The sequence below is a fragment of the Nicotiana sylvestris genome, chromosome 7 (assembly GCF_000393655.2).
Source record: "Nicotiana sylvestris chromosome 7, ASM39365v2, whole genome shotgun sequence".
Taxonomy (NCBI): Eukaryota; Viridiplantae; Streptophyta; class Magnoliopsida; order Solanales; family Solanaceae; genus Nicotiana; species Nicotiana sylvestris.
In genome coordinates this window covers 28,497,331-28,549,057 of record NC_091063.1, presented here as the reverse complement: position 1 = coordinate 28,549,057, position 51,727 = coordinate 28,497,331, and the positions used below count along the sequence as shown (strand labels likewise).

The following is a 51,727-nucleotide window of genomic DNA, read 5'->3' as shown; positions in this document are numbered from 1 at the left end:
GATGGATGTAAATTTTTGTCGCTAATCCATCTCTATATTTGATACTAAATTTTTTGTAGCTTATTTGGCGACAAACAATAAAATTCCTCGCTAATCCGTCGTCATTTAGCTACGGAATATGGCTTGTCGCTAAAATCCGTCGCTAAACGCTGTTTTTTTGTAGTGGATTTTGTATTGAATAAGGACTCAACTTCGATGGAAGATCAACAATTGAGTCTCAATAAAACTCTGATTACTAACTCATTAAATAACAGTGATTGTTCTCTTTTACTGGTGTTGCACATACCAGAAGTTAAACATGAATAGGGAGCAAAATAGCAATGCTTTTTGCAAGCAGTTCGTGTGTGAATCAAGTGTGCAAACCTGAAGCTACTTGAACGAGATAGAAGAACCCGTTCCATTGTGTTTATTCTTATTCTAGTTCAATTGTAGTAGGTGGTTTAAATTTGTACCTTTTCAGCTTTCATAGAAGCATTTGTAATAGGTACTTTGAGTGTTCAAGTTATAGGCTAACTTGAAGGTGTCACAACAGTTGAGGTTGTGTGCTACATAGGGATTAGAGTTAATTCTTAGGTTTACAAAGAGTTTTGTAAATGCTATTTTGGCTCAGTGATTTTAGTGGATGTTTGGGAAAATCCTACTGAGTAGTAGGTCGTGGTTTTTTCACCTTTTGAGCCAGGTATTTTCCACGTAAAAATCTCTGTGTTCTTTATTTTCTACACTTTTAATTCTGCAATAGTAGCAATTAGAACACCTATAAGAACCAGATTTTTCTAGATCAAAAAATTGGGTACCACACAAATCACCCCCCTTCTTGTGTGGTATTGACTTTTAGAACATTAGCTTCGATGTTATATTGGTCATGGATTAGCTATCTCTTGTCGTGCTATCTTAGACTATCATGCTAAGACAATGGCGTTGGCTATGTCGGGTGTGCCACAGATTGAGAGGCGAGGTTCTACTAATTTTGTCCCCAATAGGGTGATTTCGTTTCTAAAGGCCCAGCGTATGGTTGGGAAGGGTTGTCTTTCGTACTTAGACTTTGTAAGGGATGTCGGTACAAAGACTCCTGGTATTGATTCTACTCCAATTGTGAGGGATCTTCTTGATGTGTTTCCTGCAGACCTATCGGGTATGCGACCAGACCGGGATATTGATTTTGGTATTGATCTGGTGCCGGGAATAGAACCCATTTCTATTCCACCGTATCATATGGCACTAGCGGAGTTGAAAGAGTTAAAGGAGTAGCTTTAGGAACTCCTTGATATGGGGTTCATTTGGCCTAGTGTGTCGCCTTGGGGTGCGCTGGTTCTATTTTTTAGGAAGAAATATGGCACTCTGAGGATGTGCATTGACTATCTGCAGTTGAACAAGGTTACAATTAAGAACAAGTATCCCCTACCTCGCATTGATGATTTGTTTGACCAGCTTCAGGGAGCGAGAGTGTTCTCCAAGATCGATCTCTGTTCAGGTTATCACTAGCTGAAGATTAGTTTTCATTGATGATATTCTAGTGTATTTGCGTAGTCAGGAGGAGCACGCGGAACATTTAAGAGTTGTGTTGTAGAGATTGAAGGAGGAGAAGCTTTATGCAAAGTTTTCCAAGTGTGAGTTTTGGCTTAGTTCAGTGGCTTTCTTGGGATACGTGGTGTCCAGTGAGGGTATTCAGGTTGATCCAAAGAAGATAAAGGCGGTCCAGAGTTGGTCTAGACCATCCTCAACTACAGAGATTCATAGATATTTTGGTTTGGCGGGCTATTATCACCGGTTTGTTCAGGGATTCTCATCTATCGCATCACTCTTTACCAAGTTGACTTAGAAAGGTGCTTTATTCAGGTGGTCGAATGAATACGAGGAGAGCTTTCAGAAGCTCAAGACTGCCTTGACCACAACTCCAGTGTTAGTGTTGTCATCAACTTCAGGTTCATATACCGTGTATTATGATGCTTTGAGAGCTGGTATTGGGTGTGTGTTGATGTAAGAGGGTAGAGTTATTGCTTATGCTTCTCGTTAGTTGAAGCCCCATGAGAAGAACTACCATGTTCATGATTTGGAGTTGGCTGCCATTGTTCACACGTTGAAGATTTGGAGGCATTATTTGTATGGTGTGTCTTGTGAGGTGTTTACTGATCATCGTAGCCTCCAACACTTGTTCAAGCAGAAGGATCTTAATTTGAGGCAGCGGAGGTGGTTGGAGTTGCTAAAGGATTATGATATTACTATTTTGTACCATCCGAGAAAGGCCAATGTGGTGGCCGATGCTTTGAGCTGGAAGGTAGTGAGCATGGGGAGTTTGGTATATATTCTAGTTGGGGAGAGACCTCTTGCAGTTGATGTTCAGGCTTTGGCAAATCGATTCGTGAGGTTAGATATTTTAGAGCCCAGTCGGGTATTGGTTTGTGTGATTTCTTGGTCTTCCTTATTTGATCGCATCAGAGAGCGCCAGTACTGATGATCCTCATTTTCTTGTCCTTAAGGACAAAATTCAGCACGATGATGGAAGAGATGTGACTATTAGTGATGATGTGGGTGTTGAGGATGCAGGGCCAGATATATGTGACCAATATAAATGGGCTTCGAGAGTTGATTTTAGAGGAGGACCATAGCTCGCGGTAGTCCATTCATCCGGGGTGCTGCGAAGATGTATCAGGAACTGAGACAACATTGTTGGTGGAGGAGAATGAAGAAAGATACTGTGGGATTTGTGGTTCGGTGTCTCAACTGTCAGTAGGTGAATCATGAGCATTAGAGAACGGGTGGTTTACTCTAGCAGATGGATATTCAAGAGTGAAAGTGGGAGCGGATCACCATGGACTTTGTAGTTGGGCTCCCATGGACTTTAAAGAAGTTCGATGCTATTTGGGTGATTGTGGATCGGCTGACCAAATCCGTGCACTTTATTCCTATATGTAGTGCCTATTCTTCAGAGCGGTTGGCAGAGATCTATATCTGGGAGATTGTTCGTTTGCATGGTGTCCCAGACTCCATCATTTCAGATAGGGGAACTCAGTTTACTTCACAGTTTTGGAGGTTTGTGCATCGAGGGTTGGGTAATCTGGTTGAGTTAAGCACAACTTTTCACCCTTAGACGAACGGACAGTTCGAGCGCACTATTCAGATATTGGAGGACATGTTGCGCGCTTGTGTCATTGATTTCAGAGGGTCATGGGAACAATTTCTAGCACTCGCAGAGTTTGCTTATAACAACAGTTACTAGTCGAGTATTCAGATGGCTCCATATGAGGTTTTGTATGAGAGGTGATATAGATCTCCAGTCGGTTGGTTTGAGCCGGGTGAGGCTAGGCTATTGGGTATAGACTTGGTACATGATGCTTTAGACAAGGTTAAGGTGATTCAGGAGATACTTCGTATAGTGCAATCGAGGCAAAAGAGTTATGCTGACAAGAAGGTTCGGGATGTATCCTACATGGTTGGTGAGAAGGTTTTGTTGAAGGTTTCACCAATGAAGGGTGTTATGAGATTTGGGAATAAGGGTAAACTGAGTCCTCGGTTCATTTGGCCTTTTGAGGAGCTTCGGAGGTTTGGGGAGGTGGCTTATAAGCTTGCTTTGGCACCCAGTTTATCGAGTGTACATCCGGTATTTCATGTTTCTATGCTCCGAAAGTATATTGGTGAGTTATCTCATCTTTTGGATTTCAGCACGGTTCAGTTGAATGATGATTTGACTTATGATGTGGAGCCAGTAGCTATTTTGGAGCGTCAAGTTCGAAAGTTGATATCAAAGGATATAGCTTCAGTGAAAGTACAGTGGAGAAGTCGGCCCGTGGTGGAGGTTACCTGGGAGACCGAGCGAGAGATGCGGAGCAGATATCCTCACCTATTTGAGGCTTCAGGTATGTTTCTTGACTCGTTCGAGGATGAACGTTTATTTAAGAGGGAGAGGATATAACGACTCGGCCGGTCGTTTCATGAATTACCACTCCGTTTTCCCCATTTCTGCTTCTTATTGCTTTGTACAGTTGTATTATATGTTATCGGGTTGATTGGTTCAGGTTTGGAGAGGTTTTGGTAAGGTTTGAGACACTTAGTCTTTTTTGAGTAAGCTTAAGTTGGAAAAGTCAACCGGATGTTAACTTATGTGAAAAAGGGCTCGGGTGTAAATTCCGATAGTTTGGATAGCTTCGAGAGGTGATTTGGGACTTAGGAGCATGATCAGAATGCGTTTTTGAGGTTCAGAGTAGATTTAGGCTTGAATTGGCGAAATTGGAATTTTGGTGTTTTTCGGTTAATAGGCGAGATTTTGATATATGGGTCAGAAAGAAATTCCAGGAGTTGCAGTAGGTCTGTTGTGTCATTTGGGATGTGTGTGCAAAATTTCAGGTCATTCAGACGTGGTTTGATATACTTTTTGATCAAAAGCGGAATTTGGAAATTTTTGGAATTCTTAGGCTTGAATCCGGTGTGATTTTGGTGTTTTGACATTGTTTTGGGCGTTCCGAAGGTTGGAACAAGTTTGAATGAGGTTATGGGATATTTTGGCATGTTTGTTGAGGTCCTGAGGGCCTCAGGTAAGTTTCGGATGGTTGAACGAATCATTTCCAGTAAAAAAAGATTGCAGAAAATCTGTTGTAGTGTTGCAGACAAATTGTTCTTCGCGTTCGTGAGTGGAGCCTCGCGTTCGCAAAGGGTAGCAGTGCGAGGCAGGAGCATTGTCCTTCGCATTCGCGATGTGGGTCCTGCATTCGCGAAGGGCCAAGTCATTGTTCACCACGTTCGCGATGGGTATATCGCATTCGCGAAGGTTTGAGTAGCTGAGGCATCGCGTTCGCGATGGGGTGGTCGCGTTCGCATAAGAGAATTTTGGTCAATGGTATTTTTGTTCTTCACGAACGCTAGGCTTTGACCGCATTCGCGAAGAAGGATTTCTGATTGCTGGTCAGAATGTTTAAAAGGCCATTTTCGCATGTTTTGGCCTAAGTTCACCATTTTTGACTCGGGTTTGGAGCTTTTTGAGAGAGATTGAGGAGGGAATCAAAGAGAACTTATTGGAGGTAAGAATTTTGGACTTAATACTCGATCCTATTGTGATTTCTACCTAATTAAACATGAAATTTGGGGGATTTGAAGCCTAAATTAGGAAGTTAGGGTTTGGAAACTTAAGACTTTAATCTAGGGATTTGAAGGGTCATTTGTGGTCGGATTTTGGTATTCTTGGTATGTATGAACTCATGGGAGGATAAGGATTCCGTTGATGTAATTTTAATTGAATTTCGAGACGTGGGCCCGGGGGTCGGGTTGGACCAATTTCGGGATTTTTGGTATAATTTGATTATTTTTGCATGGGTTTCGATCCCTTAGCATATTCTAATGTTATGATTCTGATTTGGGTAGATTCAATGCAAGTTGAGGCCGAGGCGAGAGGCAAAGTCATCACGGAGTAGTAATTCGTCTGGTTTGAGGTAAGTAACCATTGTAAATCTGGAACTGAGGTTACAAAACCCCGGTATTTCATATTGTTTTGATAAATGAGGCGACACACATGTTAGGTGACGAGCGAATGAGCATGCACCGGTAAGGATTGTGACTTGGTCCGTCCCATAGCGACTATTAAGCCGCGTACTTGATTTGAAATCTTATGATATCCCGTATTTTAGAAATTTTTACTGTATTATGGGTTGTATGCCATGTTTGGGGCCTTGTGCCGACCTGTTGAGATCTTTAAGGGCATTTTTACTGTTTTCCTCACTCTATTTGTTTGAAAGCATATCCTCAGTCATGTTTTACTTGTTTATTGTTTAAAACTGGTTTTATCACTCTACTTCTTAAAATGGGAGAATTGTTTGGACTGAGTTCCCTGATTTCCACTGTTATGCCCGAGTAGCTGTGAGGTTAATGACTAAGAGAGGTTGAGGACCTAATGGTGAGGATTATAAATACTATGGATCGGGCTTCATGCCGCAACAATATTATATGTATATATTATGCATCGGGCTGCACGCCGCAGCGATACTTACATGGATCGGGATGCACGCTGCAGCAATATATATATTGGATCGGGCTACACGCTACAACGTTATGACACTTGGGCTGTAGGAGCCCCTCCGGAGTCTGTACACCTCCGTGAGTGTAGTCGACTATAAACTATGGATCGGGTTGCACGCCATAGCGGTTATTATGATTATTACTATTATGAGGTGTTATTGAGCTTGAGTGCTGAGTGTGAGTATTGAGTGACGAGAGCTGAGTCACGAGTGGCTGAGAGGCTTGCCCGAGAGGCTATATTTATGGGTGATACCTAGCCCGAGGAGCCCATTTATGATATTTTTGCTGATTTCACTCTCCTTTTATAATTTGCCTCTATTGAAAACTGCTAGGTAAATGATTTCAAAGTATTTCAATTGAAACTGAAGCTTTATGAAGAAAACTGATTTTAAAACTATTGAGTTTGACTTGATATTCTAGTGTTTACTCTTTTATATGATTTTAACTGCTCGTCACTGCTTTCAGACCTTATTTACTTTAGTTACTTACTGAGTTGGCGTACTCACGTTACTCCCTGCAACTTGTGTACATATCCAGGTGTCTGAGAGGTAGAGTGAGGTTCCCCAGCATTGTCGGAGTTTGCCAGAGACTGCAAGGTAGCTTCATGGCGCAGCCCTACCTTCCTCCTTCCTATGTTGTCTCTTTCTACATTTTAGATTGGTTATGTATTAGAAAGTCATATTTATGTATTTAGAGGCTCTAGACTCGTGACACCAGGTTGTTGGGTTGTGTTGGTTTAATGTTTTATTGTTTTTCGCACATTTCAGTGGTTTAAATATTTCTTATGAAAAATTGAGACTTAACTAAATGTTAGAAAGATGTTTTTAGTTTAAGTATTGTAATGACCCGACAGTCGTCTCATGAGTTACCGCTCTATTTCCCTCATTTTTGCTTTTTATTGCTTTGTTTATCGGTTCTATGTGTGATCGGGTTGGTTGGCTCGAGTTCGAAAAGGTTTTGGTAAGATTTGAGACACTTAGTCTTTTTTGAGGAAGCTTAGGTTGGAAAAGTCAACCGGATGTTGACTTATGTGTTAGAGGGCTCGGATGTGAGTTCCGATGGTTTGGATAGCTTCGGGAGATGATTTGGGACTTAAAAGTGTGATCGAAAGGTGTTTTGGAGGTCCGGAGTAGATTTAGGCTTAAATTGGCGAAATTGGATTTTTTGCGTTTTCTGGTTGATAGGTAAGATTTTGGTATAGGGGTCGGAATAGAATTCCGGGAGTTGCAGTAGGTCCGTCGTGTCATTTGGGATATGTGTGCAAACTTTCAGGTCATTCGGACGTGGTTTGATAGACTTTTTGATCAAAAGCGTAATTCAGAAGATTTTGGAACCTTAGGCTTGAATTCGATGTGTTTTGGGTTGATTCGATGTGGTTTGAGGTGTTTTGAAGGTTGATATAAGTTTGAATGGTGGTATATGACTTGTTTGTGCCTTTGGTTGAGGTCTCAGGGGCCTCAGAATGATTTTGGGTGGTTGACGGAAAGAATGGAATTTGGAAATGGCAGCTGAAGATTTGGGTTTGTTGTCACAACCGTATCTGCGCTTGGGAGGCCACAGGTGCAACCCCCGCAGTTACGGAAATGAGTCACAAAAGTGGAAAGGTCCAAGGGGAGCTAGAACCATAGAATCGGTTGATGTGACGCACCTGCAATAGCGCAGGTGCAAAAATTGCTTCGCATATGTGGCGCCTAGGATTTAAGTGGTGACCACAGAAGCGACGCTTGGGACCGCAGAAGCGGTTACGCAGAAGTGATGACAGGACTGCAGGTGCGAAAATCCTGGGCCAGAAGGTATAAAAGGATTCCTTCGCGATTTTTGAGTTGTTCTTCACAATTTCAAGTTGGTTTGGAGCTTTTTGGGAGATTTTGAAGAGGGATTCAAGGGATATCGTCTGGAGGTAAGATTTTTGAACCTAATAATCGATCCTAAGGCATTATTTCTCTGATTTGGCCTAAGATTAATGGAAATTAAGGGTTAAAAATTGGGGATTAGGGCTTGGTATTGAAGACCTTGACTTGAGGATTTGAGGGGCCATTTGTGGTCGGATTTTGAAACTTTTGATATGAATGAACTCATGGGGAGATAAAGAATCTATTGATGTAAATTTTATCAAATTTTGAGATGTGGGCCCGGGGGTTGGGTTTTGGTTAATTTCGGAATTTATGTTGTAAATTGATTATTTTGCATGGGCTTCATTCCTTTAGCATATTTTGACATCGTGATTCTGATTTCTGGATAGATTCGACGCGAGTGGAGGCCGATTCGAGGGGTAAAGGCATTACGGGATAGAGTTTGGACCGGATTGAAGTGAGTAATAATTGTAAATGTTGTCCTGAGGGTATGAAACCCCGGATTACACATCGTTGTGCTATGTTGCGGTGACGCACACGCTAGATGACGAGCGCGGGGTCATGCACCATTGGGGTTTGTGACTTAGTCCATCCTGAATAACTGTTTTACTGCGTATTTGATTGAAAACTGGTTGTTATTATCATGTTTTGGACTGAATGCCATATTTGGGCCTCGTGCCAACTATTTGGGCCCTTAGGGGATTTTTACTACTATTCCTTACTATTTTAACTTTATACTTGTACTCGATCATGATATTTTCTGCTGTTTGCATAACTCAGTCATGTTTACTCCGTTTTAACACATTAAATGATATTTTAGGCTAAGCATCATGCTTTACTGTTGCCCGAGTGACTTATGAGATTTCTGACTGAGTAAGGCCAAGGGCCTGTGTTGTGAGGATACTTTTGGGTCAGGCTGCACGCCGCAGCAGTGATGCACTGATTATGATTATGAGGCTGAGGGCCTGAGTTGTTCGCCACGAGGTGGCTTGATATGAGGCCAAGAGCCTATTGATTATGTCACGAGATGGCTTGATATTGTGCTTGGGCCGTAAGGGGCCCCTCCCGGAGTCTGTACACCCCAGCGAGCACGAGTACCTATTGTGATATGAGATATAGCCCGAGGGGCTGGTGTTGTTCCATGTTGTTGCCTGAGGGACTGATTCTGTTGGTATTGTGCCCGAGGGGCGATTTTTATGTGCTTATCTTTTCTAGTTGCCTGACATTTACTTGTTTAACTATTAAAAGGGAATTTTAAAGAAGCTTAAACTGAACTAAGGTGTTTTTATAAGATTTCCCTACTTTATTGCCCTTTACAGGTTTTACTCTGCCTCTTTATAGCATGTTGTTGTATTTTTACGTGATTTCTTATCGCTCAGTCTTCATTTATTGTTATTACTCACTGAGTTGGAGTACTCACTTTACTCCCTGCACTCTCTGTGCAGATTCAAACACTTCTGGTCCTGCTAGTGAGGGTTGATAGCTTCCAGCAGAGTTTCAGAGTCCACTAGGTAGATGCTCGGTGATTCGCAGACCAGTGTTTCTCCCTCTTATCATTATTTCCTTCCCCTGTACTGTATTTTTGTAATAGATTGTGTAGTCCTTTTCCGTATTCCTAGACTTATGTTAGATGCTCATGACTGTGACACCCCAATGTTGGGTTGTGTTGGGTTTTTCGCTAATTATACTATTTCATTGTTTAATCGAGATTAAATTATGTTAAAAACTTAAATTGTGTCCTTTTAATTGCTTAAAAATGAATTGGTTGTTGTGTCGGTTGGCCTTGTCTTCATGAGAGGCTCCATCACGATCGGGTCTGGGTTTAGGGTCGTGACAAGTTGGTATCAATGCCTAGGTTACATAGGTCTCACGAGTCATGAGCAGGTTTAGTAGAGTCTTATGGATCGGTAAAGAGACGTCTGTATTTATCCTCGAGAGACTGCAGAACCTTTAGGAAAAACTCTATATTCTTGAAATTCTTGTCGTACGAATCTGTTGACCTGAGTATTAAACTTCGGTTATTCTATTCTCTCACAGATGGTGAGGACACGCGATACTGGTCAAGAAGACGACCACCAGTACCACCAGCTGTGGCCACTAGAGGTCGAGGACACGGTCGTGATCGTGGTAAGGGCAGGGGTGCGGCCCGCACAGCAGCTAGGGCAGCACATGCAGACCCACCAGCCGCCCCAGTTCAGGATCAGGTTCGAGTTGTGGATGCTCCAGCAGCACCAGCTCAGGCACCAACTGTGCCTATTGTGATTCCGGGTCTTCAGGAGGCCTTGGCTCAGATTCTATCAGTATGCACTAGCCTAGCTCAGGAGGTCTCAGTTACTACAGCCGCAGCTACTTCTCAGGCTGGGGGAGGCACTCAGACTCCTACCGCTCGCACACCTGAGCAGGTCGTGCAGGGACTTCAGACAATGGGGGCATATCCAACCCACCCGGTTGCAGCTGCTTAGGACTATGTAGCTCCTGCCATGACAAAGGATGAGCAATGCAAGTTGGAGAGGTTTGGTAGACTTCAGCCTTCGACTTTCAGTGGTGCAGAGGGCGAGGATGCCCAGGGTTTCTTGGACAAGTGTTAGAGGATTCTTCGCACAGCGGGTATTCTGGAGACCAGCGGAGTCGCTTTCACTGCTTTTCAGTTTTCTGGAGCTGCCTTCACTTGGTGGGAGGCTTATGAGAGGCGTAGGCCTATTGGTGCAGCACCCCTTACCTGACAACAGTTCTCCATTCTCTTCTTAGAGAAGTATGTGCCGCAGTTTTGTAGAGAGAAGCAGCCCAGGCAGTTCGATTAGTTGTGCCAGGGAGAGATGACTATGACGCAGTATGAGATAAGGTTCTCCGAGTTAGCTCGTCATGCTATTTGGTTGGTTCCGACAGATAGAGAGAGGATTAGGAGGTTTGTTGATGGCCTCACATATCAGCTTCGTATTCTCATGACCAGAGAGAGGGTATCTGGTGCTACTTTTGAGGAGGTTGTAGATATTTCTCGTGAGGTTGAGTCAGTTCGTCGCCAGGAGCGAGATGAGAGGGAGGCCAAGAGGGCTCGAGAATCCGGTAGTTATGGTGGTGCTCCTTTAAAGGTCAGTTTCAGCACGACAGAGGTCGTCCCTTTAAGCATGCTCAGCTAGCTCGCCAGGTTATCATGGGGCGTCATCGGGTCATGGTTCTCATCAGGGCAAGTCATCACTCAGTGCCTTTCCATCTCAGAGTTCGTCCCATGCTCCGTCAGTTCAGGGCTCTTCTGTGTTAGGTGCATCTACTAGGCATTTCGGTGCTAAAGGTTCCCTTCAGTCCCCGTCTCCAGCACCTCGGAGTTTCTATGAGTATGGAGAAATGTCTTATATGTGGAGGCAGTGTCCTCATCGTTTATCTCAACAGAGGAGTCAGCCATCAACTTCAGCACCAGTTACTTCGCCATCACCCACCCAGTCAGCTAGGGGTGGAGGACAGTCAGCTAGAGGCCATCCTAGAGGGGGAGGTCGATTAGGTGGTGGTCAGGCCCATTTTTATGCACTTCCAACTAGACTCGATGATATTGCTTCAGACGCCGCGATCACAAGTATTGTCTTAGTCTGCCACAAAGATGCCTCTGTATTATTTTATCCCATTTCCACTAATTCTTATGTGTCATCATACTTTGCTCGTTATTTGGACACACCTCGTGAGTCTTTTGTTTTACTTGTTCATGTATCTACTCCGGTGAGCGATACTGTTGTGGAGATCGTGTGTATCGGTTGTGTGTGGTAACTATTGGGGGTCTAGAGGTCCGAGTGGATCTTTTGTTATTATGTACGGTGGATTTCGATGCTATATTGGGCATGGATTGGCTATCTCTATGCCGTGCTATTTTGGACTGTCATGCTAAGACAGTGACATTGGCTATGCCAGGTGTGCCACGGGTTGAGTGGAGAGGTTCGACTGATTATGTTCCCAGTAGGGTAATTTCATTTTTGAGGGCCCAACGTATGGTTGGGAAGGGTTGTCTTTCATACCTAGCCTTTGTGAGGGATGTCGGAGAAGAGACTCCCAGTATTAATTCTGTTCCAGTTGTGAGGGATTTTCCCGATGTGTTTCCTGCAGACCTCTCAGGCATGTCGCTGGACATGGATATTGATTTTGGTATTGATCTGGTGCTGGGCTTTCAGCCCATTTCTATTCCGACGTATCGTATGGTACCAGCGGAGTTGAAGGAGTTAAAAGGAGCAGCTTCAGGAACTTCTTGATAAGGGGTTCATTCGTCCTAGTGTGTTACCTTGGGGTGCACCGATTCTATTTGTGAAGAAGAAGGATGGCAGTATGAGAATGTCCATTGACTACAGGTAGTTGAACAAAGTAACAATTAAGAACAAGAATCCTTTGCCTCGTATCGATGATTTGTTTGACTAGCTTCAGGGAGCGAGAGTGTTTTCCAAGATTGATCTTTGTTCAAGTTATCACCAATTGAAGATTAGAGACTCAGATATTCTTAAGACGGCTTTCAAGACCCGATATGGTCATTATGAGTTTTTAGGGGTTGACCAATGCCCCAGCAACGTTCATGCATTTGATGAACAGCGTGTTCCGGCCATATCTCGACTCGTTCGTCATAGTCTTCATTGATGACATTCTGTGGTACTCGCATAGTCAAGAGGAACACGCAGAGCATTTGAGAGTTGTGTTGCAGATATTGAGGGAGGAGAAGCTTTGTGCAAAGTTCTCTAAGTGTGAGTTTTGGCTTAGTTTAGTGGCTTTCTTGGGGAACGTAGTGTCCAGTAAGGGTATTCAAGTAGATCCGAAGAAGATAGAGGCGGTTCAGAGTTGGCCCAGACCGTCCTCATCCACAGATATTCGCAACTTTCTTGGTTTGGCGAGTTATTATCGTCGGTTTGTTCAGTGATTCTCATCTATCACATCGCCCTTGACTAAGTTGACTCAAAAGGGTGCTTCATTTGTATGTTCGGATGAGTGTGAGGAGAGCTTTCAGAAGCTTAAGACAGCCTTGACCACAACTCCAGTGTTAGTTTTGCCTTTAGCTTCAGGTTCATATACCGTGTATTGTGATGCTTCAAGAGTTGGTATTGGGTGTGTGTTGATGCAGGAGGGTAGAGTTATTGCTTATGCTTCTCACCAGTTGAAGCCCCATGCGAAGAACTACCTTGTTCATGATTTGGAGTTGGATGCCATTGTTCACACGCTGAAAAATTGGAGGCATTCCTTGTATGGTGTATCTTGTGAGGTGTTTACTGATCATCGTACCCTCCAGCACTTGTTCAAGCAGAAGGATCTCAATTTGAGGCAGTGAAAGTGGTTGGAGTTGCTAAAGGATTATGATATTACTATATTGTACCATCTGGGGAAGGCCAATATGGTGGTCGATGCTTTGAGTCGGAAGGCGGTGAGTATGGGGAGTTGGGTATATATTCCAGTTGGGGAGAGACCTCTTGCAGTTGATGTTCAGACCTTGGCCAATCGGTTCGTGAGGTTAGATATTTCAGAGCCCAATCTGGTATTTGCTTGTGTGATTTCTCGGTCTTCCTTATATGATCGCATCAGAAAGCGCCAATATGATAATCCTCATTTGCTTGTCCTTAAGGATAGAGTTTAGCACGATGATGCCAGAGATGTGACTAAGAGGGATTCAAGGGATATCGTCTGGAGGTAATATTTTTGAACCTATTAATCGATCCTAAGGCATTATTTCTCTGATTTTGCCTAAGATTAATGGAAATTAAGGGTTAAAAATTGGGGATTAGGGCTTGGTATTGGTGACCTTGACTTGAGGATTTGAGGGGCTATTTGTGGTCGGATTTTGGGACTTTTGATATGAATGAACTCGTGGAGAGATAAGGAATCTATTGATGTAAATTTTATCGAATTCTAAGAGGTGGGCCCGGGGGTCGGGTTTTGGTTAATTTCGGGATTTATGTTGTAAATTGATTATTTTCGCATGGGGTTCGTCCCCTTAGCATATTTTGACGTCGTGATTCTAATTTTTGGATAGATTTGACGTGAGTGGAGACCGATTCGAGGGACAAAGGCATCGCGGGCTAGAGTTTGGACCAGATTAAAGTGAGTAATGATTGTAAATGTTGTCCTGAGGGTATGAAACCCAGGATTACACATTGGTATGTTATGTTGAGGTAATGAACACGCTAGACGACGAGCGTGGGGTCGTGCACCGTTGGGGATTGTGACTTAGTCCATACCAAATGACTATTTTACTGCGTATTTGACTGAAAACTGGTTGATCTTATCATGTTTTGGGCTGAATGCCATATTTGGGCCTCGTGCCAACTATTTGGACCCTTAAGGGATTTTTACTACTATTCCTCATTGTTTTGACTTTGTACTTGTACTCAGTCATGCTATATTCTACTGTTTTCATAACTCAGCCATGTTTACTCCGTTTTAACATATCAAATGATATTTTGGGCTGAGCATCATGCTTTACTGTTACCCGAGTGGCTTATGAGATTTCTGACTGAGTAAGGCCGAGGGCCTGTGTTGTGAGGATAATTTTGGGTCGGGTTTCACACTGCATCAGTGATGCATTGATTATGATTATGAGGCCGAGGGCCTGAGTTGTACGCCACGAGGTGGCTTGATATGAGGCCGAGAGCCTATTTATTATTCCACGATATGGCTTGATATTGCGCTTGGGCCGTAAGGGGCCCATCCCGTAGTTTGTACACCCCTAGTTAGCGCAGGTACCCATTGTGATATGAGATATAGCCCGAGGGGCTGGTGTTGTTCCATGTTGTTGCCCGAGGGGTTACTTCTGTTGGTATTGTGCCTGAGGGGCGGTTTTTATGTGCTTATCTTTTCTAGCTGCCTGTCATTTACTTGTTTAACTATTAAAAAGGAATTTTAAAGAAGCTTAAACTGAACTAAGGTGTTTTAATGAGATTTCCCTACTTTATTGCACTTTACTGGTTTTACTCTACCTCTTTATAGCATGTTGTTGTGTTTTTACGTGATTTTTTATCGCTCAATCTTCATTTATTGTTATTACTCACTGGGTTGGAGTACTCACTTTACTCTCTGCACCCTGTGTGCAGATTCAGGCGCTTCAGGTCCTGCTAGCAAGGGTTGATAGCTTCCGCCAGAGTTTCGAAGTCCACTAGGTAGCTGCTCGGTGATTCGTAGCTCAGTGTTTCTCCCTCTTATCATTATTTCCTTCCCTTATACTGGATTTTTGTAATAGACTGTGTAGTCCCTTTCCGTATTCCTAGACTTATGTTAGATGCTCATGATTGTGACACCCCGATGTCGGGTTGTATTGGTTTTTTCGCTAATTGTACTATTTCACTGCTTTATCGAGATTAAATTATGTTAAAGACTTAAATTGTGTCCTTTTAATTGCTTAAAAATGAATTGGTTGTTGTGTCGGCTGGCCTTGTCTTCACGAGAGGCACCATCACGACCGGGTCTGGGTTTGGGGTCGTGACAAATTTTGCCTAGGGGAACAATACTTATCATAGATAATGCAATATTCTTCTCCAATTCCAAGAGGAACTTGTTGAGTTTAAAGATATCCACCGAAATGGATATCATATTGAGACAATAAATGAGAATAATATTGAATATCGCATCATTACCAATAATATGTCTAGCTAAAAAAGGATTATTGAGAAGTCCCAATCTTTATCTTGTGGCCTATATTGGACAAGAATTAGTGCAATTGAGGCACATTCTATTGTAAACCAAAAGGTTACTGATCCCAATACTTTTGTACTTTGGCATGATTGATTGGGACATTCCAGATTAATTATGATGAGATGAATTATAGAGAACTCAAACGGTAATCCATTGACATTTTAAAAATTCTTTTAAATAATAAATTTTCTTGCACTTCTTGTTATCAAGGCAAGTTAATCATTAGACCATCACCAACAAAGGTTAGGATTGAGTCCCCTACGTTTTTGGAGCGTATACAATGGGACATTTGTGGACCTATTTACCCACCTAGTAGGTCGTTTAGATATTTTATGGTCTTAACAGATGCATTTTCTAGATGGTCTCATGTGTGCCTATTGTCATCTCGCAACCTGATATTTGTAAAATTAATGGCACAACTAATTCGATTACGGATACAATTCCTCGATAATCCAATTAAGTCTATTAGACTTGATAATACTGCAGAGTTTTCATCCCAAGCATTTAACGATTATTGCTTATCAATTGGGATAAAAATGGAATATCTTGTAGCACATGTTCACACTCAAAATGGTATTGCAGAGTCCTTGATTAAACGTCTGCACTTGATAGCAGGACCGTAATCATGAAAACAAGGTTACCCACTTTTGTTTAGGGTCATGCCATTTTGCATACAGAAATGCTAGTTCTTCTCAGACCGACAAATTGTCATAAATATTCCCTGGTGCAATTAGTTTTGAGTTATGAACCTAACATATTCCATTTAAGAATTTTTGGGTGTACAGTATATGTGCCTATAGCACAACCATATCGCACTGAGATGGGTCCCTAAAAAAGGTTCGGAATATATGTTGGGTTTGAATCGCCCTCCATTATTCGCTACCTCGAAACATTAGCGGAAGATTTGTTCACTGCTCGATTAGCAGATTGTCGATTCGATAAGACCTTTTTTCCAAAATTAGGGGATAAAATGGTGAAACCAAACGAGAAATTTTGTGAAAAATTCCATCATTATCTCAACTTGATCCACCTGCCTTTATTTGTGAAAAAAGGTGCAAAAGATTATTCGTTTGGAGAAAATAGCAAATCATATACCAAATTCATTTACGGATCTAAAAAGGATAACGAAATCATATATCCCTGCAAAGAATGTTCCAATCCGTATTGATGTTCCAGTTGGACAATCTTCTAGTGTCATAGCTAATGAGTCAAAAGCATGCCTAAAGCGTGGCAGACCATTGGGTTCTAAGGATCGAAATCCTAGAAAAAGGAAAATAAATAATCAAGGTGACACTGCGAATGAGTCTCATAAAGAAACCCATGATTTAACCAATCATTAGATTCATGAGGAAATCAATGATCCTGAGACTCAAGAAAATAAGAAACTATCAATAAAATCTAATCGATATTGAGACGAATTTGAATCGATTGGATATAGTGGTGGATTATGTCTTTGCCTAAAATGTTGCATCTAGAATTATGCAAGATAGTGAGGGCTTGAACCTCAATATGTTGGAGAATGTCGACAAATATGTGTTTGGCCCGAATGGCAAAAAGCAATCCAATCTGATTTGGATTCACTTGCGAAAAGTAAAGTTTTTGGACCTATAGTCCAAACACCTAAAGGTGTTAAGCCTATTGGCTATAAATGGGTCTTTGTACGTAAGAGAAATGAGAAAAATGAGATACAAAGATATATGGCATGCATTATTGCACAAGAATTTTCACAAAGGCTTGGTCTCAAGTATGAAGAGACATATTCACCCATTATAGATGCAATAACATTTCGTTAGATCATTAGTTTGTTGTCCATGAAAAGCTTGACATGCATTTAATGTATGTGGTTATTGCCTACCTTTATGGCTCACTTGATAATGAAATATACATGAAACTTCCCCAGGGATTTAAAATGCTTGACCCATAGAATTCAAAGTCTCGGGAAATATTTTCAATAAAATTGCAAAGATCTTTATATGGTCTAAAGCAATCAGGAAGAAAGTGGTATAATCGCCTTAATGAGTATTTATTAAAGGAATGGTATATAATGATGCCATTTGTCTATGTTTTTTTATAAAGAAAATGTAACGACCTGGCTGGTCGTTTCATGAGTTACTTCTCTATTTCCCCCATTTCTACTTCTTTATGTGTTGTTTAGCTATATTTCATTGTATCGTGTTGGTTGTTTGTGTTTGGAGTGGTTTTGTAGAGGAATGAGACGCTTAGTCTCTTTTCGAGTAAGCTTAAGTTGGAAAAGTCAACCAGATGTTGACTTATAGGTAGATGATCTTGGATGTGAATTCGGATGGTTCGGATAGCTTCGTTAGGTAATTTGGTACTTAGGAGCGTGATTGGAGTGCATTTTGGAGGACTTTGGTAGATTTAGGTTTGAATTGGCGAAATTGGAATTTTGGTATTTTTCGATCGGCAGTTGAGATTTTGATATCGGTGTCGGATTGGAATTCTAAAAATTGAAGTCGGTCTTTTGTGTCATTTGTGATGTGTGTGCAAAATTTTAGGTCATCCGGAAGTGATTTGATAAGTTTTTGCGTCATTTACGGAATTCGGAAGTTTTGGAATTCTTAGGTTTGAATCCGAGGATGATTTGATGTTTTGATGTTGTTTTGAGTGTTCCGAAGGTTGGAACAAGTTTGAATGATATTATGGGATGTGTTGGCATATTTGGTTGAGATCCCGAGGGCCTCGGGCGTGTTTCGGATGCCCAACGGGACATTTTTGGACTTAAAGAGTTAGTAGTTTTGCTGGTATTCTATTGCAGATGTTTGCTCGTCGTGATCGCGTAGAGGTGTTTGCGATTGCATAGGCTTAATTGGGGCTGAGGTGGAGTTGTTCTACGAGATCACAGAGATGAGGTCGCGATCGCGTATGTGTGAGATGTTGTGCTTTGCAAACGCGTGGCCAGGGTCACATTCGTGTAGAAGGAGGTGAGCTGGTATTAAGTGGAGGTGGTTGCTCTATGCGACCGCATGAAACAGGTTGCGATCGTGTAGTATGGGTGGCTGAGGTTCGCAAACGCGTGGAGGTTTATGTGATCACGTAAGGTAAGTTGAGGGGCAGTCCATTTTTGTGCTTCGCGATCGCGATGCAAATTCCGCGATCACGATGAAGGAAGCACCTGGATAGAAAGTATAAAAAGCCATTTTCGCAATTTTCAGCTCATTTCTCACCATTTTTGGACGGCTTTGAAGCTTCTTGAGAGAAATTGAAGAAGGATTCAAGGGGTAACACTTGGAGTAAGGTTTTTGAACTTAATACTCAATTCTATGGTGGTTTCTAACTGATTAGATATGAAATTAGTGGAATTTAAGGGTTAAAATTGGAGAATTAGGGCTTGAAATTGGAGAGTTTAAATAGGGGATTTGAGGGGTCATTTGAGGTCCGATTTTGATGTTATTTGTATGTATGGACTTGTGGGTGGATAAAGATTCTAGTGATGTGATTTTTATCGGATTCCGAGACGTGAGACCGGGGGTCGGGTTAGACCAATTTCGGGATTTTAAATATAATTTGATTATTTTTGCATGGGCTTTGTTCCCTTAGCATATATTGATGTTATGATTTTGATTTGGAAAGATTCGGAGCGATTTGAGGCCGAGTCGAGTGACAAAGGCATTGCAGAGTAGATTTTCATCCGATTCGAAGTAAGTAACTACTGTAAATCTGGACTTGAGGGTATGAAACCCCGGAATTCGTACTGTTTTGATAAATGAGGTGATGCACATGGTAGGTGACGGGGCGTGTGGGCATGCACCCGTAGGGATTGTGACTTGGTCTGTCCCGTGGCAACTGTAGAATAGTCTATTTTGATAAACTCTATGTGATATCTAATTGTTTTAGAAATAAACCTGTCAATTTGGGCTGAATGACATGTTTGGGGCCTTGTGACGAATTGTTTTGGACCCTCAGGGGTATTTTATAACTTTCCTCATACTGTTTTGATTCGAATGCGTATCCTCAATGATGATTTTTACCTGTTCACTTTTGATTTAGTTTCACTACTCGGTTTTAAATATTTGAAAGTTATTTAGACTAAGTTTCCCTGATTATTCACTGAAATGCCCGAGTGGCTGTGAGGTTGATGACTGAGAGGGGCCAAGGGCCAGACGATGAGGATTATATATATATATATGGATCGGGTTGCACGCTGCAACAATATTTATATAGATCGGACTGCACGTTGTAGCAATATTTATATGGATCGGGTTGCACGCCACAACGATATGTTGGATCGGGCTGCACGCTGCAGCGATATAGAGCTTGGGCTTTAGGAGCCCCTCTAGAGCTTGCAAACCCCCAGTGAGCGTAGTCGACTATATATTACGGATCGGGCTGCATACCGCAACGGTTATTATTATGAGATATCTATTGAGCGGGAGTGTTGAGTGTGAGTACTGATTGACGGGAGTTGAGTCACGAGTGACTGAGAGGCTTGCCCGAGGGTCTATACTTATGAGTGATACCTTGCCCGTGTGGCTTGTTTATGAAATCAATGTTTTCACTCTCCTTTATACTAAGCCTCTATTGAAAATGTGTTGAACAAGTGTTTTAAATAACTTTCATTGAAACTGATGTTTTTACGAATTGTTTGGAACTTGAACTACGAATTTGACTTTGATATTTCCATTGAAATTTTATGTTAGATTATGTATATGATTTAAATGCTCGTCACTGTACTCAGACTTTATTTTCTTTGGTTACTTACTGAGTTGGTGTACTCACGTTACTCCCTGCACTTTGTGTGCAGATCCAGGTGCCAGAGCATCAGAGTGAGAGCTTTTAGCAACTTTAGAGTATTTTTGGAGATAACAAGGTAGTTGCACGGCATTTCCAACCCTTCCTTTCTCCTTCCTATCCTTATTGTTATTTATTTCATTCTTTTCTTCTTGAATTAAGTAGATAGTATTGGACAGTATCTTAGTGGCTCATGACTAGTGACTTCATGATCGGGCGGTGTGGATGTATTTACATACCTATTTTCTTCTGCATATTTTGTTAAATTAAATGCAAGACTTGTGTTCATAACTGATTTGAAAATGAATTCACAAAACACCTTTATATTATTTGGGTTGATTCGGCTTGCCTAGTACTGCGATAGGCGTTATCACGACCAGGGTGATTTGGGATCGTAACAAATTGGTATCAAAGCCTAGGTTACATAGGTCTCACGGGTCATAAGCCGATTTAGTAGAGTCTCGCGGATCGATACAGAGGCATCAGTACTTATCCTCGGGAGGCTTTAGAACCTTTAGGAAAAATTCACATTCTTGAAATTCCTGTTGTGCGAATCTGTTCATTCTAGTACTAAACTTCTGATATTCTATTCTCTCACAGATGGTGAGGACACGTGCTACCAGTCATGACGGACGACCACCAGTTGGGGCCACTAGGGGCTGAGGTCACGGTCGAGGTCGTGGCAGGGGCAGAGGTGTAGCTCATACAACAGATAGGGCAGCACCTATAGATCCACCAGTCGCCCTAGTTCATGATCAGATTCCAGTGAGGGATGCTCCAGCGGAGCCAAATCAGGCACCCACTGTGCCTATTGTTATTCCAGGTCTTCAGGAGACCTTGGCTCAGATCTTGACCATATGCACTATTCTTGCTCAGGCGGTCGCAGTTTCTATTGTAGCAGCCACTTCTCAGGCTAGGGAGGCACTCAGACTCTTGCTGCCCATACACCCGGGCAGATTTTTCAGGGATTACAGACACCGAAGGCGCCACTAGCCCAGCCGGTTGTACTTGCTCAGGATTTTGTAGTACCAGTTTTGCTTGAGGATGAGTAGCGTCGATTGGAGAGTTTTGGTAGACTTCAGCCTCCGACTTTCAATATAGCAGAGGGCGAGGATGCCCATGTTTTCTTGTACAAGTGTTAGAGGATTCTTCGTACAGCAAGTATTCTGGAGACCAGCGGGGTAACATTTACTACTTTTCAGTTTTCTGGAGCTGCCTTCACTTGGTGGGAGGCTTATGAGAGACGTAGGCCCGTTGGTGCAGCACCCCTTACTTGGCAGCAGTTCTCCGTTCTCTTTTTGGAGAAGTATATGCCACAGTCTTGCAGGGAGGAGCTGTGCGGCAGCTCGAGCAGTTGTGTCAGGGTGATATGACTATGACGCAGTATGAGATGAGGTTCTCGGAGTTAGCTCGTCACACTGTTTGGTTGGTTCCTACGGATAGAGAGAGGATCAGGAGTTTCGTTGATGGCCCCATGTATCAGCTTTGGATTCTCATGACTAGAGAGAGTGTCAGGTGCTACTTTTGAGGAGGTTGTTGATATTGCTCGAGAGATTGAGTCCGTTCGTCGCCAGGAGTGAGATGAGAGGGAGGCCAAGAAGCCCCGGCGATCTGGTAGTTTCAGTAGTGCTCCTTTGAGATGTCAGTTTCAGCATGGCAGAGGCCGCCCATTCAGGCATGCTTAGTTAGCCCACCCAGTTTATCATGAGGCATCATCGGGCCATGGCTCTCACTGTTCTCATCAGGGACATTCATCACTTAGTGCTCTTCCAGCCTATAGTTCATCACGTGCTCCATCAGTTCAGGGCTCTTCCATGCCAAGTCCTATTACTGGTCATCCTGGCGCTAGGGGTTCCCTTTAGTCCCCGTTCCTCGCACCTGGGAGCTGTTATGAGTGCGGAGAGTTTGGATATATGAGGAGGCAGTGTCCTTGTCTTCTTGAGGGTCCATCTCAGTAGAGGAGTCAGCCCTCGACTTCAGCACCAGTTACTTCACCACCCACCTACCCAGCTAGGGTTGGAGGACAGTTAGCTAGGGGTCGCCCCAGAGTGGGAGGTCGATCAGGTGGTGGTTAGGCCCGTTTCTATGCACTCCCAGCTAGACCCGATGCTATTGCTTTAGATGTTGTGATTACAGTTATTGTCTCAGTTTGCCACAGACATGCCTCTGTGTTATTTGATCCTGTTTCCACTTTTTCATATGTGTCATCATATTTTGCTCGTTATTTGGATATGCCTTGTGAGTCTCTTGTTTCACATATTCGTGTATTTACTCTGGTGGGCGATACAGTTGTTATGGACCGCGTATATAGGTCGTGTGTGGTGACTGTTGGGGTTAGGAGACCCGAGTGGACCTTCTGTTGCTTTGTATGGTGGACTTTGATGTGATATTAGGCATGGACTGGTTATCTCCATTTCGTGCTATTTTGGACTGTCATGCTAAGACAGTGACATTGGCTATGCCGGGTGTACCACGGATTGAGTGGCAAGGTTCAATCGATTTTGTCCCTAGTAGGGTGATCTTATTTTTGAAGGCCCAGCGAATGGTTGGGAAAGGTTGACTTTCTTACTTGGCTTTTGTGAGGGATGTCAGTGTAGAGACTCCTACCATTGATTCAGTACCGGTAGTGACTGACTTTCTGGATGTGTTTCCTACAGACTTGTCGGGCATGCCACCGGATACGAATATTAACTTTGTTATTGATTTAGTGTCGGGCACTTAGCCTATTTCTATTCCACCATATCGTATAGAACCGGCATAGTTGAAGGAGCAACTTCAGGAACTCTTTGATAAGGAGTTTATTTGGCCTAGTGTGTTACCTTGGGGTGCGCATGTTCTATTTGTGAAGAAGAAGGATGGCACTATGAGGATGTACATTGATTACAGGCGGTTGAATAAAGTCACAATCAAGAATAAGTATCCTTTGCCTCGTATTGATGATTTATTTGATCAGCTTCAGGGAGCGAGAGTGTTCTTAAAGATTGATCTCCATTCAGGGTATCACCAGTTGAAGATTAGGGATTTGGACATTTTTATGACAGCTTTCAGGACCCGATATGGTCATTATGAGTTACTTGTGATATCATTTGGGCTGACCAATGCCCCATCAATATTCATACATTTGATGAACAACTTATTTCGGCCCTATCTCGACTCATTTGTCATTGTATTCATTGATGATATTCTGGTATACTCGCGTAGTCAAGAGAAGCACGTGGAGCATTTGAGAGGTGTATTATAGCGGTTGAGGGAGGAGAAACTTTATGCAAAGTTCTCCAAGTGTGAATTTTGGCTCAGTTCAATGGCTTTCTTGGGGCACATGGTGTCCAACGAGGGTATTAAGGTTGATCCGAAGAAGATAGAGGTGGTTCAGAGTTGGCCAAGACCGTCCTCAACCACAGAGATTCGAAGCTTTCTTGGTTTGGTGGGTTATTACCGTCGGTTCATTCAGGGATTTTCATCTATTGCATCGCCCTTGACCAAATTAACTCAGAAGGGTGCCCTATTCAGGTGGTTGGATGAGTGTGAGGAGAGCTTTCAAAAGCTCAAGACCGCCTTGACCATAGCTCCAGTGTTAGTTTTGCCATCAGCTTCAGGTTCATATATAGTATATTGTGATGCTTCGAGAGTTGGTATTAGGTGTGTGTTGTTGCAAGAGGGTAGAGTGATTTCTTACGCTTCTCATTAGTTGAAGCCTCAAGAGAAGAACTATCCTGTTCATGATCTAGAGTTGGTTGTCATTGTTCACACATTCAAGATTTGGAGGCATTATCTGTATGGTGTGTCTTGTGAGGTGTTTACTAATAATTGTAGCCTCCAACACTTGTTCAAGTAGAAGGATCTCAATTTGAGGCAGCGGAGATGGTTGGATCTGCAAAAGGATTATGACATCACTATCTTGTATCATCCGGGGAAGGCCAATGTAGTGGCCGATGCTTTGAGTAGGAAGGCGGTAAGTATGGGCAGTTTGGCATATATTCCTATTTAGCATAGACCTCTTACAGTTGATGTTCAGGCCTTGGCTAATCGGTTTGTGAGGTTGGATATTTCGGAGCCCAGTCGGGTCTTAGCCTGTGTGGTTTCTCGGTCTTCCTTGTTTGATCACATCAGAGAGCGCTACTATGATGATCCTCACTTACTTGTCCTTAAGGACAGAGTTCAGCACGACGATGCCAGATATATGACTATTGGTGATGATGGAGTATTGAGGACTTACTTCAACAATTAGATATTCCAGAGTGGAAGTGGGAGCAGATCACCATGGATTTTGCAGTTGGGCACCCACGGACTTTGAAGAAGTTCGATGCTATTTGGGTGATTGTGGATCGGCTAACCAAGTCTGCGCACTTCATTCCTGTATGTACTACTTATTGTTCAGAGCGGTTAGCAAAGATTTATATCCGAGAGATTTTTTTCTTGCATGGTGTCCCAATTTCTATCATTTCAGATAGAGGTACTCAGTTTACTTTGTAGTTTTGGAGGGCCGTGCAGTGAGAGTTGGGTACTCAAGTTGAGTTGAGCGCATCTTTTCACCCTCAGACGGATGGGCAGTCCGAGTACACTATTCATATATTGGAGGACATATTGTGCGCTTGTGTCATATATTTTGGTGGTTCATGGGATCAGTTTCTACCGCTCACGGAGTTTGCATATAACAACAGTTATTAGTCAAGTATTCAGATTGCTCCATATGAGGCTTTATATCGGACGCGATGTAGATCTCCAGTTGGATAGTTTGAGACAGGCGAGGCTAGGATTTTTGGGTACAGACTTGGTGCAGGATGTTTTGGACAAGGTGAAAGTGATTCAGGAGTAGCTTCGTACAGCGTAGTCGAGACAAAAGAGTTGTTGGCCCAAGAATAGGTGAAGTTTTGAAGATTGACAAAAGAACTCAGACATGGACCAAGTCCATCTTGTGAAGCACAATCATGATCAACCTATACAAATGGGATGCACGTGAAGGAGATAAATCTAACTGATCAATAAGCAATATCTCCTGATCTGATCAAAAAGATTGCATATTGGATAAGGAGGGAAAGACTCCTTACATAAAGAGAACACAGTTTAGGAAGAAGATAGTGTTAGAGTTTGAGATCATAATGAACTCTTCTACGATAGAAGAGTAGCAATTAAATCCCAGTCAAACTCTGATTACTAACCTATTTTCAGTGTTGTTCTCTTTTACCGGTAATGCACATAAGCAGAAGTTAAACTTAAATTGAGAGCAAAAGAGCAAGGCAATTTTGCAAGCAATATATGTGTGATTTGAGTGTGCAATCCTGAAGCTACTTGAACGAGATAGAAGAACCAGCTCCATGTGTCTATCTTTTATTCTATTTCAATTGTAGTAGGTGATTTTACATTGTACCTTTCAGCTTTTATAGAAGCAATTGTATTAGGTTCCTAGAGCGTTCAAGTTAAGAGCTAACTTGAAGTTGTCGCAACAGTTGAGGTTGTGTGCTACAACGGGATTAGAGTTAATCCTTAGGTTTACAAAGAGTTTTTGTAAATGCTGTTTTGGCTCAGTGATTTTAGTGGAAGTTTGGGAAAATACTACTAAGTAGTAGGTCGTGATTTTTTCACCTTTTGAGCCAGGTGTTTTCCACGTAAAAATTTCTATGTTCTTTATTTTCTATATTTATTATTCCGCAAACAGTAATAGTTGGAACATCTAGAAGAACCAGGTCCTTCTATAGTTCAATTAAGCAAAAATTGGGTACCACACAAATCACCCCCCTCCTCTTGTGTGGTATTGACGCCTAAAACATCAATTGGTATCAAAGCGGGTTATCCTTGAAGAGGTTAACACCTTAGGAAAAGATCAAGATGAGTGCACCACCTTGAAACTGGGAAGGGTAATCCACTGCTAGGCCTCCACTCTTTAATGGTCAGTACTACTTTTGGTGGAAGAACATGATGAGAGATCATATCATAGGAGAAGACTATGAACTCTGGGACATAGTCACTTATGGTCCCCTGGCGACTACAAAGAAGAATGCTGAAGTAGTGGATGTGCCAAAGATAAGAGCTGACTGCACTGTTGAAGACTTGAAGAAATGGGAGAAGAATGCTAAGGCCAAGAAATGGCTTGTATGTGGACTGGGTCCAGACGAGCACAGCAGAATTCAAAGTTGTACCACTGCTAAGGATATATGGGACACTTTACAAGTGGCTCATGAAGGAACTCCTCAAGTAAAACGATCAAGAGAAATACTATTATATTCTCAATATGAGAATTTCACTATGAAGGAAGGAGAAACTATCTAGGAGATGTACACAAGGTTCACAACACTAACACATGAACTTAAATCTCTTGGAAGAATTATCCTTGAAGAAGACAAAGTTGAGAAAATCTTAACAAGGGTCTTACCAATGACTTGGAAAAGCAAAATCACTGCTATTCAAGAATCAAAGAACATTGCTACTCTCAAGTTGGATGAACTGATTGGAAACCTCACTGCCTATGAACTGAGAAGGCAAACCATGAAAATGGATGCACCCAAGAAGGAAAGGAGTCTGGCTCTTAGAATAGCTGAAGGTGCAGATCTGGAGGATGATGAAATGGCCATGATCACAAGAAATTTCAAAAGTACCTAATGAGAGGAAAGGGTTCTTCAAGAGGTACAACCTTTAACAAACCAAGGGCTCCTGAGAAACAGACCAATAAGGGTTGTTACAAATGTGGCAAGACTGATCACATGATCAAGAACTGTCCTCAGTGGGAAATTGAATGGAAGAAGGAAAGGGCTGAATGAAGGAACAAGAAGAAGTAACATGTTCAACCTAAAAGGAACAAAGGATAAACAAAGGCTATGGTTGCTGCTTGGGGAGAAACATCAGATGAGGATTCAGAAGATGAAGCTGGAGATGAACAAGCACTTATGGCCATCGGAGAATCAGATGATGAATAGGAGGTAAGTGTCCTTCATCTCAAAGATAAAATTAAATTTCTATCTAAAGAAAGGTTGTCTGAACTATTGTCGGACTTCATCGATGAGTTTGAAATAATCAACAATGAGAAGGAAGAGCTGTCTAGGAAGTGTGTGATCTTAAAAGCCAAGTGCAAAAATCTAGAATTTAGGGCTAATGAGAGTGACAGTAAAAATGCTGAGTTGAAGAACCAGGTTCTTGAACTTGACACCAGTATCCTAGAACTTAGATCTAATAATTTAAAACTAAAATTAGGAACATGTAAGAAGAAAGCTGATCACACACACCTCACCTTAGAAGAAAACCTAGGAAAAATGAAGGATGAGTTGTACAGAAAGGATGAACAGATAAGAGTCTTAAAAGAAGACCTAGGGAAGGTAAAGCATGAACTAGACAGAACTTGCAAATGGAATAAGGCTTCTGATGTACTATCCTGGCTACAAGAACATCACAGTAGCAACAAGAGAGGACTTGGCTATGGGGCACAAGCACCTAAGTGGGACCCCAAAAGCAAGTACATCACTCTTCCTGAAAACAAAAGCAAGTACATCACTCCCTTTGGAAATGGGAAGAAAGGTGAGATTATTGGGGTTGGAAAGGTGGGTAAGACAGACTCACACTCCATTGAGAATGTCTACTTGATAGATGGCTTGAAGTATAGCCTAATCAGTGTATCACAACTGTGTGACAGAGGTAACCTTGTAGCATTTACCTCTACTAAGTGGTTTGTGATTAACCTTACCACTGACAAGATTGTTTTGCATGGAAAAAGAGTTAACAATATTTACATTGTAGATTTGTCCATTCTTTCAGAAAATGAACTCACTTTCTTGAGTGTGTTGGACAATGATCCCCTCCTGTGGCACAAAAGACTTGGTCATGTAAGTCTGAATCAACTCAACAAATTAGTCTCCAAGGACTTGGTGATAGGGTTACCTAACATCAAGTTCAAGGAAGACAAAGTTTGTGAGACCTATGCAAGGGGGAAGCAGCTAAGATCATCCTTTAAAAGAAAGAAATTGATAAGCACGACCAGGACGTTGGAACTGGTTCATATGGACCTCTGTGGTCCAATGAGAACATTGAGCAGAGGTAGTAAGAAATATGTGATGGCACTTGTTGATGATTATTATAGGTTTACCTGGGTACTATTCTTAACATCTAAGGATGAGGCATTTGATATGTTTACTGCCTTTGTGAGAAAAACTCAGAAACAACTAGGTAATCAACTTGCATCCATCAGGTCTGATCATGGAACTGAATTTGAAAATGCTAAGTTTGCTGAATTTTGTGATAAGCATGGTATAGATCATAACTTCTCTGCCCCTAAGACTCCTCAACAAAATGGAGTAGTTGAAAGGAAGAACATGACTCTTGATGATGTGGCTATGACTATGCTTCTTTCTAGTAAACTGACTCATAGCTTCTGGGCAGAGGCTTTCAACACTGCATGTTATATCATAAATAGATGCATGACTAGACCTCTTGTAGAGAAGACTCCCTATGAGTTACTTAAAGGGAGAAAACCAAATATATCCCATCTTAGGACATTTGGATGCAAGTGCTTTGTGCACAATAATGGAAAGGACTCCCTAGGTAAGTATGATCCCAGAAGTGATGAGGGAGTATTCTTGGGATATTCTTCACATAGCAAAGCATATAAAGTGTTCAATAAAAGAACTTTGTGTAGAAGAAAGTGTACATGTAGTGTTTTATGAAACTAACATTCTTTTTGAAAGACAGGAACATGAAGATGAAGGGCTGGTAAAAATATGAGTGAAGTCTCAGCTCAAGCTAAAGTGGCTCCAAAAGAAGGAATAGGTGATGGAACAGGTCCTTCCATATAGGGCAACCTGACAGAGGGAACTGATCAAAGAGGAACTTAAACCAATCCCCTAAAGGAACTTGTTCATGACCCTGTTCCTCAGCAGCAGAACATGGGAGAAACATCAAGCAGAAATCAGTTGGTTGTGAAACCTCACTAGTATCAAAGTTCTCATCCTATTTAGAACATAATTAATGACCCAATCTCTGGAGTCAAAACTAGATCACAATTAAAGAATTTGTGTGCTTTTGATGCTTTCCTGTCTCTTATTGAACCTAAAATTGTTGTTGAGTCTTTCCATGATGCAGACTGGTAAATGCAATGCAAGATGAACTCAATCGGTTCGAGAGAAGTCAAGTTTGGCATCTAGTTCCCAGACCCAAGGACATATCAGTGATTGGCACAAAATGGATCTTCAGAAACAAGCTTGATAAAGATGGAATAGTTACAAGAAACAAGGCAAGACTGGTGGTCCAAGGATACAGCCAAGAGGAGGATATAGATTATGATGAGACTTTTGCTCCAGTTGCAAGACTGGAGGCAATAAGACTTCTCATAGCTTTTGCAGCACACATAGAATTCACTCTTTATCAGATGGATGTCAAGAGTGCCTTCCTGAATGGCTACCTAAAAGAAGAAGTGTTTGTTAAACAACCTCCAGGGTTTGAGAGCAAGGAGCATACTGAACATGTGTACAAATTAGACAAGGCTCTCTATGGACTCAAGTAGGCTCCTAGAGCATGGTATGAATGATCGTCCAAATTCCTGCTTGAGCATGGCTACAAAAGAGGTAAAATTGACAGCACTCTATTCTTGAAGGAAAAAGGTAAGGATCTTCTTATGGTACAAATATATGTTGATGACATAATTTTTGGGGCAACCACTGACAAACTGAGTAAGTATTTTGCCAAATTAATGGGGAGTGAGTTTGAAATGAGTATGATAGGTAAGCTTAACTTTTTCTTAGGTCTATAGATCAAACAAAGCCCAAATGGAACCATGATTCATCAGCAGAAATATGCAAAGGAACTGATCAAAAAGTTTAAAATGGATGAATCAAAGGAAATAGACACCCATATTGCAACTGCCACTAAATTAGACATAGTTGAACCTGGTTCATCAGTTGATCAGAAGTTGTATAGGGGTATGATTGGTTCACTTTTGTATCTAACTACCAACAGACCTGGCATAGTTTTTAGTGTAGGGCTTTTGCTCGCTTTCAAGCTAATCCAAAGGAATCTCACTTGACTGTTGTCAAGAGGATATTGAGATATTTGAAAGGCACTACCGATTTGTGTCTTTGGTACCCTAAAGGTAGTAATTTCAATCTAGTAGAGTATGTTGATGCTGATTATGCAGGTTTCCTTGCGGATAGGAAAAACACCTCAGGTATGGCTCATTTTCTTGGTTCATGTCGTGTGTCATGGGCCACTAAAAAGAAAAATTCAGTGGCCTTATCCACTGTTGAGGCTGAATGTGTTGTCGCTGCCTCTTGTTATGCTCAATTGTTGTGTATCAAACAGCAGCTGATAGATTTTGACATTGAAGTTGGTTGCATTCTTATCTTCTATGATAACACTAATGCTATAAGTATGACAAAGAACCTTGTTCATCATAAGAGGACTAAGCACATAGATGTTAGACACCACTTCTTAAGAGATAACTATGAGAAAGGATTGATCTCCACAGAATTCTATGCTACTAATAAACAAATTGCTGACATCTTCACTAAAGCACTGAGTAGAGAAAACTTTGAGAGGAACATGTTGGAATTAGGGATGATTAAGATTACCTAATAGGACCAACTCAGAATGCAAAATGAAAAAAAATAAATAAAAATATTTTGTGGCTAGGAAATCTGAAATTGTGTAAATATCTAGATTAATTTTTACTCAGCTTCATACAGTAATTAGTATACTCCTGTGACATGTGTTAATATGACTCACTGATCTCTTACAAAATTTTCTCTATTATGGCAAATTGAGGCATGTTCAAGAGAATTCTAAATGAAAAACTTGGTTCATCAGTATGGGTTCATCTGAAAGCTAAGGTATGTTTTCTATACTCTACATAATTAGAAATATAAATATTTAAAGCATGAGCAGAAGTCCTACAATTGATTCAATTCCTTAGAAAATACTATTTGTTAGCTTTGAACCAATTCCGACTGCCTTAGAACTCTAAACCACAAAAATTGCCTAAAATCTTAGAAAGCTTAACCGATCATTCAAACCTGCAATTTCAGGTTGATTAGACCTCTAATTGACCACTGCTAAAGCTGTCGTTATACATTAAATGTGTATTTCTCTTTAAATACACATCATTATCTCCTGTCATCTCCATAATTCTAAACCGTCAAAAATCCCTCTTCAATTTCATTTGCCTTCTTCTCCAAAATTCTAACTTACCAATTCTCTCAAGAAACCAGCGATCATGACAAACCCACAAGACAATCCTGGAACTCCACCACAACCCACTCCCTCTGATTCATCTACCTCTCATCCACCCAGTACACCTCCCAAACCCAGGCTGAGAAGGGTAAAAATGTTTGCTCGAAAAACAGTAGCGTCTGGGCTCTCAAAAAGAAATTAAATGAGAAATTAAAGGCAAGCCAGGTCCAAGACTCTGACTCCAACTCTAATTTTGAGTCATACAAATCCGCTAGTAAGGGGAAGGACCTGGGTCTTCTGACTCTGAATAGGATCAAGAATTCCCTTCTACGGTAAGTTCTTCTTTGTATGAAAATCTAGAAACTAGGTTTGTTCTGGTTGAGCCTATTAAGGATGTAGAATTACCTGAGTTACAAAGGAGTGGAGGTAAAAAGAAATCTGAAAAAGAAAAAAAAAGGGTGCATGTGGTGAAGAGAGGGGAAATGGGAAAAAAGTGGTTGATCATTCACCCACTGCTGATTTGTCCGTGCCTGCTATCTGTGGGGTTGAACAAAAAAGGTAGAAGATAGTGGCCAAAAGTCAGGGGAAGTGGTTTTGGCGAAGCTGCTGAAGGGTTAGTTCATCTAAGTACGCAAAGAGATGAACCTGGTTCATCTACTGAAGAGACCCTGGTTGACCTGTTGAAAAAGGTTGGGGCGAGTTATGATCATAAGAAACGAATAACTCCCACACCAAAAGCCCCCAATGCTCCTAAACCCTCCAAGAAAAGAAAGGCTTCATCCCCAACAACTACTGAAATTTCATTGCCAAAGGGAAGGCTCTAGCTGAGAGTAAGAAGAAAAAGCTGGCTAAAGGAAAATGGAAGGTTGCAGAGTCCTAAGAGGCTGTGGAGGTTGAGGAGATGGAACAGGTCCATCAGGAGGAAGTTCAAATAGTGGAGGTTCAGACCCCCAAGCCCAAAAAGTCCAAGACTTCTTTCAAGAAGGCTTCCTCTGTGTCTCAGGCTGATGAACCTTCATTAGCCAAGAGGACAAGGTCTGTAATGAAAAGTAAACAAGAATTTCTGAAGACGAGGAATGGAGTGGATAAGAAGAAGAAGATGAGTATGATAGTGAACAAGACAAACTTGCCATGTTTGGCAAAAGAAATATTTTGAAAGGTAGACTGCTGAAAGACATGGTGGAACCAAGAATGATGAGACTGGTGGATGTCGTAGTTGCTCAGGGGTGGAAGGACATGGTCATTCAGATGGATGGTAGGCTAGATAGGAATAAGATCATCGAGTTCATGGCAAATGCAGAGGTTTAGGATGGCAAGGTTAACAGCCTGGTGAAAGGAGTTCAAGTGTCCTTTGATGCAGAAAAATTGGGAGAGATCCTTGATATACCTTCTAAAGGGTTTGATGACTATACAAGGAAAAAGTGGCCTTGTCTGGACTCCCTTCCTACTGCCCTTGACATTACCAGGCGGTTTTGTGATGCTGAAGATGTGAATGAGGCTAGGGCTGTTCAGAAAAGTGAAATGAGGCCTCAACACAAGGTCTTGTTTGAATTTTTCAATAAGTGCCTATTGCCCAGACAAGAGAGAAGTCATATTGCAAATTATATGGACCTAGTTCTTATGGAGTTCCTAGAAAGTGGAAGGCAAATTAATTGGCATGCATTCCTCATCAAGTTACTGGACAAGGTCATCAATGGATCAAAGGCTCATGCTACCCCCTATGGCTTTATTCTGACTACGATTCTGGATAGGTGCAATATACCTTTAAAGAAATGGGAAATGGCTTCAAACAAGGATCACTTTGGCATTAACACTCTGATTGCTTGTGACTATTTGGTCAATGTCATCCCAAATAAACCTGGTTCATCCAAGAAGACTCCTATCAACAGTAAAGTCAGGGCTCTTGTTCAAGAATGTAAAGCCAAGGATGCTGAGATAGCTAGGCTCAAGGCTCGTGTGGCAAAGGTAGAATCTGAGAGGGATACTCTCAGAACTGAGCTTGCCAAAGAAAAGGAGAAGAATGATGGAATTCTTCATAATATGCTGAATCTTCTCCAAGCCCAAAACCAACCCTCTAGCTCCCCCAAGCCTTAGGAAGTCTAGCTTTCTAGTACCTTTAATGACCCGGATTAGGGATTTTTCTATATTTTTGCTCATGGTTTAAATGTTTTTTGTTTTTCTGGTTGTGGATTGTGGTAGAAACATATCCTCTATCAATGATATCTACTGTTTTTACTCTTGTTATATGTTAATCTTTCCTTGATAGTTTAAATATGTTTGCTTGATTACTGATGATTAAACCATGATTACACTTACAGTTGCCCCAGTGGCCATGTGTAGTTATTAAAATCTGGGAATCACACTTTGTATGTAACTTTTCGATGATGTTAAAAGGGGGAAGAGATATTGTGTTTTACACATTCTGAATTAAGTGATATTTATAACTTAATTAACATGGTCCTTGATGATAAGTGAATTTTCTAAACTTTGAATTGATGGTTCAGCTGAGTTCTTACAAGATCCAAGTAAGTAAAAAGCACAGAGCTTGTCATCATCAAAAAAAGAGAATTTGTTGGCCCAAGAACAGGTGAAGTTTTGAAGATTGACAAAAGAACTCAGACATGGATCAGGTCCATCTTGTGAAGCACAGTCATGATCAACAAATACATGTGAGATGCACATGAAGGAGATAAATCTAACTGATCAAGAAGTAATATCTCCTGATCTGATCGAAAAGATTGCATATTGGATAAGGAGGGAAAGACTCCTCACATAAAGAGAACACAGTTTAAGAAGAAGATAGTGTTAGAGTTTGAGATCATCATGAACTCTTCTACGATAGAAGAGTAGCAATTGAATCCCAATCAAACTCAGATTACTAACCTATTAAATGTCATTGTTGTTCTCTTTTACAGGTAATGCACATAAGCAGAAGTTAAACTTAAATTGAGAGCAAAAGAGCAAGGCGATTTTGCAAGCATTTTATGTGTGATTTGAGTGTGCAATCCTGAAGCTACTTAAACGAGATAGAAGAACCAGTTCCATGTGTCTATCTTTTATTCTAGTTCAATTGTAGTAGGTGATTTTACATTGTACCTTTCAACTTTCATAGAAGCAATTGTATTAGGTACCTAGAGTGTTTAAGTTAAGAGTTAACCTGAAGTTGTCGTAACAGTTGAGGTTGTGTGCTACAACGAGATTAGAGTTAATCCTTAGGTTTACAAGGAATTTTTGTAAATGTTGTTTTGGCTCAGTGATTTTAGTGGAAGTTTGGAAAATCCTATTAAGTAGTAGGTCATGGTTTTTTCACCTTTTGAGCCAGGTGTTTTCCACGTAAAAATATTTGTGTTCTTTATTTTTTGTATTTATTATTCCGCAAGCAGTAGTAGTTGGAACACCTTGAAGAACCAGGTCCTTCTATAGTTCAATTAAGCGAAAATTGGGTGCCACACAAATCACCCCCCCCCCCTCCTCTTGTGTTGTATTGACGCCTAAAACATCAAGAGTTATGCTGACAAGAAGGTCTGTGATGTGTCTTACATGGTTAGGGAGAAAGTTCTACTGAAAGTACCACCCATGAAGGGTGTTATGAGATTTGGGAAGAATGGTAAATTGAGTACTCGGTTCATTAGGCCTTTTGAGGTACTTCGGAGGATTGGGGAGGTGGCTTATGAGATGGATTTGCCATCTAGCTTGTCGAGTGTGCATCCCGTATTCCATGTTTCTATGCTCCAAAAGTATATTGGCGATCCGTCTCATGTTTTGGATTTCAGCACGGTTCAGTTAGACGGGGATTTGACTTATGATATGGAGCCAGTGGCTATTTTGCGGCGTCAAGTTCGAAAGTTGAGATGAAAGGATATAGCTTCAGTGAAAGTGCAGTAGAGAGGTTGGCCCGTGGAGGAGGCTACCTAGGAGACTGAGCGGGAGATACAGAGTAGATATCCTCACCTATTTGAGGCTTCAATTATGTTTTTTGACTCGTTCGAGGACGAATGTTTGTTTAAGAGGGGGAGTATGTAACGACCCGGCCGGTCGTTTTATGAGTTACCGCTTCGTTTCCCCTATTTTTGCTTCTTTATGTGTTGTTCAGCTGTATTTCATCGTATCATATTGGTTGGTTTGGGTTCGGAGTGGTTTTGTAGAGGAATGAGACACTTAGTCTTTTTTTAAGTAGGCTTAAGTTGTAAAAGTCAATCAGATGTTGACTTATGGGTAGAAGGTCTCGGATGTGAATTCTGATGGTTCATATAGCTTCGTTAGGTGATTTGGGACTTAGAAGCGTGATTGGAATGCGTTTTGGAGGTCCGTGGTAGATTTAGGCTTGAATTGGCGAAATTGGAATTTTAGCATTTTCCGGTCGGCAGTGGAGATTTTGATATCGAGATCAGATTGGAATTCTGGAAATTGGAGTAGGTCCATTGTGTCATTTGTGATGTGTTTGCAAAATCTCAGGTTATTCGGAAGTGATTTGATAGGTTTCGACATCGTTTGCGGAATTTGGATGTTTTGGAATCCTTAGGTTTGAATCCGAGGGTGATTTGAATTTTTGATGTTGTTTTGAGTGTTCCGAAGGTTGGAACAAGTTTGAATGGTGTTATGGGATGTATTGGCATGTTTGGTTGAGGTCCCGAGGGCCTCGGTCATGTTTCAAATGCACAACGAGACATTTTTGGACTTGAAGAGTTAGCAGTTTTACTGGTATTCTGTTGCAGATAGTTTGCTCTTTGCGATCACGTAGAGGAGTTTGCGATCGCGTAGGCTTAATTGGGGCTGAGGTGGAGTTGTTCTACACGATCACAGAGATGAGGTCGCGATCGCGTATGTGTGAGATATTGTGCTTCGTGAACGCGTGGCCAGGGTCGCGTTCGCGTAGAAGGAGGTGAGCTGGTGTTAAATGGACGTGGTTGCTCTATGCGACTGCGTGAAGCAGGTCGCAATCGCGTAGGTCTGGGTGGCTGAGGTTCGTGAATGTGTGGAGGTTTACACGATTGCATAGGGTAAGTTGAGGGGCAGTCCATTTTTGTGTTTCGCGATCGCGATGAAGGAAGCACTTCGGTAGAAAGTATAAAAAGCCATCTTCGCGATTTTCAGCTAATTTCTCACCATTTTTGGACGTCTTTGAAGCTTCTTGAGAGAAATGGAAGAGGGATTCGAGGGGTAACACTTGGAGGTAAGGTTTTTGAACTCAATACTCAATTCTATGGTGGTTTCAAACTGATTAGACATGAAATTAGTGGAATTTAAGGGTTAAAATTGGAGAATTAGGGCTTGAATTGGGGAGTTTAAATTGGGGATTTGAAGGGCTATTTGAGGTCCGATTTTGATGTTCTTGGTATGTATGGACTCATGGGAGGATAAGAATTCTAGTGATGTGATTTTATCGAATTTTGAGAAGTGGGCCCGGGGTCGGGTTTGACAAATTTTGGGATTTTTGATGTAATTTGATTATTTTCGCGTGGATTTTGTTTTCTTAGAATATGTTGATGTTTTGATTCTGATTTTGGATAGATTCGAGGTGATTTGAGGCCGACTCGAGTGTCAAAGGCATCGCGGAGTAGAGTTTCATCTGATTCGAGGTAAGTAACGATTGTAAATCTGGACTTGAGGCTATGAAATCCCAGAATTTTTGTACTATTTTGGTAAATAAGCTGACGCACATGCTAGGTGACGGGTGTGTGAGCGTGCACCCGTAGGGATTGTGACTTGGTCCATCCCGGGAGAACTGTAGAATTGTCTATTTTGATAAACTCTATGTGATATCTAAGTGTTTTAGAAATGAACCTATCAATTTAGGCTGAATGTTATGTTTGGGACCTTGTGCCGAACTGTTTTGGACCCTCAGGGGTATTTTACAACTTTCCTCACACTGTTTTGATTCGAAAGCATATCATCAGTCATGATTTTTACCTGTTCACTTTTGATTTAGTTTCATTACTCGGTTTTAAATATTTGAAAGTTGTTTGGGCTGAGTTTCCCTGATTTTTCACTGAAATGCCCGACTGGTTGTGAGGTTGATGACTGAGAGGGGCCAAGGTCCAGATGGTGAGGATTATATATATATATATATATATATATATATATATATAATGGATCGGGCTGCACGCCGCAGCGATATAGCGCTTGGGTTGTAGGAGTCCCTCCGGAGTCTGCACACCCCCAGTGAGCACAGTCGACTATATATTACGGATCAGGTTGCACGCTACAGCGGTTATTATTATGAAATATCTATTGAGCGAGAGTGCTGAGTGTGAGTACTGATTGACGAGAGTTGAGTCACGAGTGATTGAGAGGTTTGCCCGATGGGCTATACTTATGAGTGATACCTTGCCTATGGGCTTGTTTATGAAATCACCGTTTTCACTCTCCTTTAAACTGAGCCTCTATTGAAAATGTGTTGAGCAAATGTTTTAAATAACTTTCGTTGAAACTGGAGTTTTTACGAATTGTTTGGAACTTGAACTACGAATTTGACTTTGATATTTCCATTGTGATTTTATGTTAGATTATGTATATGATTTAAATGCTCATCACTGCACTCAAACTTTATTTACTTTGGTTACTTACTGAGTTGGTGTACTCACGTTACTCTATGCACCTTGTGTGTAGATCCAGGTGCCACAGCATCAGAGTAAGAGCTTTCAGCAGCTTCTGAGTATTTCTGGAGATAACAAGGTAGCTGCACGGCGTTCGCAGACCTGCCTTTCTCCTTCCTATCCTTAGTGTTATTTATTTCAGTCTTTTCTTCTTGTATTGAGTAGACAATACCGGACAGTATCTTAGTGGCTCATGACTATTGACACCATGATCGGGTGGTGTGGATGTATTTACATACTTGTTTTCTTCCGCATATTTTGTTAAATTAAATGCAAGACTTGTGTTCATAACTGATTTGGAAATGAATTCACAAAACACCTTTATGTTTTATGGGTTGATTCGACTTGTTTAGTATTGCGATAGGTGCCATCACGACCGGGGTGATTTGGGATTGTGATAAAAATTTACATCGAGTTTGTTGTGCTTGCCGTATATGTTGATGACATTAACCTTATTGGAACTCCTACTGAACTCCAAAAGGAAATTGATTATTTAAAAAAGAAATTCGAGATGAAAGATCTTGGAAAGACAAAATTATGTATCGGTTTGCAAATTGAACATTTGGCAAACGAGATTTTTGTTTATCAATCTGCCTACACATAAAAGGTATTTGAAACGGTTTTATATAGATGGAGCACATCCATTAAGTACTCAGATGGTGGTTCGATCACTTAATGTGAATAAGGATTCGTTCCGACCTCAAGAAAAGAATGAAGAGCTTCTTGGTCCTGGAGTATCATATCTTAGTAAAATTGGTGCACTTATGTATCTTGCTAACACTACAAGTCCTGACATAACTTTTCAGTTAATGTAGCTCTGCTCCTACAAGGAGACATTGAAATGGAATCAAACACATATTGCGGTATCTAAAAGGGACTACCGAGATGGGCTTATTTTATGACAATGATTGCAGTCCCAGTCTTATTGGTTATGCCGATGCTGAGTATTTATCTGATGCACACAAGGTTCGATCTCAAATAGGCTATCTGTTTACATGTGGAGGCACTGCCATATCTTGGCAATCGAATAAGCAATCACTCGTGGCTATTTCATCTAATCACGTAGAGATAATTGCTATTCATAAAGCAAGTCGAGAATGTGTATGACTGAGGTCTATAATACATCTTATTCGTGAAAAATATGATTTGAAGTGTGACAAACTACCCACGATTATGTATAAAGATAATGCAGCATGCATAGTCCAATTGAAAGGAGGATTCATAAAAGGAGATAGGATAAGGTACATTTCACAAGTTATTCTTCACACATGATCTTCAAAAAATGGTGATATCAATGTGCAACAGATTCGTTCAAGTGATAATATGGTTGGTTTGCTTCCCAAATCTCTACCAACGCCAACCTTCAAGAAACTAGTGGACAAGATTGGGATGCGAAGGCTCAAAGATGTGAATTGATGCTCCCATCAGGAGGAGTTAATATGCGTTGTACTCTTTTTCCCTTATAAGGTTTTGACTCACTGGGTTTTCCTTGCAAGGTTTTTAATGATGCAACCAAAAGGTGTATTATTAAACATGTGCACTATTTTCCCTTCACTAGATTTTTTTTCCCCCTGGGTTTTTTCTAGCAAGGTTTTAACGAGTCATATTATCTATTAATGGACATTCAAGGGGCGAGTATTATAAATAATATTAAGTGTGAATGCCCATATATTATGAAATTACTTGGGAGCAAATTGTGACCAAGTGACATGGCCTTCATCAAGTGGCAAGGCCTTTCAACAAGTGTCAAGACTCTCAACAAGTGGCAAAGCCTTTTCAATAAATGTAAGACTTTCAACAAGTGTCAAGACTTTGGATAAGTGGCCAAATCCTTTCATACGAAAGTGCCAATAAATATGCCCACACTTGAAGAATGTAATTATGAAATAAAGAAAAGTTTATTCATTATCTCCCTCTAAATTTCTCTTGTTTTACTTTATTTTCTATTATTCTATAACATAAGGAATACAATTGTGCAAGTTTTCTCAAATATAACACATTTCAATAAGTATTTGGGAACTTTCTGCTGCCCAATAACACACGTGCAAGAGAAGAACTAATACCACTTTCACAATTTTGTTTTTATTAATCTTTTTGCCAGTTTTCATATAATAATACATTCCTTTCCCTAGAAATAACAGAAAATGATATTTTTTACATGGAGGGAGCTGAATTAAGGAGATAATCAGCCTCGATATTTGACTAACATGGACAAAGGCACAAGACAGAGTCCCTTCTTCTTCAGGTCCATATAGCTATTGTTTTTTCCATCAAAACACACATTATTTCTTTCTACTGTCTGCATTTCTTGATGTTGCATAGAACCACCTTCAATATTTCCCTAAACAATAAACAAAAAGATCCAAAAACAAAAGTGGATATAGTTTCATTTTGCTCAAGAAATCCATATTAATTAATAGTATATCTCAGGATTTGGAGAGGAGAATGTTACCAGGAAATTTCCACTACTGTTGTCTGCTCTTTGGTAATTGATGTCCATCTGCTTAAAACTACTTACCTATTAACATCAAGCAAGATATCTAAGTACAATAACATTGTGGAAGCTCAACAATAACAACAACAAACTCAGTGTAATCCCATAAGTGAAGTGTGGGGAAGGTAATATACATGTATGCAACCTTACCCCTACCTTACGAAGGCAGAGACGTTTTCTGATAGACTCTCGGCTCAAGCAATAGTCGATGTACTCAAGTTTTAGTTGGAAAAGTTATATGGTAACAATACTACCCATGACGAAAGGTAGTAGATACCCGATAAAATAGTTAAGGTGAGCGCAAGTTGACACATGAATATTACTGCTATAAGATAAAAGAAAGAAAAAAATGATAAAAGAAAAGTGTGATGATTACCTTAGGACTGTTGACAGGAGAGCTAGCAGTGTCTTCTAAATCAGGATCAGAGATTTTCTTGTTCTTTGGTTTCTTCAAATTCAATCTCTTAAGAAACGGTGAGCCACCCATAGGAGAATTATATGAATTCAAGACTTGATTATTGGTGTTACAATTTTTCCAAGCAACAGCATGAGAAGCAGCATCAGATAACAAAGAAGGGCTACCAAAACATGAACTATTATTTTCCCTGTTATTATTTTCCATTGAAAAGTCCTCCAAATAAGTTGTCCATCCACTCTCTTCTTGTGCATTACAGTAACTTGATCCCTTATTATTCACATATGAACCATCCATTATTTCCTAGTGAATATAGAGGAACAAAGTGCAATTTGGAGAATTCTTGAAGTTGTTTAATTTGAGAGTAGTTGATGACTTGTAGGCTAAAGGGAAGATAGCTTATAAACAACAGAAAACATGTACAGGGAAGAAAAAGGGGACTCATCTTGGATGTGGGGCCAAATGGAGGAAGTTGAGGAAGTATAAGGTGTATGCATACATTACTCCTATCTTGTGTGAGATTTAGATATTGTTTTTAATAGCTCTTTGGCTCAAGAGAAAACCGTTTCCAAAACACATTAACAAATACAAGGGTAAAAAGTTATGGTAAAAATACTGTAAAAGAGAAAATACTGATAGCAAAAACAGTTCAGATAACCCAAGTAAAAAAAATTAAACAGTTTCAATTAGTAAAAATAAAAAATTTAAGTGATACATATAACTTTTTTATATATTATTAGCACACTTAATTTGAGATAGCAGGTTAGTTATTACTTTTATAAGGTTATCACTTAACACTCATCATAAAAATATACCGATAATTACCTTACAAAAGATTTAAATTATAAATAATTTTTTAATATTACTATCAGTATATAAAACTTTAACTCAAAACACAAAAAGAAAAAATGGGAAAAGAGAGAACGTGCAGAAAGGAAATTAAATTTCAAGGAAGATAGAGGATAATAGTTGACCTTGTTAGTTCAAGTGGTATTTCCAACTAAATTAATTGAAGGAAAAGGTCTTTTTTTTTCTTTGGTCACCCACTTTGTCTAATTGTCTCAACAGAAAGGTGTTAAAAGCCATTGTGACTTTTTATTCTTCAATTAGTATTATATTCATATATTTCTTGAACTTATTTAGCAGTTGGTGAACGCATTAAATTAATTACTTTGGGTACAGGTGCATGAACTAATTCAAATGTGCTTTAGAGGTGTCAGTACTGCAATTATTCTTCATTCGAGCTCACAAAATTGGCACTTTTGGCCAACCATATATGAGTATTTTCTTAATTCGTTTAGGATACTTTAATTTAAGACTAGAATAACTTAGCCAAGTGGAATGTCTGTTAGTTTAGGAGAGTAGATTAGACACACGACTTTAGTTAATTAAAAGATATTATTATGACCAAACAAGAAGGAGAATTAGTTATTGAGCAACATTATATTGAAATGGCAAGGAACATCTCATGTTATGACTTTGGCTATTGTCAAACTTGACCTGACTTTTTCCTATTAGTTAAATATTAGACGAACAAATAATTGCGTATTTGTGTTTATAGAGAATAACGGAATAAATATGGAATGGTATCACGTATTCGCAAAAGAAACGATAAGAACAGAATACCGAACTTAAAATTGTACAATTGCAACACTACATGTTTAAATTCTGTTAACCCTTGGATACTCGAAAGAGTCATTATATATTTATTTTATTTCTGAATTGTCCAAAATAATAACAGTATATTATTCTCATTTTTTGAAAGATAACGAGAAAAGGCCACATTGGTCCGGTGCCTTTTAGAGTGACCATTATTTTATTTATTTTATTTCTGAAAAATAAAACATTAAGGGATTTTTACCTATATGTACAACATTAGAAACTTATTTACCATCATTGTTTAGGTTTTAACTTAATTATAAATTGATATGCAATTTACCAATTATATACAAATTAGTATTAGTGAGTTTCCCATTACATTTAGGAAATGAAGAGGGAATTCCCTCTTCTCTCTCTCTCTCATTTTCTATCAGTATTCTTATATTAATATTTTCATGTAGATTAACTGAAGAAATGATACTAATGTTAAATGGAAAAAAGAGAGAAGATTAGTAGCTAGCAAAGTTCTTACTTCAGATCCTATGAAAACGAGGAAGTAAATAAGAAAGAAATTAGCTTCAATGCAGAGAATCATTTTAGTTATCATTATTTTAGCTTTTTTGAATCAATAAGCAAAATAGTATTAATTAGAAGTAAGTAGATTGAATTGGAAACTATGATAATCTATTAAAAACTCCTTTGACGGCCATTAAAAAGCTTCAAAGCTTTGGATTCGAAAATGGAATTTTATGAAATTATTTTTTGTTTGGATTGAATATTGTTGCAAATGATTGGGAATATCCGTTGGAGTTTATATCTCAAATTAGAGATAATTTTGTGAAGATTCGAGGTAGTTTTGGTTAAAATTTTAGATTGAATCTCGAAAAAGAAGACATGAACAAATTGCATATATTTTGTATGTCGAATGTAGAAACAGTATAAAAAATATCTACAACTTACATAATTGTATATAAGTTGTATATAAATTGTATGTAAATTATAGTTTTTGATCGAATTCTGTACAAAAAATGTGCATTTATGTTGAACATAAATTGTAGATTTTGACCGGATTTGTATGTATTTTATAAAAAAAACTTTTGTTACTTCTTGTAAATATGAAAACTTAGACAAAACCGGATAAATAAGTTTAAAATCTTGTATATATTCGAAAAGTCCCAAAGATTAATAGTCGAAAAAGGAATTAATAAAAAATATTTTTATCGGATGAAAGCTAGGACGAGCCCGTTTATAATCCTAATAGCCCATCATACTTGGCCTACACACCAAGCCCACATATTTCCAAAACATTTTGAAATTAAAAGGATCCAGTGGAAAAGTCCAAGCCCAATCAGTGTCAGTCAAGAAAAGCCCAATACTCTGAAGCAGAGATTAAAGGAAAAATTACATGGTGTAGCTAACTTATACACTGTATTTATCGTCGTTCGTAGCCATACTTTTAAAAAATTATCATTCGTAGCTATATTTAAATTTTTTAGCAAATTCACATATTTTTCTGTATTTCAAGGGAGAAATTTTCCGGCAAATCATTGCATTTCTATATATTTCCCTTACTTTTGTACCATGTATGTATTTTCTTTTCCAAGTATGGGATGTATTTTTGTTTTTGCACCATATATGTACCATATATGTTTAACTGCATTTTTTTGGTTATGTACCCATGTATATACTCCTGTATTTTTGTTGCTTGTATTCCTGTATACACCCCTGTATTTCTATTTTTCGACTCGCGTTGGGTAAGCTAATACAGTTAATATAGGTTGTATTATTTGTGCAAACGAATATAGTTGACACATGTTATATTTGTTACGTGAACAAATATAATGAATACAGATGCCTGGCAAGGGAAGATTTGCTACGAATAATAAATATTAAAATAATAGCCGCTGGTTATAATTAGCTATGAAATTGTAGTGCTTTCCGAAATTTTCTCTTAAAGAAACATCAAAAGAGAAAAAAGATAGTACTCCTTCTATCTCAAATTATCTATCGTGTTTCTTTTTTACACACCCTTAAGAAAATATTAAATATGAGAGGTTTTTGATTGTTTTATCCTTATTTATGTCTTAAGATATAATCTCTCTTCATTTAATATTTACTTATAATTGAGGTATTTATAATTTTCAAAATAATTAATATTAAGGGTAGAATAAGAAAAAAATAATAAATTTAGTGTTGAACTTCTAAAATGACAAATAATTTAAGACAAATAATTTTAAAAACGACGACACATAATTTGAGCGGGAGAGAGTATGGAAGTTTAATTAGACATCACGCTCATTTCTGGGGATTTGGAGGGCCAAAGGAAGACAAATTCATCTTTGGTTTGGTCCCACAAATTGTATGACAGAAGTGTCTAATTAATACATTTCGAAGTAAGTAGGTAGAATAGTATAGTGTAGATACTTTTAATTGTGATATTCCAGCCCCTTACTCCACTAGATTTTATTTAGGCACTTCAAATTGATTAAAACACCTTCGAATTTGCGTGTTGCTCACTCTCCCTGACATTAATGACGCATCACGTCAATTGTTAAATTTTTAAAAAAGATTAAAATCAGAAAAAAAAAATGAAAGAAAAGAAAAAAAAATAAGTTAAAACTTGACTGTAAAGAAAATATCCCCTCGCCATCTCCTCTTTCCGTCCTTCCGCTCCTCTCTACCCCTCTTCCCTCTCTATTATCATCTCCAGAAAATCGTTGTTGCTTGAGAAAATTGTCACATAGCCTGCCGTAAATATGAAATTTAAACGGATCAAGTTAAATCCTAAATTCAAAATATGATAAGACGACTATTAAAATTTTAGGAGTCTATTTGGGTTGCTTGGACGCTACTCTACCGAAACCTTATCTTGGTGGCTACTCTACCCTAATCCTAAGTCACTTGTATAAAAAAGATTGCATATTCCCTTAACAAAGTCATCTTTAAAAAATGGAGATCATCTCGAAAATCCCATAAACTCACGGAAAGAGATCAAGAAGTAGCCGGATAATTCTTGATAATTAAATATTTCAAGAAGATCCAAAACATACTTCATGGATATCAAATAAATCCATAAAAGCCTGCATCATCCTGCGTTCGAGAAATACACTGAGGGGAGAGGAATCAAGGGAACAAACACAATTATACCAGCATCATTTATCAATAAAATTATGTTTCTTAATATTTATATTGCGGTTACAATTTATTTTTATATCACAAAATTGGGGATTCGAGATTCATGGTGAACTCTAAGATGTCAAATTTAAAATCCATGGGAAAAATCATTATTGACTTTTATCAAAAAAATCTTCAGCACCGATGAATTTTATCCAAATCTAAGGTATTCTCAATTTTGTAAAATTTCCGGTGGGGATTCTATGATGATTTGAGCTTTTTTATAGTGGTTGATTTTGAGCGAAATGGAAGCTGTCGGTTTGTTAGTTGCCTGAACTTTTAGATTTTCATAGTAGAGTCAGACGGTGGAGAGAAAATAAGAGAGTGGTGGCGAATGCCGAAGAGTTTAGTGGTGGGTGATGGGTTTAGGGGTCAAATAGCCATGAAGGCCTGGTCAAATAGTTTTGTGAGCCTTTACAAACTTATTTATAATTTTATGATCTTATCTTACATAAGAAATATACTTTTGCACATAAAAGTATATTTTTTTAAAAGACACTTTTATATTTTAATATTTTTTAAATCAAAATGATCACTTTATTTACTTGCTTTAGACACGTTTGTTACACTCTTTTCGTCCAATTCAATCAAGTTAATGCACATAAACTTGGTCAACGATCAAAAAGATTTCATAAGTATAAATTTGATAAAGTTGAAGTGCCTAAATAGAATTTAGTGGATTGCGAGTAAAGGAGCCGAAATGTCAAAATGAAACAAGTAGAGGGTGTATCGGCTATTCTGCCAATTAAGTGTTCTTCAGGAGGTCAACTATCCAGCTGAATCTTTTTCATACTCGTTCTACTATTAATTATGCGAAAAAGAAAGAAAATTACAGAGCCTTTATATGAGAGCCTTCTCGTTTTAATTTATCTCACACCATTTAATACATGAACATCATGCCAGTAACTGCTTTCTTCATTAATGCAAAAGAAGGATTTGGCGATTATTGACCATAAGAACAACACGGACATCAAGCAGTGGAATTTAATATGAATAGTAATATTCCACCAGAATGAATATTACTACATCTATGCCAAATTGAGTAGTCTATTTTATAATCATCAACATTCATAAAATTCTTTGAACTCTGTGACTCGACAGTGCATTATATTTCCCCTCAGTAAAGACATGCAGCTTATAATTAATAACAATGGTGTGAATTGTTAGAACACGCGCGGCGGAAGCAAGCATACTAATCAGGCATCAAATACATGTGAATTAGACAACGCAATAATAACGAGATTAGAAGCACTAACCTCTTAAAGTAGTTGCACAAACCTTCCAAGCAGCAAGAATCCAGGGCTGCAGTCTTCTGCTATTTGCATAGTAAAACCTTTGGATGATTTTGCTATTAGGTGGGCAAGAACAATACAACTGAAAGGTAAGTTATTAGGTGAAACTAGTCTTCCTTTAATAGACTTTTTTGGACGAAAATCCTCCTCCGAAAACGTGTAGGATTCTCCTTCTCCAAGTAGAATCCTACTCCAACTCTATTAGATGACAAGTCACTTTTTTACCCAAGTCTTGTCCAGGTTTTTACTAGGTATAGCAGGGACCACAGAAATAATAAGAGGCTACCAATTATAGTATTAATTCGAAATTAGCATGAATTAATTCTTACTATAACAAATTGCAATTTATTCCACTAAAAGACTGCAAGTGAACTCCTCAATATGAATTTCGAAAATTCAATAACACTTATTTTAACTCCCCATGTTAAGATCTCAAATACCAGTTAATTATATTAAATCACTGAAAATTTAATTTAATCAACTAATTAAATCCTTTACAATTTCGCTTAAAACATTTCATGTGACGGATACAAAATCCACCGGCCGGGTTTTCACATGAAAACTTATAAGCTTACATAAAGGGGTATCATCAAACTCAAAACGAGTCATGGATTCTATCAACTAATTATTATTCGCAAATGTTATTCGTTATTGTCCAATCTATTAGGCATACACTAACTCTAAATAGAGTCGTACCTTTTGATAAATCAAAACAATAAACAAATTACATTGATCATAATAATTATATCAAGATTATGACTATAAGCTCATTTAATGAATTAGAGAAAATATTTTATATATTCAGTGCAAAAACATCTTTTCTCTACTTGGTCCGTTCATTATACACCGAGTATACTAGCACAATAAGTTGGAGTAAAACTACTCCCATAATCAAGACAAATTATACTATAATCTTGTGCTACAATCATCAAGATATTTTGTCAAACAATATCTTTGATTGTGAACATAGTTTATTAATTATGAGAACCAACAATTTAATCTTTTGTGCATGAGCTAAGACTCCATACACTAAATTGTCTACTACATAATTAAAAGGACACACATGTAACAAATGATCTATTTAAAATAGTACTTTATTGAATTAAATAAATTAAATAAATAATTATTCCAAAAAAATAAATATAATACTATGTCTAAACCGCATGGTTAATAGTATATCCTAACAGTGAATGACAAATGATACTAATTTTCAAGTGTGCGATAATGAGTCATGTTTCGGGGGAGAGGTGAGGGAATTGACAAGTATATTTTCCTAAACTATTTATGAGGTAGTAAATGAGTGCTTTAATAAATTTTCTAATTGCTCGTTCCAAAATTGCTAAGAGAGAAGACGACAAAGTTACGTATTTGATCCATGTATGTAATACTTTTGTATGATGAGTTTGAACATAAAATTTGTTGAAACTTGAAAAAAGAGTATTTAAAGTTGTATCAAAACTAATTTTTAAAAGTTGAAGTTTTATTCGGACATGCATTTTATTTGAAAAGAAGTTGAAGTTTTGTGAATAGAAGAAAAAATTTCACCCAAAAACTATCGTAAATAAGTTTTTGGGAAATTGAAATAAAATAAAAAAAATTCAAAAATTAATCATATTTCATGAACAATTAATATTTTTAAATTTTTCTTTAAAAAATATAGTCAAAATCTATGGCCAACCGAGAGCTTAGTGTGGGAGCACAAAATAAGGAGTTTTTTTTTCCTAGTATGGAAGGAGGCATAATCTCCAGCCATGGAAAATCACCTCTGAATTATTAAAATAAGCTTTGTATATTATAAATCATAATTATGAAAATTACATTAAAAATTTTTAAAATTAATAAAAAGTTCTGAAACTAATATACATACATACTAATATGTATAATAAGAAATTCGAAAATATAAAGATATCATCAGATACAAATCAACCATAAAATCATGATAATTCAAACATTAACTGGAAAAAAAACTTTCATTACTAAAATGAGTAACATCAAGCTACATATAGGACCTCTCAATGAGATAATAAATCAAAAACCGTTCTTTAATTAATATAATGTAAAAGAAAATATTTTAGCAGGAAAGATACGGAATGATACGTTAATATTGATAATGATATATGGATACTCTGTCTCGTTTGGGCAAAATCTGACATCAAGACAAACTATGGGTCTTCGTCAGACAGTGACCTCACAAATATAACCAATTAATTAATGTCGCTTTTCACCTTTACCTTAAACTTTTTCTAAATCTCTTAAAACTCCTTTTTGATTTACGATGATAGGCTATATTTACGTATTTTAGTCAATTATTACACTCTAATGTACTGCACTTTAGTTGAATTTGTGCTTTAATCGTTAGTGTTTTGCACTAATTGTGTATTTTATGCCTTGTAGGAGTGATTCCGAGCTATGTAGATGTTATGGAATGAATTCAAGTGATTTGGAGCTTTGAAATCTGAGTAAAAGCCCAAGGAATTAAGCCGGGATCATATTCGGGGATCAACGGATGATAGAGCAACGAAATGAAGAATCGAGTAGGCATATTACGCACTGTCTAGTAAATGCACGTAACTTTTTGCTCAGAACTCCATTTGGGCTTCACAATATATGGTTAGAAAGCTAACTCAAAGGTATACAACTTTCATGTTTTACCTTTTTCCAAATTCCAAACGGAACAGGATAAAACATACGGTCAAAACTGCGACCACGGACCTGGATGCGGACTGAGGCAGTGCACTGGGAAAATACCGCGCCCGGACCGCGACCGCGAGCGTCCAGACCTGAAAAATTATCCTTTTTCACGTATGAGTAGGTATAATTCTTTGGGTCCGACCCTACTTGGTATATATATATGGAAAAACGGTATTTTGAGGAGGTTGAACAGATTTTTGACACAGATTCGACCTAAGGAGGCAGAAACATAATAGGAGCAAGATGGGGAATTCTTCTACGAGTTTTTCCTTCCTCTTCCTATTTTTCATTGTTGGGTATGACTTTTAGTATTATAATTTTATGTACTATTATGAATAGCTAATTTGTTATCTAAGGTTTTGATAGAACCTTTTGTAGGATAAATTCTTGTTATGTTTTTATATAATTGAGCCATTAGATTTCTCTACTTATTCAACTACGTGTTTATTGTTGTTGATTGAATGGTCATCGATTGACTATGCCTATTTATTATGTGTTGCTTGAGAAAGAATACATATTTAGGTGGTTTTTGAACAATGTCACTCCAAACGTATGTGAGAAATCAATACAGCGGATTTAAAGGTAGGTTTAGAAATAACAAAGCCTTGACGTGGTCATAATAAGTGGTTCGATAAAGCCAACAAGCGTCGTTCGAGAGAATATGTCTAGTAAATTGTTGTAGTTGCTCAAGAGAGAATTACGACACCTAAAGTGCTCACGATCAGTAGAGAATACATCGGCAAAATTATAGGGAACATAGCTAGAAGGATTCTGACACTTGGGAAAATCATAACTCTAGACCTCCTTAATTTAGTCTCCAACCCTTTGTCTCGTTAGTTGATAATTTTACCGGTTTATAGTATTCTAGTTAATTAGTTAGAAATATAAATCTCAATCTTTATAATTTAGAAAATTGTTCAAACTGTCTTTTTAGTGATATTAAATAGATATAGCTAAGTCTTAGTTCTCTGTGGGATTCGACTCCGAACTTTTAGACCAGATTATATTTGCAGCTACCGCTTATCCTTTTTAGGACTAGAGTTGGGCATAATCAAACTTTGGTGTCGTTGCCAGGGAACTAACAGTGTAGTTGTAGTTGTATATATTGCTAGGTTTCGAGTTTGACTTTTATTTGTTTTGTTTTGTTATGTTTTTGTACTTTTTTGTTTTATTATACCTGTTTATTTGAGAAACATGACTTTTTGGAATTATAGGAATTTAGGTGCAGATAATTCTATTATTGATCCTCATATATATTGTGAAGGAAACCACCTGTATCAAAATTATCAAAATATTCCCGAGAGCGAGTTATGTGCACCAACTCAATCTTATTTGTGGAATGTGTGTGATGTGTGTGGTGGTAAAAATGGTCACTTTCATGGTTGTGCTTATATTTCTTATCTTCCCCCAATCCCTTACTATGAGGGTTCTACCTTTTCTTGTGAAGTTAATAGGAATAAAGAACCTGGGAATACGGACCTGAAGGAGATCAAGGATATGCTAAAGTGCCTTCTGGAACAAAACAATGAGAAACAATTGTAGATAGAAAGGCAAGAGGCAACTATTCGCAACTTGGAGGCTCAAGTGAGTCAAGTGGTTGAAGCTTCTAATGCTCAGCAAGTCAATTTTGAGGATATGAGTCAAGAAGAGCGTGAATTTGAGGTGCTAATTGAGGAGGTTAGAGTAGAACATCAACAACCTAGCCAACTACAATTTGAGGATGTCAATGTTATAGAAGTGAGACTAGAGTAAACCAAGGACATTGGGAATATAAAATTTGTTGACTCTAGTATCATTGATGTTGAGGATGCTGAAAGTCCTGAAGTTCATGCGTGTGAGCGCATTGGTCCTCACTCCAAATATTTTTCTACATTTTGCTTGGATGACGATATGGAAATAGAGTCATCCGAGCCGATTGAGAAATCAAGAAATGAGGAACAAGATGCCTACATTATGGAATTTTTCTTGCCAGAAAGACAGGACTACATACCTCATCTAAAAGCCAAGAAGTTTAGAATAGTACAATGGTTGCTTGGGCCAATTAGATTTGTTCCTCCATCCCTGGAGCATAG

The 51,727-nt window shown here is 39.1% G+C and overlaps 2 protein-coding genes across 2 annotated transcripts; one reads left to right on the top strand and one right to left on the bottom strand.

Moving 5' to 3' along the window:
* The first annotated feature begins 26,162 nt into the window (after positions 1 to 26,162).
* Positions 26,163 to 26,516, top strand: LOC138872908 (uncharacterized). The gene has a single exon (XM_070151328.1). It carries the CDS (start codon positions 26,163 to 26,165, stop codon positions 26,514 to 26,516), a length of 354 nt encoding a protein of 117 aa, XP_070007429.1.
* A 13,439-nt stretch (positions 26,517 to 39,955) lies between these two features.
* LOC104222558 (vascular-related unknown protein 1-like) lies at positions 39,956 to 41,317 on the bottom strand. Its single transcript, XM_009773800.2, has 3 exons — positions 40,861 to 41,317; positions 40,443 to 40,508; positions 39,956 to 40,331 (listed from the first exon to the last, which is right to left on the bottom strand). Exons 1-3 carry the CDS (start codon positions 41,194 to 41,196, stop codon positions 40,176 to 40,178), a joined length of 558 nt encoding a protein of 185 aa, XP_009772102.1. The 5' UTR covers positions 41,197 to 41,317; the 3' UTR covers positions 39,956 to 40,175.
* Between the last annotated feature and the right edge of the window lie 10,410 nt (positions 41,318 to 51,727).

What these genes read in the sequence shown, in the direction of transcription:
- LOC104222558 (XM_009773800.2), bottom strand. Translation starts at nt 41,196, where the DNA reads ATGGATGGTTCATATGTGAATAATAAGGGATCAAGTTACTGTAATGCA. An exon ending in CTCCTGTCAACAGTCCTAAG is followed by an intron (nt 40,509 to 40,860) that starts GTAATCATCACA and finishes TGATGTTAATAG; the next exon opens with GTAAGTAGTTTTAAGCAGAT. An exon ending in ACAGTAGTGGAAATTTCCTG is followed by an intron (nt 40,332 to 40,442) that starts GTAACATTCTCC and finishes TTTATTGTTTAG; the next exon opens with GGAAATATTGAAGGTGGTTC.
- LOC138872908 (XM_070151328.1), top strand. Translation starts at nt 26,163, where the DNA reads ATGATGAGAGATCATATCATAGGAGAAGACTATGAACTCTGGGACATA.